Source organism: Pteronotus mesoamericanus, unplaced genomic scaffold (assembly GCF_021234165.1).
Source record: "Pteronotus mesoamericanus isolate MK-2021 breed Mesoamerican mustached bat unplaced genomic scaffold, CSHL_Meso_final scaffold_174, whole genome shotgun sequence".
NCBI lineage: Eukaryota > Metazoa > Chordata > Mammalia > Chiroptera > Mormoopidae > Pteronotus > Pteronotus mesoamericanus.
The window spans coordinates 1,598,525-1,670,613 of record NW_026555309.1 but is presented as its reverse complement, the minus strand read 5'-3'; the positions used below and the strand labels follow the sequence as shown (position 1 = coordinate 1,670,613).

At 37.1% G+C, this 72,089-nt stretch overlaps 1 protein-coding gene and 1 pseudogene across 1 annotated transcript; both read right to left on the bottom strand.

The window, feature by feature from the left end:
- Nucleotides 1–26,182: 26,182 nt before the first annotated feature.
- UBXN2B (UBX domain protein 2B) lies at nt 26,183–52,797 on the bottom strand. The gene is made up of 8 exons (XM_054590152.1): nt 52,684–52,797; nt 46,622–46,725; nt 40,378–40,528; nt 38,423–38,506; nt 37,500–37,609; nt 35,062–35,199; nt 30,384–30,545; nt 26,183–26,716 (listed from the first exon to the last, which is right to left on the bottom strand). The coding sequence occupies exons 1-8, from the start codon at nt 52,762–52,764 to the stop codon at nt 26,554–26,556; spliced, it is 993 nt and encodes a 330-aa protein (XP_054446127.1). The 5' UTR covers nt 52,765–52,797; the 3' UTR covers nt 26,183–26,553.
- Nucleotides 52,798–64,602: 11,805 nt separating this feature from the next.
- Nucleotides 64,603–65,715, bottom strand: LOC129084116 (swi5-dependent recombination DNA repair protein 1 homolog; annotated as a pseudogene).
- Between the last annotated feature and the right edge of the window lie 6,374 nt (nt 65,716–72,089).

The window sequence follows — 72,089 nt, the reverse complement described above, 5'->3', positions numbered from 1 at the left end:
TTCATTTGTTCACTCTAACCCAAGAATAATAAAAGTATCTATACATATCTAGACCCTTCTGACTCCTGCGTAAATATCTATACAAATTTAGACCCTCCCCCACTACTGTGTAAGCAGGTTATTACAAGACTATAGGGACCCCAGAGCAAATCTCAGCCTCATTTGGTACTTTGCATTTACATCCAGGCAGTGGGTCCCTCAGGAGCTAACAGGTAAATATGGTAACTACCCAGGTCCTATAGCATTAATGCATCCAGAATGACCCCCATTGACCTGCTGGACTAACCCAACGTTATTATTTTAGTCTGACACTCCAGAACAAGGCAAGGCAAAACTATGAAGTGAAGTTTGTCTTCGATGGCCCCTTGCTTATTTCACTGTGCCTACCTCTTGTTTATAAAAGAGTTAAGGACTTGCTGAGTGCTCAGATTGCTCCAGCTATGGTATATGGTGACTTATACAGGTTAAAAAACCCAGTCCCTGCCCACAGGGAGTTCATATTCTAGTTCAACAATTTTAGAAACCCAGGAAGATCTGATTCCAATACCATGTATACCTAAGTGTGGATTTAAAATAACATGATACTTTTTTGTGGGGAGGGGGTGGTATTTAAAACATAACCTCTAATTGCAGAATAAAGAGACTCTGCCCTATATTAGAGGGTTTCAAGTGACAGATTGTGATACTTTTACAGAGGGCTGAGAATGTCTTTTTAAGTTCCCACTGTGAGGTCCAGAGACAAATGTACTTTAGAGACAAGCCCTGATTCAGGGATACAATAGTTACCTCTTTTACATGATTGCTCACTTACAAAACACCAGGGTTGTTTTTTTGAAGCTGTTTGCCTTATTTTCAAAACCCTTGCCCTTACCAACCCTCATGTGCCATATGATTCCTGCAAAACAACCCTGATGCTCAGTGCTCCAAACTATAAACTCTCATTGGATGTCTTCCAGTGCTGATTCATGGTGTTTGAAACTGTGGCAGGAGATCTGGAGTCAATAGTTGTTTGCAAAGTATTCACCTTGGCACCTTTGATTACCTCTGGTGAAATGGTGTTCTCATCAATGTACCTCTGGTAAGTCAGGCAGCCTTTGCATCTGAAGTCATTTGAGGGCAATGGTGAAGCTCGTCAGTGAGAATGTACAAAACTGAAATGTTGCCCAAATATGGCATGTTTAACACCCCCTCCACCCCACACACACAATCTAAGTAGTACTTTGTATTTATGTAAAATAAAAGCAGGGGAAAAGTATTTTTTAATAATGAAAAATATTCAAACTAGACAGCAAATTAAAGGGATGCAAGCCAAAGGACTTTGAGAAGGAGAAACAGGAGGGCAATAACAATAAAAGATTAAGTAGCCCTTTGGCACTTAGAGATTTTTTTAAAGACCACCTAACCTCATAAATACAACTGTAACATATAATTCTTCCATAAAATATGCCTGCCACAAAGAAATTAGGATGTTGACATTGGGCTGATGGCAAAGTGTTGACTCCCTAGGTAAATGCCATGCTCCTGTACACAAATGTCAGCTGGCAAAACGACAGAATAGTAAGTGTTATGGATGGTGGGAGGCCTTTCTGAACACACAATTTTGGATATTCAGTTTGGAGTTTTGATTCTAGTTCAACAATTTTAGAAACCCACAAGATCTAATTCCAATACCATGTATACCTAAGCATGGATTTAAAATAACATGATACCTTTTTGGAGGTGGTATTTAAAATGTAACCTCTAATTGCAGAATAAAGAGACTCCACCCTATATTAGAGGATTTCAAAAGAAGGATTCTCTGTGTCCCTCTCATGATTATGGAGCAATGACTTAAGGAGGAAAAGGTGATGATGACTCATAGAATAAATACATCCTTGACCTCTATTTTTATTGAGGAAGATGTTAAAAAGGTTCTTATGCTCAAATTTACTCATAAAATGTACAAGCTGGATGGACAAGATCATATGATAGCTCTTCAGTATTTCTAAGCGAAACTTAGAATTTTAAAAAATGACTGAACACAGATAAAACTAATTTGATATTTTTGTAGGACTCTAAGGTCAAATGAACATTTCTGGTCAGGATATGTTCATTTGTGTCAGATGAGAAGACGACAAAAAGATTTCCTACACACCGACACACAAAGATGTACTCACACACTTACACACTCACACACACCTAAAGAAGAAAGAAATTAAAGTTAAAAGAGAGTAAAAGAAAGACACTGAAAGGAGCAGCTAGAGCAGGTAGGCTGGGGTAATTATGGATGACACTTCCATGCCGCTGAAGCTCACACGCCTATACTATAGGGCATGATCACTCCTCACTAAATAAAAGTTGTCCACATAATTCCAGTAAGGTATGCATAAGAAATGGATTTGTTTCAGAGAGGAAACAGATAACAAAAGCAGGGAATATATTTAGAATTTCAGAAAGTCTTTGATAAGTTTTAAAAAATTAATCACCATGAAATTGTTACAGAAATAATTCTGCTTGAACATGAAGAAGGAACTTGCTTGAAGTAAACAAGCAACACAGGTACCACAAATAGTGAAGTGCCGCCATGGGCTATAGGCCTTTTTAAGAAATGCAACTTCTCATTGTAATATATTGTATTGTTTAAAATAAATAAACAAAATACCTAGCCATACAGTTTTGTGGTTCTATTGTTGCTATATAGCAAATTACCCCAAAACTTAGTGGCTTAAAAGAACAAACATTAATTTGTGGTTTCTGTGGGCCAAGCATCCAGACCTACTTCTCTGGGTGTCTGTGGCCCAAGGTCTTCCCTGAGGCTGCAGTCACTGTAAGGCTGGACTGGGGCGGAGGAAACTGCCTCCAGGCTCACTCATGTAGCTGTTGGCAGACCTTAGAAATCTGTACCCAAGTTCACTCGTGTGGGCGTCTGCACTGGGCTGCGTCACACCATAGCAACTGGCTGTCTCCCGGTGTGCGTCATCCAAGAGACAGCAAGAGGGAGTTGCCAAAATGGACCCTGCAGTCTTTTTACAACCTAACCTCAGAAGTAATACTATTCCGTTACTTCTGCTGTATTCTACTTGTTAGAAGCAAGTCAAAATTTTCAGCCCCTGCATGAAGCCATGAGTGCCAGAAGGCAGGGATCATTGGGGGGTCACCTTAGAAGCAGCCTAACACAGGGCTAGGAGCCTGGATTCTGGAACCAGAATTCCTGCATTCACTTTTCTGCTCTTCCATTTAGTGGCCTCATGATCTTGATTCCTCCATGCTTTGATTTCCTTATCTCTTAGAGCTGTTGGGAGTAAACGGGTGCTTAAAACACTCAATAATATTAAGCAAGCCTTACAGAAGTTTAACAAGTATTTATGCTTTAGGTTTCATAATGTTATGGGGATAAAAATGAGAACTTTCTATATTCTATACTGGTTTACATAGTGGAAATATGATTGCTAAGTGCATTGTCTATAGAGAGGTGAAACAGAAGGAAGTAGAAATGGTTCAACATCAAGAATGGCCAACTGACTCTATATCACTGCCCAAGCAAAGACTAGCCAGAGTCCCCTCATGGCAGAGGCCTCCAATGGAAGGAAACACTAGGCTAGATGAACCAAAAATCTAACTGTGCAAAGTCCCACAAATCCAAATTCTCAGAATCTGAAAAGCAGGAGCTTTGTCCTACTTCTGATGGTTTCCCCATTCTGTTCCTAAAGGGAAAATAAAGGGTGGGGAACCTCTTGACTTTGCCCTTCAGAAAAAATATATTTGAGAACTGTTCATTTTAACCCAAGGTTACAGAACTCTGTTAGAACAAAAGCCAAAGTAAACTTATCTGTGCAAGTCATTATTGACTTTAGGGTACAGCTATGCCTCCTCACCAGGCCAGAAAACCATGCAATTGCCAACAAAGAAAACACGGAAACAGTATGTCAGGCTTGAAAGTGTAGGCACAGGAGAAGTCAGAGGCCCACCTCCAACTTCTTAAAGAGGATCAGCTCAGAAGACACAGAGTTACATCTTCTAAAATATGTCTTCAAATCATAGCAGTATGAGAACCTTAAAGATTTTATGACATTTCACTCCATCTATCCATCCACATGTTCAGGAGAATGTATATACAAATCACCTAGAAGTTACTGTGATTAATGAAGTTTAGTGATGGAAATCTCAACATACGAACTCTGTTGAGATTTTCATAGATTAGACCTCTTGATTTATTAAATCATCTGGAAGCCTCAGATGTCTAATCTCATCCAATATTTTGAACTGAGACTAATAAAAATAGTACATTTGTTGCATGCTTCTTATGTGTTAGATGCTGTGCTGAGGGCTTTCATGGATTGTCTCATTTACCACTCACGATCGCCTTCAAATGGATGTACTATGTCTTTTTACAGATGAGGAAACTGAGACTTAGAGAAGTTAAACAGCTCATGGCTAAGTAATGATCTGAACCCTGTAGGTCCCAATACTGAGCCCCAATATTCTTCTGTTATTGGTATGAAGGAAAAAGTAGAAACAGTTTAGTAGCAGTTGGCTGTGGGATCGGAGCACTTTTCTCTCAGAGCCAGGGCCTGCACTGAGGATGTACTATTGATTTTGGAATATCTGGAGTGCCAGCAAGACCAGGTCCCTAAGGACCAGCAATAACATGCAAAGATACTGAAAAACGAAAAGCTACATCTCAAGTCACTAGCCATTGATTAGCCGGTAAAGGAATTCTTTCTGAGAAAAGATCTGATATACCACAACTGGGTTTGACAATAATGCTTATGGGAAGAAAGGGAGGAGTGCTGTCTTCTGTTCTTGTCCCAAGCCCTTCATGAACAGAACTGGGGAAGAAGGTCAGGGGATGGAAGCTGGGACAAAATAGTCAAATACAGAGGGTCCTGGACTAACAAGGGTTCACTTTATGACTTTGACTTTATGTGAAAATGATACACAGTCAGTGTAAACTCTACTTTAAAATAAAAATTTTGATATACCCATTTACTGATGGGCACTTGCTATTTTCAGCACTTGGCTATTACAAATAACACTGCTATGAACAGAGGAGTGCATAGGTTCTTCTGAGTTGGTGTTTCAGGATTCTTAGGGTATAATCCCAGATATAGAATCACTGGGTCAAAAGGCAGTTCCATTTTTAGTTTTTTGTGGAAATTCCATACTGTTTTCCACAGTGGCTGCACCAGTCTGAATTCCTACCAACAGTGCACTAGGGTTCCCTTTTCTCTGCATCCTTGCCAGCACATGTTGTATGATGATTTATTAATGATAGCCATTCTGACCAGTGTGAAGTGATACCTCATTTGCATCTCCCTGATGGCTAATGATATTGAGCACCCTTCCCTATGTCTCTGGGCCCTCTGTATGGCCTCCCTGGAGAAGTGTCTATTCATTTCCTTTGCCCATTTTTTAATTGGATTGTCTTCTTGGTGTTGAGTCGTATGAGTTCTTTATATATTTTGGAGTTAAAACCCTTGCCCAATGTATCATTGGCAAATATGTTTTCCTATATGGTCAGTTCCCATTTCATTTTGATGATGGTTTCTTTAGCCATGCTGAAGCTTTTTAATTTGATGTAGCCCCATTTGTTTATTTTTTTCCTTTATTTCTCTTGCCTGAGGAGATATATCAGCAAAACTATTGCTATGTGGGATAACTGAAATTTTACTGCCTATGTTTTCCTCTAGGACTTTCATGGTATCATGATTTAAATTTAGGACTTTTATCCATCTTGAGTTTATATTGGTGTATGGTATAAGTTGGTGGTCTAATTTCATATTTTTGCATTGCATGTACCTGTCCAGATCTCCCAATACCATTTACTGAAGAGGCTATTTTAATTGAGTTCTATGCTTTTGCCCCTTTTGTCAAATGAACAGATAAAAAAATGGTGCTACATCTACAATGGAATACTATGCAGGAGAAAGAAAGAGGAAACTCCTACCCTTCGTGACAGCACGGATGGAACTGGAGAATATTATCCTAAGTTAAATAAGACAAATACCATATGAGCTCATCATATAAGAGGAACCTAATGAACAAAACAAGCAAGTAAAACAGAACCAGAGGCATGGAAACAAGGAACAGACTGACAGAGACCAGAGGGGAGGGGTGAAGGGGATGAGGGTAGAAAGAAGGGGAAGGGACTAGACAAAGAACAGGTATGAATGACTTATGGACATGGACAACGGTGTGGGGATTGACAGTGGAAGAGGAAGGTGGGCTGGTTGGAAGAGAGCAAAGGGGGAAAAATTAGGACAACTGTAATAGAAAAAGAAAATATTTAATAAAAAAGATAAAATATAACTAATTAATGCTAAAAAATAAAAGTTCACTAAAAGATCAGAGAAAATAAAATGAAATTTTGATCTGTACCTGAACTAGCAATATTTGATATTTGGTAAGATACACTTTGGTTATGTTGGACATTGGCAACACCTGCAACTCCTGGTCAGCCACATGGTCATGCACCTGCACACTCTACATTCTACACCCACACTCTACAGTGTATTCATCATATTGGATGATTTTACCCAACTGCAGGCCAATGTGTGTTTTGAGCACATTTAAGATAGGCTAGGTTAAACTATGGTGTTTGGTAGGTTAATTAAATGTATTCTCAACTTATGATATTTTCAACTTACAATGTATTTATTGAGATGTAACTGCATTGTAAGTCAAGGAGCATCTGTCTACAGAGCTGTATGATTAAAGAAACAAGAAGATGAGACGACAAAGCAATTCTACTTTTTTTATATTCCCACTGAGGACATGGTGAAACAAGACTTGTATGAGTGCAATAAAAACTCCCATTCAAAAAAAGAGTCAACACAACAGTCACCATTCCAGAGCAAAGATGGACTCTCACAGGGCCGGTATTAGAAGGCTTCTCTGCCCTGGCAGTGAGCGAGTGAGTGAGTGAGTGTGTGTGTGTGTGTGTGTGTGTGTGTGTGTGTGTGTGTGTGTGCAGTCCTTCAAGTGGCCCTTGATCTGCCTCTCTGTGGCAAACTCCTTCTTTGTATTCTTTGAGGCCCTTGGATCCACCCTCTGACAAGGTGCTCACTGTCCTCATGGCCACATCTGAAGTGGGCTCTGGGGATTCTATGTTCCTGGAAGGCTATTAAGGACAGCCAGGCCCTAAATGTCATTCAGGTTAAGTTATGTCCTGAAGTTGTTCTATTTTCTTCTATGTGGAGAAGACCAATATGCATAGAAGGAGAAGGCTGAGGCTGACAGAGAAGAGACAAGAAGATACAAAAGAAAAGTTACTGATGCCAGGAAGTTCATGGGTCTAACTGTTCATGTAGCTCTAATAACTCCTCCCTCCTACTCCTTAGATTTCCTTTAGAGTCTGTGAGATACCCAGTGAGTCCTTGGCAACTTAGAGTCCTCACTAACAAAACCCTGTAATGAGTCGAACCACCAAAGGTATTTCATCCAATGTCACAGGCACTCTAGCGCTTAGGCCTGGACTAGACTTCTAATAACTATTGCTCCATTTTTATTGTATGACCTCTATTACACATTAGCAAGGCAAAAAAAAGGAAATAAATAAAATTATTGTGGCTAACTTATGAGCTGATACATTTACTTAAGCGGGATAGTAAATAAAAATGAATCATAATGCAGTGGCTTTTACATACACTGATCTTGCTCCACAGGTCAAGTTTGTATCAATAATAAAAACATCTACAAAACATCAATGGGTTAAGCAAAATGTGGTAGATACATACAATAAAATATTATTAAGCCTTTAAAAGAAAGGAAATTTTGGCACATTGCAACACATATAAACCTTAAGGACATTATGCTAAATTCTGTATGGTTCCACTTATATGACGTACTTAGTCAAATTCATGAAGACAGAAAATAGAATGGTGATTGCCAAGATTATAGGGAGTTGTTGTTTAACGGGTAGAGAATTTCAGTTTTGTACCATGAAAAGAGTTCTGGAGATTGGTTGTACAATGTGAATGTACTTAGCACAACTGAATTATGCACTTAAAAGTGGTTAAGATGGTGAATTTTATGTTATATATATTTTATTCCAACTAAAAAAATATCAAGAGGTTAGATCAATGTCTTGGACTCTTGCTGCTGCTAAAAAGCACATATATTTGTTGATAAATAGTCTAGATATTAGACTAGTTGACCATCCAACCTGGAATGCTTCTTAAGTTTTCCCCATCAAAGAACACATAGAAAATAATTCTATTTTAGGCACATGTGGGTAACTCGAAGAGCCTGTTTGAGATTGGAGGACATTGGTCCATGGCCTCTGGCTGTTCTCGCATCCTGCCCCATTGCTAGGTGCTGTCTATCTCTGCCCTTTCATAGTCTATTCATGGCACACTTGTTGGGAAGCCCCCCCGCAGGGCACCTATTCATTTGATAGCAATGTCATCCAAAGCTGACAAAGCAAGTGTGTGCAACCTGCAGCTCTAAGAAGACGGAGCAGTTTTGCTCAGGTTGTTGTTTGCAAATTGACTATTTTATCTGCAAAGCCTAAACATCACAGACAATATGAACTTAATAGCAGCTGATTAACTGCTATTAGCTGGTCTTCAGATATCAGTTAAGAGACTAGGTTGAAAATGAGAATAAGCATTAATTGTTTATTAATGTAGATAAAGCACAACTACTAGACACTGAGACATTATTTATGGCATTCAGTAATACTTTTGGATACAAATATAAATATTAATTGTTCTTGATAGGATTAATTTTTCTTCCTATTCAACCACCCGTGATTTCTAATGACATAACCTACCCTAACCTGGAGTGGGTATTTTCTGAAGCCATATAATTAGGAAAATGGATCCTCCATATAGGGCATTAGCATTGTGCTAGATTATTACATTTTATGTTATACCTGGGTATAATTAATTCTAAACTTAAAAAAAACTTTATCAAACAGTGTCTATGTCATTATTAGACCACATGTTGGCTTTTTGGAATGTCATTTCAGGTAAAAATATTTGAGAATGATGTTTCTGGAGAGTGAAATTATGGCAGACTAAAAGTGAGATACCTTCTCTTTGGGGGAGGGTGGTTTCCCTTCCCCTTGGGTCTGGGTGGGCTCTGTGACTTGCTTCACTGTGAGTGAGGCTGCATTATGAAAGACTAGGCTGACAAAGCTTTGCCCTCATAGAAATTCTACTGAGTACAGTGGCTTAAGCCTACCTTTGAGCTTGGATATGCCCAAACAGTACTGACTTCTGGAGACCAGGAATTTTGTCTAGAGTTCAAAACTGAAGCAGAAAAAAAAAAACCCATTTCAGACATTTCTCACACAGCTAGGAAAGTGGGAAGAAAAGCACAGATGGAGTTAACCTAAGCTAAATATAAGACAGATAATTCATCCAAAGAAAAGTTCAAGTAACACTTAACTAAGAAACATAAATGATTAATATGCTGCATCTATATTTGTTTTAACTTTCGCCATTCTTGTCACAATCTTCCAGAAATCCTCAAAGCATTCTAAAATTGAAAGAATCTTCATAAAGACAAATCTACATCGATTTCCTGTTTGGGGAGCTATAAAGTAAGCTTCTAAGTGAGAGTAGTACCATAATGATTAAATGCTGAGAGGAGTTTGGGGAGATGTTTCTAAGATCATGATAGTTACCAATAAAGTGACTTCACTTTTCCTCACATTTCAAATTATTTAAAAAGTACTATACCCCTTAAGATGTAAACAAATTTTAGAACAACTAAAAGGAATGATCCTTACTTCACAGACAGTAGTGAGTCATGCAAAGATGCCCTTAAATCAATAGATGATACGTGCATAATCATTTATTGTGTTGTGGAACATTTTACGTAAGTGAAAGGATTTGTCTAAGAGCTCATCGATGGCAGGTGGTGACATAAAGACTAGGATCCAGGTGATAATTATTTTTTCCCCCAAGCCAGGCTGCATTTATACAGGGTGGGCAAAAGTGGGTTTACAGCTGTGAGTATGCAAAACATGTTCATTCATTATTATTTATTAATTATTGTATTATTTTTCATATGAACAACTGTAAACCTACTTTCGCCCCACCCTCTATACTGCACTGCTCCTAAGAGAAACCCATAGGGGACATGAACATTTGAGAAACAAACCACTTCAAACATGCAATCTGATGAGTTCAACGCCATGATTTTAATCTATTAAAACAATTGAAAAATTGGTTCAAGTATGTAAAGTCATGGGTCATGCTGTTTTTTTCAGTTGTTTAACTAAAAATCAAAGACAGAAAACAAACACTTTCTCTACACCCCAGCTCCAGTTCACCTTGAGTTCATCTTACATTGGCCACACATTAGGTTTAATGAATGTTTAAAAAAATATATTCCAAAGCAGGAGGACCCAAAGTTGGTTGCATTGAGATGAGTTCATTGATTTGATTTGATTTGATTTCCCACCCTGTGTTCTGTTCACCTTAAAATGGCACACTTTTCAAAACTTATAAATAATAGGTTCACACAGAAAGGTAGTCAAACTCATAAGTATATCAACTAGGACAAAGGAATATCAGTAGAAGTGAAGTGTGCATTTGTGTGCATATTAGAAAGCTTAGAAATGGCAAGCATTTTTGTCACTGAAGAGCTGTAAGGCCTCCAAAATCAACATAAGCCAATAGGTTATATACAGAATCTGTTCAACTCTGGACCCAATAGTCAAGATCAAGGCCATTTACTGAGAAGAGCAGACCTTGAACAGTATTTATCAAGGTCTTTTTATTTTTTAAAAGCACTACAGCTGTTTGGAACATTGAAACCAAACTGCACTCACATGTAGCCTTGATCCTTTGTATGTTTCACTTCTTATGTTTTTTTAGGCTGAGGCCCTTCTGCCTTAGGTCTACAAACTCCAAGATAAATGGCATAAAAAAACACACAAACAAACTGCAATACTGTCACCATGCTTTCACTAAAAACCCAGGTCATTATGTACTGAATGGGGAAAATGCTATTTACGACTTTAAAGGAAGGCAAATACCATTGAATGAACTCCCCACCTTTTTCTCTTGAGGACTTCCATTGGTTTGACTAAGAGCCTAAATTTAAGATTAGAGACAGAAAAGAGGCTCTACTTAATGGGAAGAGTTTGGAATTCCAGGGAGCTAGACTAACCTTCACACAGGGAGCATGGAGTTGGTGCAATGGCCTGTGGGTGTAGGAGAACAGGAAGCCAAAGAAAACGCTCCAGGAGTGAACAGTAAGACTTTTGAAAATAAAAGTGCTGAGTGTTCTATTAAAGTTGTTTATTTTGCTGAAATATTTTTTTCTCTTCCCATGCAATCTCCTTTTATTAATGTTGACTGCTGAAAGAAAGAAGGTCTTGTGTGTGAAGTTTTGTTTTTGCTGGGCTTGGCTTCTCTAGGAGGGCAGGGTAGGAGAGAAAACCACAAAGAGTGTTAAGTTTGACATCTGTAAAAGTAGTATATATTGGACAGGAGATAACACAGAGGAGAGGCAGTGGGTAATTGTTTGTAAATGAAACTAATTAAATAATCGCAAGGAGCTTGGGACAAGTATGCTCGTGAAGATGAAGGGAATGTGGAGGAATGTTGGGAAGGGTTTTTGATTTCCATAGGACATGGAAAAAGAGTCAGAGCCAGTCTCATCTAGAAATTAGAGGGAAGGAAAACCATAGCCACTGCTGGTAGGAGTAGTTTCTCTTTCTCACCCTCTCTCTTCCTCTCTAAATCTCTCACCCCCATCTCTTTCGGAGGTGGGTAGTTAACAAATAGCTAAATATCTTTACATCATTTTCTCACCCTTGGGAGATGTTACTTCACTTTATTGCACTTCACAGATGTGCTTTTTACAAATCAAAGGCAAAACCCTCCACCCACAGAGATTACGGCTCACTTTATTGTGATGGACTGCCACGAACCTTCATATCTCAGAGGTATGCCTGTATTACCTTCTATTACAGGCGAAGACGTTAGAGCTCTGAGTGACTTTTTCAGGTCACTCAGGAACTAGTGGCAGAGTTAGGGATTAAGCTGGGATTTGACTCCAGGGTGATGTTTATTCTACCAGGCTACCCAGAGGTGCCATGGACCCCCTGCTGAAAAGCACACTTGCTTACACTGGGGGCCAGGATAACTTCTGTGACTTACCATCTGAAAAGCTCAGTCTGTCAAATATTAGTGACTCTAATTGTTTATTGATCTATGTTCTGATCCCTAAAGAAATAAGTAGGCAATTTAAAAGAAATGAATGACTTTTGCCTTATCAAAATTTTCTTTTTCTTTTTCAGCATTTGTTCTTCATCAGAGTCAGGTCTCTTGGGTGAATGTTCTCCAGAAAATAGCTCATTATGTAGAATTGGAGGGACAAGTGGGAGAGAATGACAAGTAGGCTGCAATCAAATGAGACTTAAGTCAAATACTGGAAAAGTAAGAAAGCCACTTAAATGTACATTAACATAGATGAGATCAGATCTTAATCACAATCATGAGCAACTGGAAAATTTGAAGATAAGAGATCACAATGAGACACATGGAGGTCATCAAGGAAGAAGAGGCTGAAGAAGAGCTCATCGTGGCTGTTTCTGACAGTGGGGAGGGGGAGTGACAGAAGTCGGAGCCCAAATTGAGGAGAGAATTGGAGAGTAGACAGCACAGGCAATTCAGATGTTTAAACAAAGCACTTCAGAGGCAGACTTTGACTCAAACCCCACTAAGGAAGCGAGGTAAAAGGGAATATGAAGACATGAGAAGTGGAGAAATATCCAAGGAGAGAAACTGTTCCCCCTTATATCTCTTTGATGAGGGGAGGAGGAAAGGAAGAGAGGGACAGGACTGATGAGAGTAAAACAGACAAGATTATTTTAGGAAATAAAGAGCTGAAGGAAATTATGAAGAGTCAGTAAGAAAAAAGGTTGTTGGGAGTTGAGGGACTGTGTGAGAAAGAAGGGATTAAGAAGTACAGATTAACATTACAAAATGGTCACAAGGATGTAAATTACAGCATAAGGAATATAGCCAATAATATTGTAATTTATGTACGATTCCAGGTGGGTACTAGACTTATTGGGGGAATTACTTCACAAGTTATGTAAGTGTCTAACCACTACACTGTACACCTGAAAGTACTATGATATTGAATGTCAACTATAGTTGAAAATTAAAAAAAAGAAGAAAAGATAATATTCTAAATGAAGAGTCACAGAGTGATGGAGTGATGGAGTTGCAGGGATCGTTGACTTCTCAGTGACAAAAAGACCTAAGAGAAGTGAATAATTATGTAATCAGAGTACTCAGTGGCACAGAGATAACAAAGGAAATTTCCCACTGAGTTCTCATCATACACAGAGAAAATTGAAGAATCGGGAATGGAAATAAGAATGAAATCAAGAGAAAGCCTAAAAAAGCAAGGAACAAAGAAAAGTTATTTTAAAAATTTAGAATAGAAGAAAATAAGTCAACCATCTGGAGGTTAATGGGAAAAGTGAAGTAGTTAGTTGTTATATTACACATGATTTCATATAATTCCCATTACCTTTGTATCCAATTTTGGTCAATGTAATTGGGTAACTAAGAGTTTTAATACCTTGACTAGCTGGTGAATGGTGAAACCCAGGCCTGTCTCCAAAGCTTAGACTCTTCTACCCTTAAAATTGTGTGTTAATAAGCATTAAAATTTTTTGAGGATTTGACTTTAATATACATTAAAAAAGAATATTTTTCTACATACCTAAAAACATTATCACACTTCACAAAATTAATCATTATTCTCAATATATCCAGTCTGTATTTTACCAGTTGCCCTCAAAATGTCATTTACAGCTGGTCTTTCCAAATCAGGATCTAGTCCAAGTCACACTAGTCTAGTTGCATTCCTTACTTCTCTTATAATCTAGAAGAGTCTCTTCTTTTCATGACACCGATCTGTCGTGTAAATGTTTTTCTTCCAGATTTGTCAGATTGCTTTTTTTGTGGCAACCTTAACTTATTCTTCTATGTATTTCCTGTGACCTGAAAGTTACACCTAAAGACTTGATAGATTTACGTGAAATGTTTTAGTTGAGTACATTGTAGGTGATATGTATGCACCACAGGTAGCCCAGCAGGAGATGCCTCATACTTGGTTGTTCTACCACTAGGGGCGCTAGGTTTGGCCGGTGAATTAGGAGGATGGCATTGTGCACTGCCTCATTTCTCCTCTTTCACTATACAGTTATGATTCCCCTCCTGTGATGAGAGTGCAATCCACTAATAATATTAACACCAATTGATAATCCTTGCCTGAGTCAATAATTTTATGAGGGACTGCAAAATGTTGATTTTATATTTCTATCATCATCTATGTTTATTAGCTGGCATTTTTCTCTAAAGTATAGCTTTCATTTATCAACCAGGGCTATTGGTTACTCAGAAGTATAGGGCTTAATAAAAAGGCAGGATAAATACATACTTCCCTCTACTTACCAGTTTTCAAAATAAGGAGCAGTTAATGGCTTCCTCAAATGGTGACAAAGAGATTTTAATGACTCCTTTGAGAGTCATGAAGGACTTAAACATTTTCATAGACTTGATTTCCTTTAACTATCATCTTGATGCTGAAATGGTGCCAAATTAGGCTAGTGGGAGCTACTTCAACCTGGCTTTTGTGCCCTTTGCCCTGATTCCACTGGTCTTTGAAACCACCTTTACTTTCAGTCACAAGATAATCTATGCTTATCTTGTATTTCCCTTTCCAAAATCTGGAATCAGCCATTTCCTCAAAGACCCCTGGTTACTTTTTTTTTTTTTTTTTTTTTAAGATTTAACTTACTTATTTTCAGAGAGAGGGGAAGGGAGTAAGAGATGGAAACATTGATGTGTATCAACTGGTTGGCCCTTGCATGCCACCAGCTTGGGGACCTGGCCTGCAACCCAGACATGTGCCCTGGCTGGTAATCAAACCAGCAACCTTTGGGTCACAGGCCAGCTCCCTGGTTACTTTTAGTGAGGAATTATAAAAGACCAAATTTGGTTTGGAAATAGTAATCAGGGTTTAAAAAAAAACAACTAGACTCCATTAATTTGTTGTTCAATGTTTTTTTGCATTCATTGGTTGATTTGTGTATGTGCCCTGACTAGAGATCAAACCCACAACCTTGGTGTATTGGGATGAGGCTCTAACCAACTGAGCTATCTGGCCAGGGCAAATTTGCCCTTATCATGAATTTTTTTTCACATCATTAAATATTCTACTAAATACTTTAAAAATAACAACACTATTATATGAAGGTACCCACCTACTTTGTTAAATAGATTTGTGCCTAAGAAAATTGTATTGCCTGCAAAAGTTTCTCTGAGTAACCTATTTGTTAATGCTATCCTTTACCAGCTATTCCACAGATAGTACTAGATTGAAAATATTTTCAATAAGAATTCTCAAATTTTCTTACCAGTAAATATCCCCAGAAAACCAACCCAAAAGGAAGAGAATAAACAACAAAAATTATATATTCTCTGGATTTATTCAGTGGTTTCCAATGAATTGTGTCTTTTGTCCATCTCTAACTCCACCATAACACCTTCAGGCATGTTATGTTGGTTAGTGCTTAACTTGGTGAAAAAAGAATCAGAATTAAGAACTGAAGGACCATGTTCTAATCTCCTTGTTCTGGAGATGAGAAAATTTGGATCTGCAGAGTTGGTGGTAGAAGCGTGATAAGGAATTTAGGGCATCCAACTTTTATGCCAGTTGCTTTATTTTCACTTTACAATCCTGCTACTCATGCCTCTATTAGTGGACCTAGTGATTGTAAAGTTGCATGCACAGTTTTGGAAGAGGGAAAGGTAAAGATTAAGGTAGAATTCATCATGGTGAGAAGTGGTGACTGCAAAGATATAAAAGATCCAAGAATTGAAGTATAAGTAATCAAAATTTAGCATTTAAAAAAAAAAGGAAAAAGAGGGAAGGAGTAATTTTGTGGCAATGCATCAAAATGGAGAAATCTGCATGATCGAGGGAGTTGAGACACTAGTGGGGCATTCTAAATTCATTCCAGGGAGAGTGTTCATCATTGGGCCATACATCAAAGTGATAAACAACTGAACAATGTTTAATGGGCAACATCACACTGAACAAACCCTAAAACCTAGAGTACGTTGACATTACCAATATTTTTAGAATTTAACATTGTTATATTTTTGAAAGTGCTAATTTTTTAGCCAAGTGTTCCTTATCCATTTTGTAGGATGAGAGAAAAAGCAGTGCTAAATGGTCTTGATGTCTGGGTAATTCCTAGCTCTTATTTGAACAAATAATTTTTATTCTCTTCCTTCACTTTACTAAACCAGCTAAGGGAAAGATAATGACGTGAATTTTTTGCCTGGGCCCACACACCCTCTGGTGGAGATGATAGGTAACCAAATTCCCATACACTGATGTCCTAATGTTAACTTCTCAAAGGTAACTAGAAATTTTGTTTTACTATCACTAGGTTCTTGATCTTTGTAAAAATTAACAGGGCTTGTGACCTGAAGCATTTATTGCCAGATGATGACATGAAAAAACATTACTTCATTCACAGTTACTTCATGTCAGTCCCCTCTATATATACATATTGGCAGGTGAAAATGCACTTTTTCTCATCTTACATGCATCCTGGACTGTTGTAGAAGATTGGAGGGATCACAATACCTGATATCAAACTATTCTACAAGGCCATTGTTACCAAAACAGCCTGGTACTGGCACAAGATCAGGTATAAAGATCAATGCAATAGTTAAGAGAGCCTAGAAATGAACCCATGCTTTACGAGCAATTAATATTTGACAAAGAAAGCAAGAGCATGCAATGGAGTAAAGACAGACTCTTCAATAAATGGTGTTAGAAAAACTGGGCAGATACATGCAAAAAATGAAACTAAACCACTAACTTACACCGTACACAACAATAAACTCAAAATGGATAAAAGACTTAAATGTAAGTTGCGAAACTATAAAAGTCCTAGAAGAAAACATAGGCAGTAAAATCTCAGACTTCTCTCATAGCAATGTTTTTGCTGATATGTTTCCTAGGGCGAGGGAAACAAAGGAAAATAAATAAATAAATACATAAAACTATCAAACTAAAAAGCTTTTGCACAGCAAAAGAAACAATCAACAAAATAAAACAGCAATCCACAGTATAGGAGAATATATTTGCCAATGATACATCTAATCAGTGGTTAATTTTAAAAGTACATAAAAACTTATACATCTCAACCCCAGGAAGACAAACAGTCCAATTAAAAAGTGTGCAAAGGCCCTGATTAGACAGTTCTCCAAAGAGGACATACGGAGGGCCAAGAGACATACGAAAAAATGCTCAACATCATTAGCCATCAGAGAGATGCAAATTAAAACCACAATGAGATGTCACCTCAATTCTGTCAGAATGGCTGTCATCAGTAACTCAACAAACAACAAGTGCTGTGGAGGATGCAAAGAAAAGGGAACTCTTGTGCACTGTTGGTGGGAATGCAGGCTAGTGCAGCCACTGTGGAAAACAGTATCGAGTTTTCTCAAAAAATTAGAAATGGAACTGCCTCATGAACCAGCAATTCCACTTCTGGGAATATATCCTAAGAAACCTGAAACACTAATTTGAAAGACTTATGCACCCCTATATTCATAGCAACATTATTTACAATAGCCTAGATCTGGAAACAGCCCAAGTGCCCATCAGTAAATGTGTAGATAAAACCGCTGTGGTGCATCTACACAATGGAATACTACATGGCCATAAAAAAGAAGGAAATCCTATCTTTTGTGACACATGGATGGACCCTGAGGTTATTATGCTAAGTGAAATAAACCAGTCAGAGAAAGACAAGTACCATATTCTGTTTCTTAATTTGGAATCTAATGAACAAAATAAACCAGTGAACAAAATAGAAATAGGGGCATGGATACATGGAACAGACTGACAGCTGTCAGAGGGAAGAGTAGAGGGGGTACTGGATGAAAGAAGGTGAAGAGATTAGCCAAAGAACATATATGCATGACCCATAGACACAGACAGCAGCGTGGTGATGGCCAGAGGGAAGGGGGGTTGGGACTGGGTGGAGGTGGGCAGCAGGGGGATAGAGGGGAGTTGGGGACATAGTAATAGTGCCCACGATAAAAATAAAGTTAAAAAATAACCTAGGAATGCAAACACCTATTATGATTTTATTTTAACTATTAAATTTTAAATATCTTATTTAAAAATAATTTAGAAAAAGAAAAAATAAACACAGTTTGTGAATCATCAGTGGTCCTGTGCACCTGAGGAGACTAGACCAAATGAACATATGCCATGGCATTTATGGAATTACATCTAGCCTCTTTGCTATTTTCATTATGTCTAAAACTAATGGACTACAATGTCTGTGAGTAAAGTGCTGCATTAAAAGTAATTTCTTATTCAAGACTGCACATAGAGAACGCCTGATTGCCTATAATGATAAGCTTTGGTGCCATTTTTAATGACAAATATACTTAAGATTTGTACTTATAATATGTTTTTAAAAAGAAACCTATGCATATCAAGTAAGACTAGTTGAGTATTTTAACATATATAAAAGGCTGCTAGTAGGAGAATTGTAAAACATCATTACCCTTCTGAAAAATAAGAACATTGAAACTCATAGATGTTTGCAGATACCCTTGTCTGTTTAAAAGGTTATTTGGAAATCAGTAACTCCAGGTCATTTCTGCCTTTTTTGCTTGCGTGGAAGATTGGGTAATGGAATTAATTTAGAGAACAAGAACAATGTCTAATGACTAATGAGTATTTTCTTTCTAAGTTCAGCCAACTTGAGAATTTTGCCAAAGTCAACATCTCCTCAAACTAGTGTGATTTTAAAGTGATATATGATGAAAGCATCTAGTATCATCTTTCTGTAGCTTTTTAGTTTATAAAAGTGTTTACACATGTTTTAGCACACTTCCAATTTATTGTGATTAAATTTCATTAAATCAACTTTCACTTTGTGGGGCTTATCAGCATTAAAGTAAATAAATGACGTTGCAGTATTACATTCTAAAATAAAACATCAATGGCTAATAATTTTAAATTATGTGTAATTAATAAAATACATCAAATAATAGCTATTATAAGGCTCACAGTATTTTAACCCTCATATAAAGATAAAATCTGTGAGAAAATTCTTATTATAAGCAATCAGATTACATGACAAGTAACCAGCATACTTTTCGGAGTAATCAAATAGAACTTACCAGGTTGAGTGGTTTTCATTGTCTCCATAGAACAGTCTTCTCCCTTAACTCTAAATTTCTAGAATCACAACACCTACCTACTGCTGGATTCAGACATACCTAGGTGTTTCACATACTGTTAGCTTCCCAGGAGGACATTCCTTAGCCCTCTTCACCCCTGTTCTACCCTGGGGAGCTGCCCAGACCATTCACTTACAAGTACAGGGGCTCCCACGCCTGGGAATGAGCCAAGCTGCTACGTCCACAACACGTCTCTACCCTTCCTTTGAAACCCAGTCAGAATGTATAAGTGTTTCCTGTCACCATTATTAACTGTTGGCACTATTCTGAATTTCTCATTTTTAAACCTTCAATGCATATATTCCAATGTTCAGAGGGCCCCATTCTTAATTCACTGATTTATTACTTGTTAACCATTTACTGAGTGGTTCCTACATTTAAGATAATATTCTAGGCTCTAAGGAAACTGTAGTGGATAAGAAAAATCCCTGCTCTCATAAACTCATTCTGAGAATTTGGGGTGATAAAGTTAATTCATATATTTGGACTCAAAAAATGGAGGCTGCCCCACGTGACAAATCTAAACCTAAGTCAGCTGCATTTATGGGAATCACCTGTCAAGGAAACCTAACCTACACCAATCACAATCCTCCAACTCAGTTTTAATTAGCTCACCTTGCCCTAGAAAACAGGACTTACTATCTTTATAAGGAAATCCTTGCCCTTCTAGCCAGTCACAGCCTGTTAGGGGTTGCCTTTATAAAACTCATTCTTGCACCCAATCCCTTGCTCCACTGTTTGTGAGGCACTGTATCTCCCCCCTTACTCACCAATCCATGGATTTTATTTCCCCTCAAATAAAGGACATTAATTGCATTACTACATTGTTTTGGAATATGATAGGAGGGAGGAACAGGAAAGACTGTCTCCATATTAGGAGATGAGGATAAGACACCAGAACTTCTGGTCAAGATGGCAGCATAGGCAGACGTGGCTTGCCTCTTTGCACAACTACATCAAAATTATAACTAAAATATAGAACAACCAGCACTCAGAGCTATCAGAAAGCAAGACGAATGGAAGTCTCACAACTGCAGAATTAAAGAAACCACATCCACCCAGTCTGGTAGGAGGGGCACACACATGGAATAGGCTAGTCCCTCACCCATGCATAGTGGATAAAAATTTGGGAGGGATATCTTGGGAGCAAGGAGTCCCAGTCCCATACCAGGCCCTCCAGCCCAGGGTTCCAGTGCCAGGAAAATAAGTTCCTGTCGCCCTAGAACACCTATGTATAGAATATTTCAAATAGTAATATTTACTTACACTATAAATACTTAAAATAGCTTTTCAAGGGGAAAAAGACCTCCTAGCTTTGATGTTATCACCACTTATTTTGTATCATGCGTATGTAAAAGTTATTTGCATATAGTTGTACCACATTAATAAAAATGACCACCTCACCTTGGGAAATGTTAAATCTAACATTGACTTGTTGAAAGGATGAACATTTCTTTCTATAAGATGTTACTTCATCCTACCTCCTACTATGTTCAAAAGCCCAAGCCCAACTTAGAAGTCCATGCTCCTGAAAGGACTCCACTTGAACTCAACTATGCTTTTGAACTCCGTTCATGCTTTCACTTTTAAGCCTACTGATATTTGAATATTTGTACTATTATTATTCTGAATATTTGTATTATTGTTACTTGTTAATCAACATAAATTCTCATAGAAAACTAAAAACTATACGTTTTACCATTTCTGATTCTAGGATAACAATGATAAAATCTGTTAACATTAGAACAAGCCCAAACCGCTGTTAAAATGAAATGACAAGCTCCAAATGGAATCACTTGTGCTAAGCAAAGCAAGACTTAATACCTAAGCTAACTGCAGTTACACTTTGCTCAGGAATGCAATAGGAACTGGTCAGGGTGAATTTTTTGGTCACCATCTATAAAGTAATCTGCCACATAGGCCTTTCCATTCCTCAAAGGAATATAGATAACAGAACATTGAAACCTATAGAAGAATTTTACAAAAGGTTTATTTGAGCCAAATTTTGAGGATATGCCTGCAAGCAAGATCTCAACATATTGAGAAAATGCTTCAGAGAACTATAGTTCTGCAGTTTCTTTTATGCATTTAAAATCAAAGAAAAAAACATTAAGGAAGGTACATGGAGTCCATTGGTGACACATTAATGACACTGGAGAAAGCAAAGCAGGGAAATCTCTAGGACTGGATAAAAAGCAAAATGGGGAAACACGTATTTCTTTCTTCTATGTATTTCTTTCTTCTACATAGGTGGATGCTAGATAGTTAATAACTAACATTTACAGCACACACAGATGGCATTTGGGGAACAAGACAAGGGGTTCTGTGTTCTCACTCTGGTGGGTTTGTGCCCCGAGAAGCCTGTAAAAGGAAACTACTTTGACATATCTAAGGTATGTTATTTTAGATTCATAAGAACAATGGAAAGGGCTCACATGGCAAAGGTAAAGATTGACCTTTGCTAAGAAACAGGCCTGGGCGGTTAACTACCGGCTATGACCTGCTGAGTCCAGAATTTGTGCTCAGAGCACCCTGTGTGGTTACTTTTGGTCACTGAGCTTGTCAGGTGTGCCATGTGACCTCCTGAGCTTGCCAGGTTTATTACACAGCCCTTCCTTTTGTTCACAGGCAGATGAAGTAATCTACCACGTAGACTCCATCTGCCCCCCATAGGTACATTGCCTTGACCTGAAATAACCTTGTTTTGACTTCTTTGTCTTGCCTTTAAATACCTTCCCCTTTCTGTACCCTTTGGAGCTCCTCTCTATTTCTTAGATGAGATGCTGCCCGATCCATGAATTTCTCAAAAAAGCCAATCAGATCTTCAAATCACTGAATTTTTTTGCATTACTGATCAGGGACAAAAATTCAAAGGGAAAACATGATGCACTTTATCAACAACATAGGCTGTGACAAGGTTTTCAGAAATCTATTGTGGCAAAATGTTGAGAAAAATTTGCACCTTTATTTTGGTAGAATAAAAACACAAGCAGTAATGGGAAATGGAGATTACATTGCTACAACTCAGTTTCTTCTCCGCCCGTCAAAAAGAGGCACCACAGGAAATGTTACTCAGGTTTAAAATATTCTATTAAGTCACTCAAATAACTGCAAATGAAGGAAATTTTGAAAAGGATTTTCAATGAATTTCTGTGAAAACATTCTTTATTGGTAAGCAGACACTTGAAAAGTTTTTGATTACATGTCATGCAAAACAACTGATTTCACACATGGTTGTCTAACTGGTCATTGTGACAAATCCTTTTGAGATGATGATAGATTTTAAAAGTTACTTTGACTGTAGAAGTAAAAAGAAATGAGGAAAATGACTCTTAAGTAAAGCAAAATACTACATAGTTCATGTAAATCTTGCTCATCCCTTCTGGATATTGAATTCTTTCTCCTAATGTAAATCTCTGTGTTTTGGAAGACTACTATATACAAAAATGGCAGTTGTTTTGTATGTGCACACAGTTGATAAAAATAAACAAGAACACGACTTCACGTCATTTTACAGGGTTTGGGTTTTTTTTTCCATTTTGTTACTCCAAAACAGGGCTAAGCTCTTTTACGTAAAACACTCATTTAATAGATTATTTTCTTAGGAAGATGATTTTGCTCCTGAGAAAATGTAGTATATCCCTGGTCATCTTTTTGAACTGAGATTGACTTTTTGAATGATTATATATCCTCCAAGTTGTTTTCAATGAGTGTAAAGAAACGGGGTGTCCTATTCTGAGGAGAAGACTTAGGAATCATCTTCATATTCTACTTTATGACACTCAGAAAAAAATTTCTTTGTGGTGGTGGGACCTACACTTCTCTCTGTAGAATTTCCGGGAGCCCTCCTAGTATTAAAACCCCAAGTACAGGTAAATCCACTACCTTAAAATAACCACACACCCCCAAGAAAGGTGAATTCCGAATCTCTTATTGGCACATTCAAGCCAACTGACAGCAAGTAGGCAAAAAAAAAGACTTTTCTAGATTCCTGGGAGTGAGGTGCTGCCACAATAAATAAATAAAATAAATAAAATTACAGAAGCAGCTTTGAAACCAGGCAGTGAGTAGAGGGTGGAAGACATTTTAGTAGCATAACAGAAAAAGCCAAGACGGCCTTAACACTGTTAGTGAGGGCTCCAAGGAGGGAAGTCACATGGTAGAGAATTGCCACTGAAAATATCTCAGTTGTTGTGAGTGGACTGTTAGGAGAAACAAGGACATTAAAGGTACTGCAGTGAGGGCTCGGAGGGCTGTGGGGAAACATGCTGTAGGAAACTAAAGGAAAAGAGATTATAGACAGTAGCAAAAAGCTTAGCTGAATTGTGCCCTGCACTTAGTTATGTGGAAAGCAGAAATTGGAAGTAATAATATATTTAGCTAAAGAGATGTCTAAGCAAAGTGTGGAAGGCGAAGCCTGCTTCCTTCTTGCAGATTAGAGTAAAACGTGAGGGGAGATAAACTGAAGCAAGTACTGTTAGATATAAGGAAAATAGGATTTGAAGACTTGAAAACTTGAAAATTCTTAGCCTACCCAAATGGCAAAAGACATTAAAATTAACAGATTCAGGAAAGCCTGATCCAAGGAAAGAGACAAGAGGGTAGCTGTACTACTTTTGCTAATACCTCTTAAGAAAGATAAAAAAAAGGCCTGAGTACTCAGTCACACAAAAGGCTCTTTGAAGAGATTAAGAGTGTAACTCACAGATCCTCTCAGCCATCTCAGAACAAAAATCAGAGATGGGGTTATTTATTTTAGGGAAAAACATATGGAGGAGCCCCTAGTCTAGTGAATCCTGTAACATACACAGAAGATCCATTTTGTGATGTTATTCCAACAGACATTGCCCTCTAAAAGGTATAGTATATATGAAATGGATGATCGGACCTCCCAAAATTCCAGACAAAACACTTGACAAAACTCCTCAGCTGCAAACATGTGCCACGTTTCACAAAAGAGTCAAGGACTCTGAGAGGAAGCCACAATCCTAGAGGATGGTGCTGTCAGCCACAGAAGACAATTTCTAGACTCAGAGACCCAACAGAGTGCACCTCTCTAAACTTCTAAGTCGCTTGACACTGGTGCCTCCTTCTCTCATTACGTTTTGATTTTTTGAACAGGAATATCTGTAACTTACTCTATGCCTGTCCTACCTTCATATTTGGGAGAAAATAATTGGTTCTAGGCTCACAGATGGAGAGGAACTGTGGTTCAGTAATCACATAGATCCTCACTCATACCCAAATTAGATGATTTAAGTGAGATTTGGCATTTTTGAGTGAGATTCAGATAAGATATTGCATTTGAAGTTGACGCTGTAATGGTCTAGGACTTGAGCACCTCTGAATGGGATGACTTTTTTGGGATGGATGTGAATTTTTGAGACAGGAGTAAACTGTGGTGAATAGAGTCCCCAGCCCCTAGCCCCTTAAATGTTTATGTTCTAATCTCCAAAACTGTGAGTTTTGCAGATGTCATTATATTAAGCATTTTGAGATGAGATTATCATGGATTATCTCTGTAAACTAAATGTATGCAAACACAAAGATCATTATAAAAGCAGAATTTAAGTTGGTAGTAAAAGAGGGAAGAACAGAAGCAGACCGGAGAGAGAGGACTACAACCCTTAAGTGAGGGGCTGCCAGCAGCCTCTTCAAGTTGGAAGAGGCAAGGACCAGATTCACACCTGGAGCCTCCAGAAGGAACCTGCAGTATGTCCCTTTACTGGTAAAAGGAACTTTAAAGCTGTGGTTAAGGTTATGATAGACCTTATTATGGGAAAATTATCCTGGATTACCTAGTGGACCGATCTAATTATGAGTTCTTGAAAGCAGAGAACCTTTCCTGGCTGTTGTCACAGGAATGTCATGTCAGAGAAAAGTCAGAAAGATACAATGTTGCTGGCTTTGGAGATGGGAACAGAGGGCCACAGGCCAAAGAATGCCAAGTGGCCTCCAGAAGCTGAGATGGCCAGGAAATGCTTCTCCCAGAGTCTCCAGAAAGAAATGCAGTCCTGTCAGCACCTTAAAAATAACTAGCCCAGTGGGACTAGTGTAACCTACAGAATTAGAAGGTAATGAATCTTTGCTGTTAGGAGCTACCAAGTGTGTAATAATTTGTTAACAGCAGCAATAGAAAATTAATCAGGACGGGTAACCAAAGGTGAAGTGGTCTCTGGGAAGGAAAAAAATGCGTTTCTACCATCCCTGATGTAGCCTGCCTCATTCAGGAAATACCTGGCTTCGGCAGAGATGCAAACGTTTCTACTGGTCGTTCTTTAGATCCAGTCAGCCTGACAGAATTGACATTCTTATATTTCTGCACTTGTTTTGTTCTGGAGTAGAATACATTCTGGTTTTGACACTTAGAGTAGTGTTTAATATCTATAGTGGGTCCCGTAGAACAGCGGTCCCCAATCTTTTTGGCACCAGAGGCTGGTTTTGTGGAAGAACAAGTGGGAGGCGAGGGGTGGCGGGGGCGGGCCAGGACAGATGAAGCTCAGGGTATTGGAGGGAAAGCTTCACTGTCTGTCCCTGCTGTGTGGCCTGGTTCCTAACAGACCATGGTCCGGTACCGGTCTGGGGCCTGGCGGGTGGGGACCCGGCCCTAGAACAATGTGTGGCACGGATCAGTGAATATGATCTGGCAGGCTCTGAGAGGGGTTATAATTTCTGTTTTAAAGTGCTATTTACCACATCTCAAGATTGTTGACCTTTATGTCTGATTCTATGTGACGATGTTCATAGTTCTGTAAAATACAAGGCCAAACTATTTTCTTGATACAGTAATATAACTAAATCAGTAAATAAAAAGGATGCATAATATCTTAATAGGACAAATAATCATCGTATGATCAAAGCATTTCAAAATCAGGATACAGATACTCTTTAGTATGTATTACAGAAAAAATTTCAAAATATTTCATCAGAAGATTCCTTAGTGGCTCTTGATCAATGCAGCATCAAGATACCTTAGTGCAAATTTTACTGAATTTATCAAAATGGAGTTTTGTTCATTTTCTCTGCCAACAAATGTTGTTACTTTAACATTGAGCAGGTAACAAATTGGTTTGACTGGATATTTAAAAGCTATGAACATAAGCCAGCCCTACAACTAGAAACTCAAACACATTTATCTCGAGATCTATTCCTAGTCCAAACTCACCTATACTAAGGCTGGGGGTAGAAGAAGAATAAAACTCAAAAGTATCTCTATAAATAATAAAAACAATTTGGTATTTTTATAAGAAAGTTTTCCTTATTAAATATGGCACATTATCTCTCTTCTGTTACTGCATGGATAGGAGCAGTACTACTTTAGTTGCTGGAGTATCACGGTGTTAAGAATATCTGCTTCTTGTAGTGTCAGGCTTTCATCTGTTAGCTCTTTGTTTGGGAAGGAAGTCACAAGAATAAAATCAAGAGTTGCAAATTCAGGGCGGGACTGTACAATGAAGTCTCGAACATCCAGGATCCTGAAAAATAAGATAAAAAGAATTATGATACAGAAGTTTTATCGCCATGAAAGCTTGTAGCCAAAATTAGATGATAAAAATTACACAATTCTAACCCTTTTAAAAATGTGTTGTAACTTTAATTTACACTATTTCAATGGATGGATTTGTCTTAGCTTTAAGGTAAAATGTGAGGATTAACTTTGGAGTATACCTAGTATCTACTTTTATTGTAAAACAGAGACGATCTTCATATGAGTTATGCACAAAATGTTAACCGTATTATTACAATGGAAGCGCCAATCCTACTTTTTACAGAATATAAAATATTTTAGCAGCGCATGACCCAGAAAAACCTACCTCAAACTGGCCCATGTCAGAGTGAGTCTGAAACTATGAAAAGTGTAAGTCACAATTTTTAAAAATTATGTTGACATACGGCTTCCAGTCAAGATGGTGGCGAAGGTAAACACGGTACTCATCTTCCACAACCACATCAAATTTCAACTCAACTAGAGGACAACCATCATTCAGAACTCCCTGAAATGTAGCTGAACAGAAATCCTACAACTAAAGATATAAAGCCACACTGAGACTGGTAGGAGGGGCGAAGATGCAGAATGGGCTGGTCCCACACCCACGTGTGGCAGATAAAAATTGAGAGGAACATCTAGGCTGCAGAACTACCCCCCTGAGAATAATGGGTCCCAGCCCCACACCAGGCCCCACAGCCCAGGGTTCTAGTGCCAGGAAGAGAAGCCCCCATAACTTCTGGCTGTAAAAACCAACAGGGATTGTGGCTGAGTGAGGCTGAGGTTTCTGTAGTTCCAGGCAGTTCCTCTTAGAGGGCGCACACAGGGACTTACTTGGACTTACTTGCTTGAGCTCCAGCACTGGAATAGCAGCTAAAAAGGCACCAGGGACAAACAGGAAGGAGTCTACCTTCTGGGGGACGGGGCGGGAGGGGCAGCTTTCTCCCAGAGAGAAGTGCTGGCAGAGGCCATTGTTCCTTTTCCAAGGCCCCCTACATAGAGTGGGCAGGCGGGCACCACGTGCGTCTCCATCAACCTGGCTAACACTGTTCGACTTGCCATGGTGATTCCCTGAGACCCTACCCCACCCTACTTGTGGGCCCACCAAGCTGTTTCCAGTACCTTTTCCATACAAATGGCTTGTCTTGGCTTATGATTCAGATGTTCCTAAAATCTCTAAAACAGGCAGCATCAGGTCTTGGTGTGCACCATATCTCTCGCTAGGTGGCCCTAGGGCCAGCATTAGCAACAGGCAGCCTTGGTTCACAGCATGGTCTTTTCTTTGCATCACCAAACCCAGTACAAGTACCGGACAACAGCAGATCACTTTGTGGCTCACACTGTGTGTCCCAGGCAGAACACAGGTGGTGGCTGACCTCAGCCTTCATGGCCCTGGAGGCCCCAGAGCCAGTGCACCCAGTGGACAGCTTCAGACCACATCGAAGCACTACCCAACCACCTCTACAAGTGATATACTCAAGAGACAGACTCAGCAGGCACCAGAGCCCTGCTGCTCTGTGGGATGGCCCCCTGCACAGCTGATCGTGCTTGGTAGTGGCTGCAGCCAGTCCTTGCAGCTGATCGGCCTCGGGGGGGAGGTAAATCCCTCCCACTGACATAACAGCAATCAGAACTCAGTGACTACCGCAGTATGGTGCACACAGCCCACATGTGGTAGCGTGCGGGTCACCTCGAGTACCCAACTTGGGTGATGGGTGGGGGAGACTGTGCCACTGGACTCTACAGGACACCTACCATATAAGGCCCCTCTGCCAAGACTGGGACATGTAGCAGTCCTACCTAATACATAGAAACAAATATGGGGAGGCTGCCAAAATGAGGAGACAAACAAACGTGGCCCAAATGAAAGAATAGATCCAAACTCCAGAAAAAGAATTAAACAAAATGGAGACAACCAATCTACTAGATACAGAGTTCAAAACACTGGTTATAGGATGCTCAATGAACTTAGGGGAAGAGTAGATGAATTTAGTGAGGACTTCAACAGCATAAAAAAGGACATGGAAGTCATAAAAAAGAACCAGTCAGACATGAAGGATACACTAACTGAAATAATTAATAACTTATAGGGAATCAAGAGTAGAATAAATGAAGCTGAAAATCAAATCAGGAATTTGGAATATATGGAAGGAAAAAACACCCAATCAGAACAACAAAAAGATAAAATGAATAAAAAAAAATGAGGATAGTGTAAGGAGCCTCTGGGACAACTTCAACCATACCAACAAGTTGCATTATAGGGGTGCCAGAAGGAGAAGAGAAAGGACTTGAAAACCTATTTGAAAAATCATGACAGAAAACTAGTGTAATCTGGTGAAGGAAATAATAGAAGTCCAGGAAATACAGACAGTCCCAGACAAGATGAACTCAAAGAGGCACAACACAAAACACATCATAATTTAAAATGCCAAAGACAGACTCTTAAAAGCAGCAAGAGAAAAGAAGCCAGTAAGCTACAGGGGAGCTCCCATAAGCTTCTCAACAGGAACTTTGCAGTTCTGAAGGGATTGGCAAGAAATATTCAAAGTGATGAAAGCAAGGACTACAACAAAGATTACCCAGCAAAGGTATATTTAGGAATGAAGGACATATAAAAAGCTTCCCAGACAAGAAAAAGCTACAGGAGTTCATCACCACCAAACCAGTATTACCTGAAATGCTAAAGGCTCTACTTTAAGAAGAAGAAAAAAAGATAAAATATGAACAATAAAATGGCAATAAATACATATCTATCAACAATTGAATCTAAAAACAAACAAACAGAACAGAAACAAACTCATACATACAGAGAACATTTTGACAGTTGCCATATGGCGGGGGGGAGGGAGAGAAAAAGGTAGAGGAATTAAGAAGTACAAATTGATAGTTATAGAAGAGTCATGGGGATGTAAACTACAGCATAGGGAATATAGTCAATAATATTTTAATAACTATGCATGGTGTCAGCTGGGTATGAGATTTATTAAGATGATCACTTATTCAGTTATATAATGTCTTATCACTGGGTTATATGCCTGAAGCTAATATAATATTGTATGTCAATTGCAATTGAAAAATTAAAAAATGATTTAAAAAAATTACTTTCACATATACATAATATCTCAACTAAGATCATAAATATATCCCTCAGAGGGATACAATAAATAGCACAAATACTGATGTACAAATGAATGTTAAAATGGTATTTATAACGGTTTATATGAAGTACTTGACAATAGCACAATTAAACTTTACACTACACATTTACATTATGAAGAATTTTCTATGTAAAAGTTAATCCTGATCAGAATTACCATAAATTTTTATGAGTAAAGTCCAAATAAGCTTTCACTACATTAAATTAAATCTGATTCCACTTCATGTTGTTTTGGCAACAGTGCAAAACTGTAGCTTTTAACTTTTTTCTTTATTTTTTTTTGAGTGATATCTGGATTTGCATTAATATTTAGACAGTTTACAAAAGATGTTTAATTACTAAATGTTTCACTTCTTACACATAACTATTACCCTTTTCCAGTTTTTCTTTTGTTAAAAACTTACTGCAAATCTAAAGAATTTAATATTCTGCATTACTCGTCACATACAATTTTACAAATATAAATAACCATCTGTGTGACAGCAAATTAGAAGCTTACCTGTGTGTGCTATTGAATCTTTGTATCAAACGACTCCCATCTGCCAGCCTGATTTGAATTTTTGTTGTTGGCACTGAATCATCAATAAGAACAACTGCATTAAGTATTGACTTATCCTCCTCTTCTGGCGAGGAAGGTGTACTGACAATTTCAGGTGTAAGACTATGAAAGAAGAATGAAAGAACTAGAACACAAATTCAAACACATAAGGCATATGATAAACTGAAGAACTGGAATAACCACTTAGTCTTATACCTGACTCTCAAGCTATCTCCCCTCCCCCATGGCTTCTGGATTAGCAAGACATGGCTTCCTTTGGGTCTCCTATACTCCTTCCAATCTCTTTTATTATATTACATTTATTTTGGATCCTATGATTTTGATTTAATTTTTCCAATATTTTTCAAAAGCCTGTCTGTGTATTCTTTCTTCTTTTATCCCTTTGAAATTTCATGAAACTGTTTAGCACGCACCATCCTTTAGTCAGAAATCTGAACAACTTTGAGTTAACATGAAAGAATGATTAAGAGCACAACCTTGGTTTCAAATCTCAGCTATGCTCATTGAGTAAACTTAATCTCTTTGAATCACAGTTCTATCATTTATAAAATAGGGGCATATTATGTTATGAAGGTATGTTATACAGGCATACCTCAAAAATATTCAGGTTTGGTTCCAGACCACCACAATGAAGTGAGTATCACAATAAAGCAAGTGATAGTCTTTTTGCTGGTAAAGGGTCTCATCTTCAATTTGTAGAAAATGCAACATTATGAAGCACAATAAAATGAAGTGCAACAAAACAAGTGAGGCCTATACCAGTAATCCTAAAACAGTGTATCAACAGGTGCCAACTACTTTTGCACATATCATAAATTAATATGAAATAAAATATTTTAAAAAGTTATGTTAGCTCATGTTTAGCCTTCGAAGTCTCATCTATTTGCCACTTAAAACTCTCTCCTTATCAAAGAGTATATGAAATGGAGAAGCCAAAGCACTTACACGTATGACCCATGCACATGAACTAAGGCAGGAGTGGGGGATGTTGGAGGGAGGGAAGGGGCAGGGCGGAGTGGGCTAGAGGGGAGGAAAAAAATGGGACAAATGTAATAGCATAATTAATAAAGTATATTTAAAAAAAACTTTCTTCTTATCATCCAATCAATCAAATGATAATGACATCATTAATGTGCTGTTTGTATGTTTCAAGTATTCCATTAAAAAGAAAATTTTACAAAAGGGAAGTAGGGAAGTTAACTGATAAAACAAGGTTTTTAGGCAAACTGGAGGAAAGAATTAGGTTGTAAGCATAGCAATTCCCTTGGACAGAAGGAGGAATATCATCTTCAGGCTGAAAAGAGGATAAATTTAATACACTTAGAGGTTAAGGGGAATATGTGAGGAAAGTTTATTCTTCTCAGGCTCTATTTTCTCAGTAAAGCTGGAAGCAAAGACATGTGCTGAGGTGGAAGGGGGAGAACAGGAGGCTTAGGGAAAGCAGGGACTATGCGGGCATGTTCTTTGGCCGAGGGAGAGGAGCGGCCTGCCCGCCCAGCACGGGTGTGCCGTCGTCCCCAGCAGCACGAACAGCACGGGGGCACACAAATCCCACGGCTGTACAGTAAGGCAAGGGGGCTGGAGAACTGCAGGCATAAGAAAGTGCAGAAAAGGGAGGAAAAAAGGGGCTGGCTGTCAGAAGTTAGAGAAAACAGCCCTTGAGATCCAGGGACCAAGACAAAGTCAAACCTCAGTTCGTGGCTAGAATGAGTGAAAGGAGCAAAGAGAATCTTTTGGCTTAAACAATATGACAAACAGGCAGTGACTGTTCTTAAGTAGAAAGAGAGATTTGCTTCACATCACAGTCTTCTGCCTGTCCTGCTCTACCTCACTAAGCTTATTTTCATTAAATAATATCATCTGTTCTACCATTGTAATTGTGCAGTTTTAGACCTATGATTTATGCTCCTATTATATTAACTGAAGGTACTAGTTAATGTTCTTCATTATGTTTAGAACATAATTATCTGTATGTTACAATAAAAACCCCATAATTATCTGTATGTTACAATAAAAAATTAGCTTAGTTTCTATCTATGTAATCTTCTATTTGCAATTAGACAGCCAACTATGGAGGACAATGGAATTATTTCCATTTCTGGGTTTTATTATTATTTTTTGCTTCTTTTTAATTATTTCTCTGTTCAATAAATAGCTGTCTGGATCTACGGGGAAATGAACTACTTTAAAAAATTGCTATCGTAACTGTCAGAATTTTAAATTTCAATATACAGCAATACCTTGGTATTCACTCATCAAACCCTGTATCTGTCACATTTTGATGAGGAAAAAAAAATATTTTGGCACTTGGTGCTTGCTTGGGACTCACTGCACTTGCTAGAACTTGTATGAGTCACGACGCTGCCCCAAAAGGGAAAATGTTTCATCACTTGTCACTTGTTTGGTACTCGTCAGTTTTGGCACTTGTTACAAATTCCAGAATGAATTAATGACAAATATTGAAGTACCACTGAATTTCTTAATGCAAAGTCTTCAAAATTTTCTATGCAATTCTTCACTTTCTTAGAATATATATATTCGGTTAGTCAATATTTGGATTCATGTCCATCACACAGGCTCACAATACCATGCTGAATTTCCTACACAGGAGAAGCTGAAAATTCTAAAGTCTCCACTTCTCAGACTCCTCTGCAGCTAGGATTTAATACAATGCCACTTATGCTGAGCAAACCAATGGTGAAAGCAAGCACTGGAAGTCGAAGCTATGCAGTGCTTCTTGTTACCAAGGTGCTGGAGGCATTTCATTCTTCTGGAGCAGTCATGATGGAGTGTTCTAGTGTCTGGTGCCTAGATTCACGAGCACTGAGCTAACTGATTGGGACACAGGGGGTGTTTTCTCTACAAAGTTCTCTGTTGGCTTATTTCTGACTAAGGAATGCTTGGTTTGCTTTCTATTGCAGAAATTTTATAAACTATCCAAGGTTTTATAGGAAACCCTTTACCAATTAAAATACAACTAGATTTTGTTTTCTGCAATCAAAAACTCTGACCAGTATGGCTAACGGTTAATGCAGCATTACCATCTCTAATCTTCGTCATTCTCTTCCATCATTTTCTCCTTTTTTGGTCATTTCTCTAGCTGTCTGCTTAATAAGAAAAAGGCTGGCCTTTGTAAGATATTATAACCAGATAATATTGTAATATTCATTAGTGAAAATTACTGATTTTAATCAGCTACCTTTCCTTTATGCTAACTTCAATTCTAGATTTATTGTACTTCTATTAACAAAGACATGCAATCTAACATTAATTCTTGGTCATATATTTATCTAATAGAAAAAGAACATGTACAAAGCAAAGAGATGATTGGGAATTTTATATATATTCTAATTAAAATAATGATCTCAAAAAATATTAAGTAAAAATGCGAAGTGCTAGCAAATACTTTAAAAAAATGTATCTGTGGTTTACAGTTATTAAAACAGAAGGAGGGAAAAGAGAGAACAATTCAGGAGAAGTCTGACCTGTGCTGTGTAGTAAAGAGAGATGAGAAAAACTTTTGCAAGTAGGCCTGTGACCAGGCACTGAAGGATTTGGGTGTTAAAAAAAGCCAGGTCAACACATGTTCCTGTATTTCCTACATGTCTCAGAAATCAGTCTCTAAAAGCAGAAAAGGATATAGAAATAGAGACCTGAGATACGAAAGACAGGGAAAAAGAACCAATATTGAGTGGAGAATAGAGAACCAGTATGCACGAAGCCACTGAAAAGAACTTGGAAGGGAAGGAATCACATGAAAAAAAAAAACAAGTACAAAAGGGTACACTGGACACATGGTCAATGACACAATTCCATGGTCACCTGTAGTGATATGTGGACAAATAGAAGGTAACTTTTACCAACTTATTTTACAAGGTTTATGAAGTATCTTTTAAGCCAGGCTGTTATAAAGGAGTCCACTCATACATCATATCATGCACACTGGTTTCTAAATTGTGCTCGGCAAAGTCCTAGGGGTTCTTTGGAAATGTCTCAAGAGATAATTCCTTTCTCTCCTGCAACCAGAGGTGCTCAGGTTTTATATGAGTTTTATATATTGGGCTTCCGTAACGTGAATAAGAGTTTGGCTACTTAAAAAATATTGAAAACAGCCAATTTAAAAACACCGCTCTTGCTGCAAGAGCTCAAAGGCAGACAGATGTGCTTAAAGCTATGATCTATCTATTGTTTTTTATCTAATCAGCAACCCTTTACAATGTCCCTCTTTGAACCCATGTAATCAGAAAGAGGCAGGATGGCATCATTGTAAAAGCAGACTCTGGAGCCAGAGTGCCTGGTTTGAATGCCACATGCTAATCACTTCACAGCTCAATCAATGTGGGCAAAATATGGCATCTGCAAATGGAGCAACAGGATCAACATGGAAGAGGTGCTGTAAAGATTAAGTGAGTTACTGTATGCAAAGTGCTTAGAGGGCTAGGAATATGATAACTGCTATCTTAAGTGTCCGCAACTAATATTATCACCAGATATGCATATCTAATTCCATCAACAAAGTGTTAGTTTTTACTTTCCAGGTTGTTTCGATTTTTTTTTAATTCCTAAAAGAAATTCATGTTGAACAAAGACAAGTGTTTTTCTCATTTTAGAATTCTACCTTCCAAGCTTTTGTCCTTCTCCACTAAAAGCCTTGAACCTCCATCGGGGTTTTATGTACTCTTGATCCTGATGGTCCTCCATATCCAAGTTCACTTGCCCACCATGAACCAGTCGCTGAAGCTCCAGGGGAATTTCTCTTTAAAAAAAGGGGGGGAAAGGTTTTAGTTAACTTTTGAAAAAATGAACCAAGTTGTGAGCTACCCTGGAAAACCACGCTTTTTGTGTAAATTGTAATATAAAAATTTCTGTGATGACTGATTACATATTTCTTTATCTGCAGATATTTCTGTAGGTATTTCCTTCTTAAAGCTCCACCACATTATTCCTTAGGGATTCTCAACAAGAGGATTTTTTTTTGTTATCACAGTCATCTTGGAGTGGTTCTGACAAACCGTATGACAGCAGTTCTTACCTATATTAACACTAGAAAATTCCTGTGAGGACATATAGTCAATGCAGGTATTTCTTTCTAAACTCCCTAAAGGAAGTTTTCAAAATGATAGGGGTGTTTTTAATTATTGTATGACTCCTGAGAGCTGCTGCTCAGTCCGGGCGGGGATGAAAGATGCTCTGGCACAGGGGAGTCTTCCTGCACAATGAAGACTTGTCTCCAGTTCCACTGAACCACTGAATGCCCTGCCAGAAAGTCATATGACAACAACACTGTTATATATATAAGCCTAAAACCTAAGGCTTAGGCTCCGTATTACATATAAGCAAAAACTCAAAAACTCTTTTTTTGGTGCTGTATTAATATGCTTTGAAATTTCCGTCTTCCATACAGACAGGGAAGATTACAACTTATTTTAATTAGAACTTTACCAAGTCCAGGACTGCAATGCTGCTTATAGTAATGAAGTTGCCAATTTCACATACCTTATTATTCTGTTTTTATGTCTGTCACACCTATATGAGAAGTGCTAGACTGCACATTGGTGCAAACCACCCGATTGCTTTGCTATATCTTCGGTGCGGTCATCCCTGGGCATTTAGAAATGGAAATATGTATAATTTTATGGTAACTTATTTTCTTTTATTCCCTGAATATTTTAAATATATAATTGACATTATATTTTGGAAATGATATATATAGATAGGTATTATTTTTCAGTTCTCCCTTGATGATGGTAAAGATGGTGTTACAAAATGTTTGTTGTAAAAAGGGGACATTGATTATACAGTTGATAATCACTATCTGACATCATTCACTGTTTTCAAGGAGTCTTTTCTAAAACTGTTCTTGACCATAATTTGTACTTGAGGATATGATGTGGTTCAAATTTTTAAAAAATTAGTATACCATGATTGTGTGAACAGTAGCCTAGAAAGGTTAGAGATTATTTTCATTTAATAAATTAGTTTTGATCTACAGTATAGTACATTCATCATTAATATGATTTCTTCCACTGTCTTGAATTAAGCATCAATTTCAATAGTATTGTTGGATGTTCACCTGGCAGATGAACACTTTGCCTACTCCCAGCTCTTTCCAGTGGTTCTGCAGGGTTCCGAGTCCATAGCATTGACCTAACTTACGATATTCTTATATTTACCACACGCCATACACTACTGCCTCCTAGGACAGCTTCCCACCTTTCTCAATGACTTCAGCATAATGCTTATAGCATCTCCCGTGCCTTTTTTTCTGTTTTCTTTTTGGTATCCTGACATGATCTTTGTAGAATTCAAGTGGAAAATTCATGCTAATTAGTGTTCTAAAATACATTTCCTTAAAAGCTCCTTCACTATCTCAACTTCAATGAATTTCATCTTCACTCCACTGCGGCCTCTCTCCTTGGACACATTTCATCACTTGGAAGGATGGACAAGCCCCACCGTCAATTCCTGGGTGGCAGATAACCTCCTACTCCAGTCCCTTCACTGCAACTTAAATCTCCCAGTTCATCACCAATATCTCAGCGAAATATCTTATCCTTCAGCAAGAAGAGCTAGTGAGTTACGATGTTCTTCAGATGGGTCAGAGTACTGTATATCCAGCTTTCATAAATTATAACTTCAAACTAACCTTTTGAAATCTTCTGCCAGCAGTAATGCCACTTTAAAAGATTTCTAATATAAGTTGCTGAATTTCAGGCATACATGCAATGAGTCACCCTGTCAACAGTAAGCAGGACAGTGGCTTAGTGGATGGGTAGCTACATGCTAATCAATTCATTGATTTAGTACACTGAGATATTTCTTCTTAGAGTTGGGACCATAGCTTCATCAGATTTTTAAAGGGACCAAAGTCTTACTGCCTCCCCACCCCCCAGAGCTGAGAACCAGCAATATGTCCTTTATATACTTAAAAAGACCCTTCTCCCAAGAACCACTCACATAATATAACTCTTAACCAGTAGTGCCCTACTGAACAGCATTCTGGGGGAAAAAAATTCCACCCTAAGTAACAAATAGAACACACACAATACAGCTTACCCTCGTTTAACAGACTCCAGAAATTGAGCATTTGCTGGGTCATTGTAAGGTCTCAATTCTCCATCATCTAAACTGAACCCATTGCTCCACAATTTAAGCAAAATCTGAACCTTTTGAGCATAGAAAAAAAAAGATAAAAATAAAAAAAAATCCATCTGCATCAAACAATTTTAAGTTTCAAATGTGGTATTTCTCAACATATTAAACCATTTACTTAATTGAAAATGTGGAGTTATTTGTACTATTCTTTATTCAGAGGTAAATGAAACGATGTGTGTTTGCTAAGCAGATCTGTACTTAGCTTAACGAATGGATAATGGCTGAAATACCAAAGATCCCAGTTTCCACACCTGGACCCTGGCCTCAAAGTAAAATTATTTCTAGTTCACTGAGAAAATTAAAGCAATAAGAGCATCAAGTTGCCACTCGACACCCACCCTTCTTTTTCTGTGACCATATTTTCTGCTACAGAGCTTACATATTCATTCGAAGAGTCAACGGAGAATTTCTAGTGACTCTCCAAGGCTAACCTGTATGTTTAAAATGAAGTTTTAACTGCAAAATTTCAAAATGTTAATAGAAATAATGACTTAAGGTGTTGTTATGTTTACAACTGAGCTCATTCTATATTATGGCAGTACAACATTTATAGTAATCATTATCATATATACGTAAGCTCATTTTACAGTGAATCATATATTCTTTCAACAAATAGTTATTACATCTCTACTTTTGTAAGGCACATTTGGGATATGAAATATAAAATTTGAGACTGAAAACATACACATTAACCTTTTAATAGATATTTCACAAATTAAGAAAACAAAAAGATTATATTTATATAACCAATTTTTAATTTTAAAACAAACAATAGTAACTAGAGGCCAACATCTATAATTTTTCATTTTGATTACTATACCTACATCTTGCAGCTGATTTTCTCCATAGATGTATTCAGATTGCTTACAAAAGGAATTACCCAGCCTGTATCCTCCACCTGTAAATGACTAAAATACACAGCAAGTGAGCTAAAAATTCACTAAGGCTTATTAAGCAAAATCTTCCATTAATGTGTGGTACATATTTTACAGCTAGATAAAACTATAATTAGTCAAACTGGTTTGTATTTTCCAGGAAAATATCATAATAAAATTAAAGTCTTAGGCTACAGAGAAGTGTATTCAAGTAAGAAATTATATTTCTTTCCATAAAAACATTAGTTATTCAGGAGCAGAAATAACTTAAGCCAATCTTAAACTAAAGAAATGCATTTATACCTTGAAATACAAATTTTCAAGTATAAACAGATTTTAAAAAGCCATCACTAATATTTTATGACAAGCTTTATAATAAAAACTATGTTTAAATCATATTTCACAAAGTAAATAAGAGTTATAAAGAAAAAATTTTATAAGGGGTTATAAATTACCCTATACTCTATACTTATTTTATAAGTTCTATACTTATTTTATAAGTTGCTTTTTATTCAACTTTAACAAGTCAACTATGACTGCTTTTTATTTTGCTACACTGACCACAAGCTCTTCCGTTTCTCAGGCCGGAGAGCATATGAGGCTAAACATTATACTCCTTTTAACCACCGTTTAGATCTCATAAATAAGATTTTAATGGTCACATTGCTTTCTTTTCTACAGACTAAATTATATGAATTCCACATTTTTCTTACAGAATTAGAGAACTTTCAAGAACCCTAATTACCTTAGATTTCACTAAAAAAGAATTTCAAGCTATTGGTAAATAGCAAAAACTAAAATTTATTTTTCATTTAAAGCAGTGTTTCTCAACAGTAATGTCTGTCACGATGACACATGACCAAGCACCTGGGAAAGCCACTGATCTGTGACGTCGGAGACCACGTGGTAGTTTAGAAAACCTCCCCAAACGATGTGACAGGGAAAGTCAGGTGGAGAAATGTTAATTACCAGACATATGACAATTACACAGAAAAATGCACTAGTTTTCTTTAATATACCAGTACTGCGTCGATAGTTTTGCAGCAATTGAAGAAGGTATAAGAATAATCCAATGAAAGAAAGAGAGTCTTTTCAATAATGGTGGAGCAACTGGTCTTTCATTAAGTCAAAATATGAATCTCAACTTAAACTTTATGTAAAATTAACTCAAAATGGGTCACAGGTTTAAATGGAAAATATGAAACCATTCTAGGTAACACAGAGAAAATTTTGGGACCTAAGGTTAGGTGAGGAGCTCTTAGATATTAAGACATTATCTTAAGACATTAAAAGCATAATCCATTAAAAAAAAAGATAAATTGGACTTTACCAAAACTTTTGCTCTATTAAAAATCCTGGTAAGAGAAGGAAAAGATAAGCTACAGTCTAGGAGGTAATATATGAAAAAAACATATCTTACAAAGAACCCATATCTATTAAAATAAATAACTCTCAGTTTTGTTTGTAACAAAACAATCCAGTTTGAAAATGGGCTGAAGTCATGAAGAGACATTTTCCTAACGAGGATAATAAAGATAGTGGCAAATAAGCACATGAAGAGATATTCAACATACAGGCTGTTAGGAAAATGCAAATAACATCATTAGCCATTATGGTAAAGTGGGAAATGGGTAAAAGGTACACAGAACCTCTCTATATACAGTTTGTAAATTCCCATGAGTCTATAATTATTTCAAATAAAAACCTAAGTAGAGGATTTACATAAAAATGTAAGAAACTGCTTCAACTTTCAATCATTAACAGAAAGATTATAATCTTATAAAGATGAATCAAATATTTAAAAGAGAAATAGTTAGAAAAACAATGTTACATAATATAAAAAAAAAACTACAGAGCAAATCAAAAATATAAATAGCATACTTAGTTTTAAAATTAAGTATTACCTTAGATTTGTCATCATCTGAAGCTCTTGTGGCTTCATTCAGAGGGACAGCCCCATGTTCCCTTGCCTCTTTGAAAAGTTCATTCACAATTTTCCCAGTTGAAGGTCGAATTATATGTAACCCACTGTATTCATGCTCACTTGAATAGAACCTTTAAACATCACAGTTCATGAATAACAACTTAGAATACAGATATAAACTACTTTAAAGTAAAAAGCTACAGTCTTAGAACATAACTTTTATTTAAAAAGAATAATTTATGTCTTCTGAGGAAATATTTAATTTTAAATGTAGGATTAAAGAATTAAATAGTGAACAGTTCATATAATTTCTCATGGAGGTTGTGGACATTCTTGCAGCAAGCTCAGCATGTGGTGCGAGAACTGGCTTGCTCTTCTTCCCTCGCCCTCTGCAGTGGCTTATCAAATGCATTTCTGGTTTATGGGGGAAGAAGTGCTGACAGTCAGAAGCTAAGTCTCTTCCCTGAGGAATCCACACTCAGTGTGGACCTGGTTAGTGAACAGACTGCTAGATTCAGGTAGTGTGAACACTTACATCTAGACTACAGGGCCACTCATAGCGCGTTCACTCCTGTTTTTTGTATTGAAAATATGTAACCCCCTGTGTTGTAAATAATTTAGACCACAAACAAGTTTTTTTCAGTGTATTAACTAATACGTTGAAACTGATTTTTACTCCCAATCCAACTTCCAAACATAAAAATTTCCTTTATGTTAGTGACCTGTATTTTAAGACTTTTTTAAAATCGAGAATAGAAAATACAACCAATGAAATATTAACATGGAGACTTCTAGTGTAAGACGACAATCAGAGCTCATGTTTTTAACTACCCATTCCCTCCAAACCAGTTTCAAATTTGCACTGAACTGACTCACAAAATGAAAGGAAGGGGGCAAGTTAAATCAGCACTGGAGACTAAGAATAGAGGTCACCTTCAATACTTTCTCCAAAATTAGTATGTGCAAAGCGGAACAGAAAGAGGGAAGGGCAAACCAGCGCTTGATTCACTGTAAATTAGAAAAAACCCACCTGGAGAACAAGTGGACACCAGCAAGCAGAATCTGCTAACAAGGCAGGCTCAGAACTGCTGAGGGCAGGGCTGGAAGTGGAGGTAGGGTTGAATTTGTCCTGCTACAGCTCAGCAGAATGCACCGGGGTACCAAGTTACCCAGAGCCAATGGAAGCCTTCCTGCCAAGCTTATATTCAGAGAGTCCATATGTTGCCATAGCTGGCTCTTTTTTCTCTTCTCAATTTTTTTTCAATTACAGTTTATATTCAGTATTATTTTGTATTAGTTTCAGGTATACAGGACAGTGGTTAGACAGTCCACATACCCTGTAAAGTGTTCTCTCAATATTTCAATTACCCACCTGGCACCATACATAGCTAGCTCTTAAGACAAGTGTTAGTATTAGGAGCTGGACAGCAGATGATTTTAGGTAGCTGTGAGAAAGGAAGACGAAAGGAAAGAAAATGATAAAAAGAGAGAGGAAGGAGAGAAAAGAAAGAGAAGATGAAAGAAAAGAGAAGAAAAGCAAGGCTTCCAGATGCAGCTATCTCCTGTTGCAGGTCCTTCGTTCCCTATTCCATACCTCTTATCTGGGAAAATACAAGTACTGTATATTGTTCCTTTTTATCACGGTCTTGGTGAGAAAGACCCTACTGGAGAATCAGAAGTTGGAAAGGACTTACTAGCGCCTTTATGGTTAATGCTTTATATTACCTGTTAAAGACATGTTTGCCTACATCGAAGTCATGAAGATACTGTTTTCCTCTAGAAGTTTTGTTTTCCTTTTATATTTAGATCCACAATCTATCCATCTATCCTCTTTAGAAATTAAGTATGACTATATCCTTGACTCTTGTTCTCTGTTGAAACTCAACTGATAATCAAAATATTTGTCCACTTCCATTAATAACAACATCCTCAATAAAGATGACTCTCAAATGTTTTCAGCACCCTCTTACTTATGGTCCAGTGATGAAGGTAAAAGCCCCTACTTGAATCAAGTTCATTTCTCCAAAACAAAACTTATGTTCCTCACCTAAATCTTCCCATTATAACATTTTTCCTGTATCTCAGAATAAGAACCTTTCAAGACTTCTATCTTTACCATTCACTTATTCCCTATATCCCATGTCATCCAGTTTCAATAATAATTTTTTTGAAGGTATCCTACATCAATTTCATCCTTTCTCCTCCATTCTATTGACTCTACGCAAATGCAAAATTTTATATTCCTTACATTACCGCAATTGTTTTCTTCCTGATTTGTCTCCTTATCCTGTTCACCTATTACTATTAATTTTATACTATATTTCCCTAAAAGTATATAATAATGAGCTAACATTTCTCAAGGTAACTTGTGCTCTTTTACTCCCCAGTAATGGTATTATCCTCATTTTACAAATAAGAAAACTAAAGTTTATGTAATTTAAAACCCTTTTTCATTGGCAAAACACAGAAAAAAATTGTACGTGAGAGCAGCGGCAAAGCACTGACCCAAGCATGAGTCCCTTCTCAGCATGAGCTGTGTGGCTCACACATCACATGTCCATGAAGCATGTCCTGGAAACACTCCACCTGTCCAACCTTATTTGCCACTGGACTATTTAAGTCCTGCAGGTTCCTTTTCAAGGCCTCTCCTGTCATTCTTATTATTTTATCCTTTGTGCCTATTGTTGCTGGAATTTTGTCTCTTGTCTTCTGTGCTTATCTACATGCTAACAATTTTTTAAGACCCAACTAAGTACCAACATTGTGCTAAACACCTTATATACTTTGTCTCAATTAATTCTCAAACCAATATTACTATCTAATTACTTGAAGAGGACTTTTTTTTTTAAGTTCTCAGATTTTTGAAGAAGGATACTCAAATGATTTTTAAAGTGCTTCTCGTGATATATAACCTTTTGTGGATAAATGTGTTGCAACAGGTGCCAGGATATATTCTGAAAGTTTTTCTGTAGATTCTGTTCTTCCTCTTGTAAATATAAACATAGACCACATTATGTCTAGAGTTTCAGATATATTAGCTTAATATATATATTAGCTTAAATGAAAATGAGCTTAAAAATATATTAGCTTAAATGACAATGAGCAAATACATGTTTTGATATCTAATACTCTCTAAAAATGTAGAATATGGAAATAAGCACTATTTTCTGTACCAAACAAAGCAGCAGACATGTAATGAAACTGAGTAAATGTCAATACTGAAAAAGAACTCAAAAGAACTGTATGCTTAGTATTAAAAAATTTCATACTTAGCAAAAAAGAAAAGATCACTAATGATGTGTTTCAATATTGTATTTTAAGCAAATTAAACATAGCTTAAGCCTCAACCAATATCATTTAAGGCAACTCCTCCTTTTGGATATATAAATAATTCTAGAGATCAAACCTGAGGCATACTGTCCTTAAAAACTGCACTATCAAATTACAACTACTAATGACTTGTTTCAGATAGCATATCTAAATATATGTAGCACACAAAAAAGTTCATTAAAATATCTTAATGATTATATATGAATAGCAAAGAAAATAGTAATATACTAATCTTATAAGCAGTCAAATATTTTGATTTCTTATATAATGAATAAATTAAGTCATTCAAAAATATACTCAGATTGGGGAAACAATGGGAAAATAGTTAAAAACTTTTGTACATAAACATTTAAAGTATTTTTAAAACTTTGGAGAATGTATAAACTAAGGAAGCAGTTAAAATATATAATATCAATATTATACATATATGTATATATGTATATAGACACATACACATCGAAATAAGAATTAAATGAAAGGTAGGATATTCAAATAGTGTTAAGACATCAACCTACACATTACAAAGGAAAAGCTGTACCTTACAGTGGGGTGATGTGGTGGCCAGTGCCTTAACCAAGTGAACAAATCACCAGCAGTGGGAAAACCTGAAATTCTATGGCTCCCTAATGTGATATAATAAATACCAGACAACATGACTTACTGGTATTCTGGACGAACATGTTTAATAAGAATCTAATCACGAGGAAACAATAACTTTGAATGTGGGACACGGTATAATACATGTGGCCTAGACTCCTCAAAAAAGTTAATGTATTGGGTTGGCCAAAAGGTCCATTTAGTTTTTTCTGTAAAATAAAAGACACAGTTCTCATTTTCACCAAGAATTTTATTGATTTGAATATTCTGAGTATGTCATCTATGCCTCGCTATTGGCTTCTAGTCGGTAGAGGCCAGAGGTGCTCCTAAACATCTTCCAATGTGTAAGACAGGCCCACGGCAAAGAATTATTTGGCCAAAATGTCAATAGTACCAAGAAACTTTGTAAACAACTTTTGACGCATTTGATCAGCCACAGCACCGACTCCATATACTGCACAAATCTTTTTTTGCATTTCAGGTGCATTTTAACTTTTCTTGAACCGATAAAACATAATATTCCAAAAATGTTGCATATTTTCTTCCATCTTCAGTATTAAAATGGCTGCACAAAAACTCTCCAATTTATTGTTTTTTTCTTAAAAAATGCATGCTGATATGACAGCTGTCACAATAGACTCTTACAAAATTGTTTTGAATGAAGTTAAAGACAACTAACTGCTACTACAGCCATCATACAGAAAAAACTAAACAAACTTTTTGACCAATCCCATAAATTTTAAATTATACAGATGAGCTAAAAGCAAACATCAAAAAGGTGGGGAGGATGCTCTGGATTCAGATTCAAAACAGGCATAATCAAATGGAATACATGGCCCTTGGCTCTAAGAGATAACTTACTATGGGCTATTAAGTGATTTAATGAAATTACTGTTCATTTTCTAAGATGCGATATGTGATCGAGGTTATAAATGGGTGTGTGCTTCTTATAAGGGGATGCACGCTGAGGTCTGCAGGGGAAAAGTGTAATGATGGCTGCAATTTACTTTCAAATAGTTGTAAGAGAGAGTTTGCATGAATGTAATGGTGCAACTTGTTAGCAATCAATGAAGCATATATAGCATATATTCATGGTACAATGTTTTGATTATCTATGGGTTTGAAAATTTGTATAATAAAAAGTTGGGGGAAAATATTAAATATTATTCTTTCTTCTCATTCGGGTCCAGAAAGATTAGTCATTTTTAGCTCCCCCACAGACAGAAATGATGTAGAGTAGCAGCAGCAGCAGCAGCAGCAACAACAACAACAACAGGAAAAGATAAAATAATTTTCAGTGAATTTTTTAGCTTTTGGTAAAATAAAAGGCGTTCTGAGACTGAGATATAATGGGCAAATTCAAGTTTCTTCCTAGTAATGATATTTGCAGTACTAAAAATATGTTAATAAAGATTCCTAGAAACAAGAAAACTTGTGGCAATAAAATATTCCTGACTCTCATCTCTTAAACCTTCACAGTTGGCTGTTTTTATAGTTCGTGGATTTTAACAATAGCAAATACTATCCAGATGATCTCTTATTAGATGGATATTCATCCAAGGGAACAAAGACAGATTCCTAAAGTTATAGATTCTTAAATGGAGGACAATAGACACATAGGGTACTCAGTGGATGGCCTTTTAAAAACTTTTTTTATTTACTGATTTTAGGGAGAGAAAAGGGGGGAGAGCTAGAAAGAAAGAAAGAAACATCGATTTGTTGTTTTACTTATTTATGCATTCCTTGGTTGATTCTTGTATGTGCCCCGATTGGGGACTGCACCTGCAATGGTATACTGGGACGACGCTCTAACCAACTTAGCTACCCAGCCAGGGCTTGATGGGCTTTAAGGATCACAGAAACTCTTAAAAACAATTGACAGAATTGTGCATAAATGTTTTGAGAAGGGAGGAGCTGTAGCTTCATCAGATCCTCAGTGAGTCCAGCGACTCAACAAAGAACCACAGTAATTCTATGTTGCATATCAAAATATTAGGCATTTAAGATTATGTTTCCTTAAGTTTCTTCCAACTTTCTGAATATTAAAGTTTTAGAAAGAGTACCTAAATAACATTTTTAAAAATTATAGATTAAAAAAAAGTCCAAGGCCATTTAAAATAATTTGGGATTAGTAAACTAAAAAGGGGTACAATCATTTTCTTTTTAAGAATTTTTTAATTGTATTTTTTCCATTACTATTTAACCCCCTTATACACCCGCACATCCCTGCAATCGCCACACTGTTGTCCATGCCCATGAGTCCTTTTTCGTTTTTGTTTGATCCAGAAAAAACTTACCTTTGAGGTGGTGTTCGTGGGCTTCTAAAGATTGAAGCTTTAGGTCTATCAGATTTGGAAGATTTGCATTTCACTTCATCTTCACACAATTCTGCCAAGGCCAACTATAAAGTAACAGATCTGTTATTAAGTGCAATGCTAGAAGTAAACTTTTCTACACAAAAAGAAATTATGAGTAGAACTTTAACTTGCTATTGCATAGTAAAGGTTTCTACTGAAAAATGAAGGCTGCTGCTTCAGACAATGACTCCCTTTCAAAATGAAGCCACTGCATCTCTCATTTTATAAAATTAATCAAAAGCCCATGTGTATTAGAATAAATTAAAGTTACAGTAACTATTTAATTATTTTCAAATAACTATTCAACAGTTTTAAAAACTGTATTTGGTAACAGATCATTTTCAAAGTAGAACCTACAATTCTGCAATTCTTTCAAAACACTTGAAGATGTTTCACAACTTGTTCTAATCAGATCTCAAAAATTATTTCATTAGCTGTTCAAGTTTTCAAAATCCAAACACATAAGTCAATTTTAAGATTATTCTATTTAAAAGTCTACCAGACATAGGTGAGGAAGAACCCCAAAATAACTGGAATTATTTTCTGGAGGGTGGGCCTTGTAGTACAAGCTTCCTCCACTAGGTGAGTGTTCGAGAAACCCATCTGTATCAGTGCACCCGATGGCATCAGCTTCAGTGAATTTTTTTGGAAGACTGGACACGTTTGCCCATTTCATGATGGGTGATCTACCAACACACCTGCCCACACCGTGTTGAGTGTTCAGCAGTTTTTGACCAAAAAATGGCATGGCCCCTTGCCCCACCCTCCCCATTCACCCGATCTTGCCCCAAGGACTCTTTTTTTGTTTCCCCAGATGAGAAAGGTCCTCAAAGGAAAATGTTTTGAGTTTTGCTGATTTGGTAGAGGTGAAACAAAAAATGGCAGAAGCACTTAGAAGGCATCATCTGGATAGGTGTATATATCAAATGGAGTGTACTTTGGAAGGTGACTGAAGTTTAAACACATAAGAATAAATATACAATTTTTTATAAATAAATTCCATTTTGGCGAGGGCTCTCCCATTGTAAGTTTCATAAAGGTTAGGGAAATGAACCACTGAAAAAGGAAAGACAGTGAATTACATAAACAGTTTGTACAACTGTTAGAAAGTAATACTTATCAAATTATGCAGTATAGACATATGGCTGGCTATCTTCAAAACAAAATAAACAAAACGTAGTTCTTGAAATTGGAATTTTAAAAAGTCATCCAACTATTTCAGTATTAAGTTACTTTGTTCCCACTCTTGATATCTTTGGACAAAACTTTTCCTAATGCCTCTGGCTGTTCAACTATAATTGGCATGGCCTTTGGGAAAACAAAAATGAAAACGAAAAACCCAGATAAAGTGACCCTTCTAGAAACACAAGAGATAAGAAAATTACCTCCAGAGCTTCATTGCCTCAGTAGGAAAAGAGAAACAGGGAATTGGGGCAAAGTTAATTATTTAAAAATTCTATTAGTCCACTTAAAAAATATAAACACAACAAAACCAAAATAAAAGACTTTATTTTTCCTCCGTAAATTTTACCCTCACCTATCCCCATACACATCAACTTTCATATTTTTAACATAGCAATTTGCTACACATCCTAATTATAGAAATGCTTTGCAATCTAGAAGAACTAATTAGGTTCTAACTTTGGCTTTTATTCTGATGTTGGGCAATGTTTTTTTAACTTCTCTGAGTGCCAGTTCCTTCAACTTTAAATGCCTATTAAAAAATTACCTTCAAGGGTTGTTATATGAAGTACATAGTGTATGTGAAACACAAGTGCTCCTTTACTAGAAGATACTATTTAAAAATGTTTAATAATGATTATATCAGTATTTTCATTCATAAAAATGTTTCATTTTCCCCAAGATTTCTTTTCTTTGTGTAATCTATACACCTGCTATGGCCTTTTCCTACCTTATCCCTTAAAAACAACAAAAACATGAGAGAGTGAGAGAGGCAGAGACAGAACCAGAGACAGACACTCTGACGAGCAACTTGGGCCCAGTGTTTCTGGAAATTTTACCTCCCTGAAATCTCTTCAAAAACAGTATGTCTTTATGAATTTCCCCCTGAGCTGATTATATTATTCTGGCTCTATGAATAATATCCCTTTTCCCATCAATGAAAATGCTATCTGTATTTCAAAGGCTCATTTCTTCCATCCTTCACAAAGCCTTTCCTAATTTTCTCAACTAAATGATATTTCTTTTCTAAATCCTCATAGCATATGCTATCTTATTACTGACATTTATATCAAACATTATATTGTCATCACTTGTATAATTTTCTATTTTATTTTCCCAGCTATATTTTAGGCTTCCCAAATTGTTTCTAATTGAGTACTTAGTAGCCACTCAACAAATTCATGTTGAATTATGTAGACTATGAACTCAACATAAATCATAAAGAGATAGAAATAAAGTTATAGATTTTAAAATTGAAAATTTGCTATACAGTCTTGTATCTTTTTAGGTTTTTGCTTTAAGAGGATCTGAATAAATCCTGTCAATCAAATAATTTTATTCTGTGAAGTAAATAAAACAAGCAATGATTTTTTGACTCCATGGAATGTGGAATATATATTAACAAAATAGGAATATGGAGAAAATTATATAAGAGCAGGAGTCCACCCTGCTAAAAGGTCCTACTTATTAATGGTACATCATTAACTTAGAAGAAAATGAATGATATTCAGAGGGAATTAATGCCAGGATTCATGATGTCCCTATAGCATAATATGGCATAAATTCATTAGTAAATATTCAAATAAATTTAATTTATATGTATTTGATATAACAAATAACATCACATGAGCAGAGGAAATAATTATTTAAACTGATCAAGGTAAAGCATTGGTCAAAACCAACAGAACAAAAACAATAAAATCTCAGTCAGATAAAGAGATAAAACATATATATTGTGAAATAATGATGTACTGTGAATTATCAGGATGGAGTGTTCCACAAGTGAAACAATTTGATTATGAAGATATTTCAAATACAAAGAGAGAATAAAGTATGTAAGCATTGATAATCTTTTTTTCTAGAATTTGCAATGTGAAGAACATGAAAAGAAACCTGAAGGCGAAGTTATTGAGAATGAAAAAATCAAGTATATAACAAAAGATTAAAAGTACTGGAATTCTCAGTCTTAGAGTAACAAAGACCAGAAGGTATAATTCAGATATTTTTTTATATAGAATAACAGCATCAGCATTACCTAGGAACCTTGAAACATGCAGATGGTCAAGCCCATCCTGGATCTAAAGAAACTCTGAGGTGGGGCCCAGCAATGTGGGTTTTAACAAGCCTTCCTTCCACGTGATTCCAATGCCCACTAAAATTAAGAACTGACCATACAGAATACTGAGATCCAACAGGATTAGGATACTTGTGGCAACTGTAATATAGTACCATACAATCTCATTCTTTTCTTACTTGTAGAACTTCCTCTTTGTCCCACCCAAAGCCAAATCCTAACCCTAAAGTTATTTCAAATGCCCACCAACTCCAACCTATATGGAAATGCAGAAAAGTTCAGAAAACTGTTTCTTTTGATATTATTCTGGAAAAAAGCTGGGACAGAAGCATGCATAAGGTAATCCGTTACTTTAAGATACAGTTAAATCCATGTGTGTGGCTTAACAGAGGGGCACCAGAAGTTAGTTACGAAGGTCTCCAAAAACGTTCAAAAGTAAAGAATACTGATGTTTTTAGGGTTAGTACTGTCACTAAAAAACCTGGCCCACACTTTCCCCCAAAATGTTTCCAAATATGGGGAGACGAAAGGAGCAGATAACCACTCTTGGTTTGATATCCACAGATTTCTAGTTTGTAAGTCAGAGACTCATAGTGCTGGAAGGTTTTCTGGGAAACAACTATTCATCTTTCCCCTTGTGGGAAATGAGGAAATTTCTCCCAATTTTGGTGCCAACCAACCCTGCACTACATGACAGCTAAGACACATGTACTTAGGGGTACATTTATTTTTTCCATTAGTAATACATCATCGTTTTCCTCTATAATACCAGGAGACTCTTAAAGCAAGCTGTCAGGAAAGCAAAGGAGTGTCTACAGAAAACTGCGCTAACTGGGTAACTCTTAAAATAAGCATGTCTAGATTAAAATATAAGATAATCCAAACATGATTAATATCCAAGAAACCAGTCAGGGAAAAGAATATTATCCAATAGTTTTAAACCTTTGATACATACTCTATTTCTTCATATGTCATCACTTGTTGTTTTCAGGTTTCTTTGCAATTTCTTCACATTCTTACTAAATTCTAAAAGGAAAGATTATCAATACTTAGTGTATTTAATATACCAGCTTGCACTTATTAAAAAAAAAACCAAACCCCCCCCCCAAACCTCATCTTCTAATTGATGGTGGAAACGAAGGCATTCTTACAATTAGTGTCATCACCAGAATATCTCTGACCATTAATCATATATTAATCCACTGGATTGTTGGTAAATTTGCCAAGAATCAGGTGATCAACAATCAAGCTGTTCTCACTGATCAATAAAAAGAAATGGATTTAAATTAGAGAAAGGATATTAAGTTACATAGTTTTAACTTTAATGACATTAGAATGGACTAACCAGTGAAAAGTAGTAATTTTTCTTCTTTAAGGAAAAAGGAACCAAATATTTACCAAGCAAGTACAAGGCCAGGATAATATGAGAGTTGTGCACAGGCATTTTACAGACGCTATTTCACCCATGACACCACCAGCATCACCTCTAGTTTATAAATAAAGACACTGAGGATGAGAGAGGTTAAGACATTTCTCCTATGTTCACACAACTACGAAGTGGCAGGACCAAGATGCTAATGGTTGACCAGAAACTTCATTTTTTCCCCAGCATCCCATGTTGCCTCTTAGTGATGGTGGGCTACAATACAAAAGGTATATGATAGATTCCTATTCCTTGATTTTCTTCGCCGCTATTGAATTGACTTTTGGGCACTGGGAACTATTCTACACGGATCTTCCCATTCTTCAAATTCCTCATTTTATGCACTGCTTATTTTGGTACTCAATCATATGTCATCTTAAATGTTATGTTAAATATGTTCATATCTTATTTCTGCAAAAAAAAAAAGAAGTAGAAATGTCTTTTTACATTCTATCTCTTTCAGCAGTGTACAGAACCAACTTTGGATTTGATGTCCTATGTATCTCAACATTCCCCAGAGCTTAGCTGTATGTTACATGTCAGGTGCTCAAGATGTTTGTTCCGAAAAGGAGAAAGAAGGTGTAACGATAAAGTAATAGAACTTTCCTACCAAGGTTGTGCATTTAGAGTCATTTATGTTTAATTATAGCTCCTATACATAGTCACTTGAATTTTATCAATGACCTTATAAGGAAACAGAGAGAAAGCCTAAAATGAGCAAAGTAGTGTTAAGCATCTGCTAAAGCAAAATTTGATCATTCTTATTTAGTAGTTACCTAATGTCAGTGTCCTACAACATCGTAGTTTTATTTCCCGGTTTTTTAGCTGCAATGTTTTACAGACTGTAGCTTTTACAACTAGGCTGTGCTGCTGTAGGATGAAATACTTCGGTTCACCCCTTTAAAAGGGAAAAGCTACCTGATTAAAAAAACAAAACAAAACAAAACATTTTTATATACAAGAAATCACGACAGAAACACCAGCCAAAACAAAGATCAAAACGGCACACCTGTTACCACTTTTAAAAGTGATCACTGATTTCCCCTACGGCCACAGTAAAGCTTTCCTCCGCAAGTCTCCCGAAGAATCAGCCTGTGAGCCACTCAACCGACCCCACAAAATGACATTCTAAATGAACAGTTGGTTCCTCAATTGCAAGGGGGGTAAAGGGGAAATGGGCACTTGTTTCCAGGCACACTAGTGTACGCTGTGCCTCCCTGGGTCGTAATTCCGTCCCCAGGTCGGATCTGGGGAAGGCCAGAGACGGCCTCCCACACGCCCCCGCCCGCGCCCCGCTCTGCCGCCCTCGGGCGCTCGCCGCACCTGCAAGTCGCGCGCGCTCGGGGGCCGGGGCCCAGAAGACCTGTCGCGCTCGCCTGGCACTGCGTCTCCGCCTTCCGCCATCTTTGACCCGCTCGCCAGCGCCTGCGGCTGACTTGCCTCCCGCGACTTCCGGGACCGGTTGCTTGGCAACCGCAAGAGGCGGTCCCCGCGCGCCCTTGCTTCCTCCCGAGTTCGTGCCCACCCTTCTTTTCCGGCGCCAGCCCACCTCTCCTAAACCGTTTTTTCCCTCGAAAGGGAATTAAATTGGTTCAAGACAATTTCTCCACAGAGAAGTCTCTGCGTGAGTCCTTGTTTCCTCTGCGACAAGTGTGAAAGTGCTGTAAGCCGCCCTAGGGGCAGCATGGACTTGCAGGTTCTTTTAACAATGAGAATGGCCTTTGCAAGTTTATCTAAGCAAGATTGTAGTTCAAATCTTTTAGTCTTTCCTACCAAGGACTGTGTGGCCTGTCGCCCTAAGGCGTGAGTTGGTGTTGAGAATAAAGAACCTCGTAAATGCTCTTTGCATCAGAGCTATAGACTACTAAATCCTCCTCATTGATCTGAGGTTTATGCAATCAGACCTAAAGACTACTAAATCCTTCCTAATCTGAAGTTTATTTAAACTCCTGTCTTATTCCAGGCTCTTTACATCCCCTGGATGCAAAAATAAAGAGTAGTCCCGCTCAATATAAAAACTCACCATCTGGTGGGGAAAAGAGTGACGTGAACAGAAAATAAAACGCATTTTGCAATGGAGCTTTGCAGGAAATGTTATGAGTGGAATGTGGGGTGTAAAGGGAAGTATTCTGTCGGTGCCTACTGTGTGCACCATGCTTGGTGCATTCCCTGTGTAATCTCATTTATCTCTCTGCAAGATAAGTATTGTTATCACCATGTTAGGCCTGAGAAAACTAGATGATGACTAAATTTTTACCTGCTGTAAATGACGGTACCAGATAGTAAAACTTGCATTTCTTGTCCCAGTATTTTTTTTTAGTACAACAGTCTGCCCTAGAAATTCCTGGATCTTTTTTATATCCCATAGAGCCAATGATATTTTGGCTGAACCTTAAAGGATAAATATTTTCAGTAGACTGTGGACCAAAATGCACCATAGAAAAAAGCATAGAAATATAATGTGCGTGTTGATGAACGACTGCGTGCTTAAGGTTTAGGAAAACTGACAAAAGATGGTTTGGGGGTGGGAGGGGTGTGGATCTAGGCTGCAGAGTAGGCTTGGGACAGATTCTGAAGGAACTTGACTTAGTGAAGAAATTAAACATTATCTCTGGGCCAGTGATTCTCAAACATTGTTACTGCACATCAGAACTCACTTCTCTTCCCCCTTTCCCACAGGTACTCAGATTTAATTAGCATATGGTAGAACTCAGGCATTATCTTTTTTAAAGTGCTCTCCAAATGGACTCTGGCTCTGCCAAAGAGAGTGTGCCTGGAACTGAACTTGCCATCCCACTCCCAACAAATAAAAAAACTAGACAAAAATATGAAACAACTGTTTTCAGACATTTGAATAACAGACAGTAGAGGTCTATGATTTGCCAGAGAAGGGAAAGAAGCAAGATGAGCTGTGTTTGCTGTGGCTTTCTGCCTGAAACTCTCCTACAATGCAGTGGGTATGAAGAATTGTGTAGCTACTTTAGAAGATAGTTAGACAGTTTCCTTTAATGTGAAATATTCAGGTGTCATAAGATCTAACACTTCCACTGTTAAGTGCAGACCCAAGGAAAATGAAAATACATATACTTACAAAAATATTTATACCCAAATGTTCATAGAAGCTTTAATCAGAATAGCCCCAAACTGGAAATAACAAATCAATAAACAATAGATAACATTTTGATAAATTCATAAAATGAAACACTACTCAAGAGTAAAAAGGAAGAAATCATACACCATGGATGAACTTCAAAGACATTGTCTTGAGTAAAAGAATCCACATGCAAAAGGGTAAATACTGTCTTACTCAATTTATAGGAAATTCTAGAATAGGCAAGACTAAACTTTACTGTTGGAAAGTTGGTGGTTGTGTTAAACAAAAATTTTTGTGGCCTAGAGCTTTTCTGGAAGAAAAAGAAAAAAAGAAAAAATAAAAGGGTTTATTGATCCATGTGCTAGCCAGAAAAAGGACGAGGTACTGGGGAATGCCATCTTAACCACCAGCAAGGGCTAGCTGGGAAAGCCAGACAGATTGTACTGCAGCAATCAGTGTTTTCTTACACAGTGAATTTGGGGAAGAAAGATGTAAGTTCTTTTGAAAGAATTACATGGGCTGTTGATAATAGGGATGGGAAAAGGTGAAGTGGAGACAGTTCTGGGACAGGTAAATAGTCCTTAAGGAAGAAATATTTGCTACTTTTGGATTGCCTGTGGGCCACAGTCTGGAAAGTTCATGCACAAGCAAGATGTGGTGGCCTCTGATGTTTAGCTCTTTCCTCTAGATGATCCCTGAAATAGTCAGCTGAAAGTTGCTTAAAAGTTTCAGCTTACATTTAGGAATGCGCAATCTTGTTTCTGCCCAGGGAGGTTAACTGGTTAACCTCCTTATCTCTCTCCCCCATTCTCAAGCCTGCTGTCATTAAACTAAGAACACCTCAGAATTTTTTTCTTACCAGTTGTTTTGAGATTGTTTCTTTGGGGCCGAATAAGCTTGGGAAGTTTGACTGAAAAAGTGACATATGGGAACCTCTTGAGGTGATGGAAATCTTTTGTTTCTTGATTGTGGTGGCAATCACACAGGCATATACATTTGTTAAAGCCACACTGAGCGATTTACTTAGAAGGAATGCACTTTATTATATGTAAACTATACATTTATAAAGTTTGTTGAAAAAACCTCTGCAGATAACTCTGTTGTCCAGCCACAATTAAGAACCATCGATCTCAGGCAATTAGGAGCTATTAATGGATCTTGATTTAAAAAGACTGTAGAGGCATCACTGTGTTGATTGAATCAGAATTAGAACATTCAAAGGTTATTAGAAAAGTGAGGCCTAAGTTTTGTCAGTGGCAGTGAATATAGAGAGAAGCAATAGTTGGTAGAGATATTAGGGTCAGACTTAAAGGAGCTAGGGTCTGGCATGTGAGGAATATATGAAAGAAAGAAGAATAAAGAATGACATCGGGGGTTTTGGTTAGGTAATTTCATTAATGGTGCAACCTGCAAAATACTGAGTTGAAAGGGGAAAGTAAACTTCAAAAGAAAAAAACTGTACGTTATGGACGTTTTGAGTTTGAAATTTATGTGGGACCTAGAGTAAAAATACATCATGGAACATTTGTAAATTTGGGTGTAGATATGAGGAGACTAGGAGAGAATTTTGGATTGGGGCTATAGACTTGGAGTTGACTGCATGTAAGTGACAGCAGAGCTGATGAGGCTTCGAGGAGATGTGAGGTGTGTGAGAAGGTGTGAGGGCTAAGAATGCGCAGAAACATCAACAATTGAAGGACTCAATGGAGAAAGGAGGGCATGTGAAGTAGTGTTAAGGAATAGTCAGAGGAAAGATGAAGAGAGACTGAAAAAATTAGTGACAAGAAGGTTTCAAGGAAGAGACTGATAGTGTCATTTCTTACAGATAATCAGGAAGGATTAGGACTGAAAAGTATCCACTGGATGAAGGAAAGAGGAGATTCCTATTGCAAAGGTCACTACTGTCTTCACAGAAAGGAAAATCTATATTTTAGTGATTTGAGAGTGATTGTACAGCTAGGGTGGTAAAGGCTATATTTTCAATGTACTTAAAGTCAATGGTATACAGGAGGTGGCTTATTCTGATTCGTAAGAGAGCCTCTTGTTAAATTTTCAGGAATTTTATAGGTAGTTTTTAAACACAGAAATTATTAAATATTGAATTATATAAACTTACATTGAAATCATATTCAAACTAATCAAATAAATAGTCAAAAATCATTTCCTGATTATTTAAATACCTTTTATTATTATCTATGCTCTTGAGGCTATTTACATGTATTGTATCTAGCTGGTGGAGATACCATATAATGGCATGCTACCGCACACCTGTTTCTTACTCCACATTCAGTGACAGCCTGTTGGTAGCTTGAAATTCACTGTGGTGGGAAAATTTATACCTCCAAAATTGGTAGGTACCACAAATAACAATTTGATCTATTGTTTTGTTGATTGTCTACTTGAGATTTAAGAATGTTCTGGGGAAAATGTTTACAATGCAGTTACTGCATATGTTTGTATTGTTTCACTCACATCTTGTTAATGCGAATAAAAATAATATTTGCATGGTCCCTTTGAACTCCCCTCTCTTAGCTTGTGAGGAAAGTCATGGTATCTTTTCCTATTCTTCTACAAAGAAGTATGATCACAAATACCTCATTCCCTCCTTATTCTCTAACTATTTTACATTTTCAAAGTGGATGACGGGTTCGAGAACTATGGAATTTATTCTATATGGATTATCTTCCAGGAGCTTCAACAAAGGAGGTAGGGATTCATAACTCAAACCCAGGTTTGACTTTCTCAAAGTCCATTTTCCAATCATAGAAAGTCAAACTACAACAAGATATACCAACAGAGATCTTCATTATATATGAATAAGAGAGCTAAAACAAAGCAGGCTTATTCATCTTGGACTCATAAACTGTATCCAACTTCAACTTCCCACATTAATGAAACCACACTTATAATGTTACTTAATGGAAGCCATGATCAGAGGTCACTGTGGTACACAATGGCCTTATTTCATCCTTTAAAACATTTTAATATTGGCTTTTTATTTCTGGTTTTGATTTTAGAGAAAAGGGGAGGGAATGAGAAAGAGTGAGAGAAACATCAATGTGAGAGAGGAACATTGATTGGCTGTCTCCCATAAACGCCTTGACTGGAGGCTAAACCTGCAACCCAGACATGTACCTTGACTGGAAATCTAACCAGGGACCTTTGGGTTTGCAGGGCAACACCCAACCAACTGAGCGACAGTGGCTGGGGCAATCTTGTTTTTTTTAATGTTTACAGAATATAGAATGTTTATAGTCGCTTATTTTTCTGGGTTGTAGATGTTATTTCATGAACTCTGCAACAACATTCTGGGTTAGGATTTATCTTCATTCTACAGAAATAACTGAGACAAGAGAAATAAGATGTATTTGTTCATATCATCCAGCTATTGAGTGGCAGAACTAAGTTTTAAATTCAGGCCCAATTACACTTAAAGTACATGCTTTTTCTTTATACCATCTTTGTGTCTTCTGGGAACTTTTTTGCATCTCTTTACGCTGGTGACTGTTCCCATCCTGAAATTTCCTCAGAGTAATCCTCATCATTCCTCCCTTACCTGCCTGACCATTCCTTCTGAGCTTCCCCAATCATTGGATCTCCTGTCCATCTTCTAAATTATGTTCCCTAGAGTTCTGTCTTCAGCCCTCTATTTCCTCACTGTATGCGCTTTCACTACATAGTATCATCCACTCTCACACCTACTATTCAAACATAGTAAATTCTTACTATTTGCACTACTTATGTTTTATAAAGTTGCTGAGAAAACTGAATTCGTGGATACTGAGCCATTGCTCCTAAAGGAAATACAGAGTTAGGTTCCTGCAAGATTTGGGTCACATTTTCTTCAATTGATTGATTCATGACCTTATTTTATGACTGTTTCTGTTGAAAGACACTTTATTTAATATATATCATTCGTTCATTAACTCTGACCTCATATGCAACAGCATTGTAACACGTGCCTGAAGGGAGCTTATCTAATACATGTATTTTCTCTGCAAGGCCCATCATAGCCTTCTTGCTCATAGGAATTTAGACTTGAGAACAACAGCTCCACATAACACTTGGGGCCATTTTCAACTGCAAAATCATCAAAAAAATGCCCCAAAATGTAAAAACTATGACATGTTACCGTGCATTTGTTTACAGTATAAAGGCTGAAACAAGAAGCTACAACATTTCCTTGTTTGGTCTCATCTGGGAACATGCTCATTGGGCAGCTCAGTTTTTTTGCTTCTGTGTGCAAGTCTATGAATGACCACACAATCCCCATGAATGTTGATTTGGGATTACAATTCCATTTTATTGAGTACGTGAACTTGCAAATATGGAATCTCTGAATAGAGGATGGACTGCTTTTAGGATTTCCAAGTCTATTTTCCAATACTCACTTTTTACTATTAGATTTCAAATTGTCCTTTTAACTGTTATTTTATTTGGATATCTCAAACCAGGCAGTTTTTTTCCCCTTCCAGTCTGTTTCCCTGGAATGACAAGTGGCCAGAGGCTTCAAAGGTGAGGGAAAGAGAAAAATGCATTTTCTCTGCTTGCACACAGGACAAAGAGGCAACTGCCTGAAAGGAGGGAGGCAAACTTTGCTTCCTGGAGATGGGATAGGAAAGGTTCTCACTCAAATCCTTTGGAATGTAAATATATCTCTCCAAGGGCTGCAGGTTGTCTGGTGTCTCTTTTATAATCTAGAGATGTCTCCACAGTCACGGGCCTCATTTTCCCTTTCCTGGTGAACACATACCATGAGAATTTCTGGACTTCTTTCTCTGGATCTCCTACTATCTATAAAGTTGTAAGTTAACTTCCCAAGACTTGCTCTTAGCTCAGGATCCAACTTTTCTTAGCAAAGTGTATTCAGAAAGCCCCAACTCTGTATAAACACAAAGATTTTCTCTAAGTTCCACAGATCAATGACTGACTATGCCAAAGCAGATGTCATCCTCTGTGGCTTACACCTTACCTTCCTCACCACTCAAAAATGCCAGAGGTTCCTGTCCAAGCTTGAGGTTTATATCTGTTATATTTTCTTAGGTTTATTGCAAAACCTTTATTTTTCTGTATTCTCTGCTGAGGATTTTAAGGGTCTGGGGAAGGGTTTGGCATCTCAGGTCACTCATAGCAATTCTCTCAGACGCTAGATAGAATGTGTTTCCTGTTGCTTCCACTCTACTGTGCTGCACTGTCCCCAGGTAAAGGTGGAATTTCTCTCTCTCCAATCCCCAAATCCAAATTCTCCCTGCTTTATTAATCAGTACAATTGTTTCAAAATAATTTACTAGTGAGAAGTCCCTTGTGGTTTTATCTGCCACTCGGAGCTATTTTCAAGCCATTACTTTTAACAAGTTCATTTAGAAGAATTCTGGTGAATACAATCAGTTCAATTTTATCAGATTCAAACATTTTTGATCATGAAACGATCTTTTGAATTTACTTCCCGATTGTTCTTAGCTTTATGAGATGTTTCCTGGCCAATGAATGAGGAGTCCCTGTTTTAAAAAAAGAAAAAGAAAAAAAAAATGAAAGAAGAAAAAGCAAGTGCAATGCAAAAGAAGTTCACCAGAGGGAGCACCAGCTTACAGATTTCAGGTGTAATTTGAGAATCCTCTCCAGCTTCAGATTCTTTCCAATCTTTACTGAACAGAGAATACAGTGTTAGATCAAATATATGTATGAGAGGATCAATATATTACCGTAAGTGTTATTATATAGAAATTTAAAGTTGAATTTGGTATGAGAGGGAGAGAGAGAGTGAATTACTGATGCGGAAGTCTCACTGGTGGTTTACATTCATTTCATAATAGCTCGAGAAAGAAAGTTTAAAAAAATTATTTAAAGCATCTAGTATAACTGAATTTTATTAATTGATCTGATTACAAATTTTAGCCAAGTTATTCCTTAATCCTTCATCTTTTTGAAAAAAAGCACTCTCTTTGAAGATTTAACAAACATCCCATGTTTTGCATTTCCATTGTCCCAGGCCCTCAACTCCCACCCTTCATCCCTGTCTCTTAACCTCAAGATAAACACTCCCACTCCCCACTCTGAGAGTAAGGACCAGAATTAGGGCAGTCAACATGAATAGCATAATGCAATATATAAAATTTCACTCTAAATTTCTATTATGACACCGGGATCCTCCTTGCCCAGAGAAGTGAGCCTGACAGTTGAACCTCCTCACCTCACCCAGAAGTGAGCCTGACTTTACACTTTATAGAATCAATAGGTTATTCCTCATTGTCATAATGCACCATAAATCTGAAAAGAAAACTCTGAGACCTGTGAGATATAAGACTAAAACAAAAACTGTATTCTTGAATAAAAAGAACTGTCTGGATTTTGAAACTGGGTGAGACTTATCTGGGCCTGCTGCTATGTGACTCTGACTGTAGCCAAGAAAAGATGAGGTCAAAGTTAAACGGCCTTGATATTATTCCTGTTTATGTTTCTTTGCCTTTTACAGTAGAGAAGATAGGGGGAAGCTCTTGCTGGTTCCTTCTTTTAACTTTTTATTTGTCTTCTACCTCTTGCCAAGCAACATGAATAAAGCTGATCAAAAGAGTTGGTTCAGGCCCCCATTGTTCCCCAGCCATCACCAAAAGCATCAGCCAGTTTCTTCAGACTAAGCACAGCTATGTAAACAGTGTGTGCTCCTGGGGTAACAGCTTAGACAGAGGGACTGAAGGCACATGTCTATTAAATAAGTAAATATAGGCAGAGTAAGTGGATGCATTTAGGGCTGCGCAAAGCAGCAGTAAAGGGTGTTTCCATTGTTGCCCAGGAACAAGTCAGAGATACTCAAAGACCATCACCGACTACAATGAGATATTACCCAGGGAGCTCAGGGGTTAATAATTAATTAAGGCCATTAAGCTAAGTGAAATAAACCAGAGAAATTTAAAAGACAAATACTGCTTAGTATCACTTATGTATAGAAATTTATAAAAAGAAGAAGCTGAATTCATAGAAAGTGAGTTGATGGCAGTTGCCAGAGGCTGGGGGTAAGGGAAATGGGGAGAGGTTAACAATAGGGTACCAACTTTCAGTGGTAAGACGAATAAGTCTGAGGATCTAATGAATAACATGGTGGATATAGCTGATAATACCATATTGTATAATCGAAATTTTCTAAGAGAGTAAATCTTAAGTGTTATCCCCAAGAAAATAAAAAGTATGTGAGATCATGAATGTGTTAACTTCACTGTGGGAATTTTTCACAATGTGTGTGTATACATATGTATATATGGAGATATATATATATATGTATATTTGGAGATAGATATATATATATAGATACATATCTCTCTCTCTATATATATAGATATATATCTCCTCCTGGTCGGTCCAGGAGGTATCCAGACATGTGATATGAAATATAGAGACATTTATTAAAGAAAATACAAAATAAAAGAAGCATTGTACATAGGACAATGACACATAGTCTCCTTCAAAGCAGGCACTTTGGGACCTCGCACAGCTCTCCCAAGCTCCATCAGCTGTCCCATCCTATTTTCCTGAATCTCATTGACGGACTGAAATCTCTTCCCTTTCAAAGATGATTTTAGTTTTGGGAAAACCCAGGAGTCACAAGGCACCAAATCTGGGAGCTGAGTCAACCTGGGTGATTCGATGTTTTGCCAAAAAACTCTGCACGAGATGTGATGTGTGAGCAGGTGCATTGTTGTGATGAAGTTGCCAGTCACCAGTTGCCCATAGCTGTGGCCTTCTGAATCATCTGAATAGTTTCCACAGAGGAGTGTTCAAGCTCAATGCAAAATTTGATGTAGATTCATTGCTCTACTTGCTCAGTCATTTTGAATGAGATGGACACACAGTACACATGCTCACTCAACGGTTCTACTGCCCCTATTGACTAGTAGATTGAAGTCATCATTGTTCATGCATGTGCATTCCAGTCCACTCTCCTTGGCTCCCAGATTACATCCATGTTGTGCAAAATGTTCTTGTTATATTAACAATGGCTGGACTTTTTCCAGACAGACTATATACATATATGTATCCAATCATCACATACACTTTAAATATCTTACAGTTGTGTTTGTCAATTACCCCTCAATAAAGTTCTAAAAACAAACAGATAAAAATGTATATGCCAGAGAACAAATTCTAAGGGTCCCTTCACTTTAAGGATGTTTAAGTACCAAAGTCCATATAAACAGAAGAAACGAATAAGGAATAATTATTTTTACTTCAGGAGCTTTGTTTTGTTTATTTTACTTTCGAAAAGGCTGCTTTTTTTATAGGTCTTATAAAACTATTCTATAAAATGTTTATATATATTACAGCTATAAAACTTTGTACACATTTTTAGGGATATAAGTATTGTTAAAGAATTGACACTGTATAGTATTTTTATATTCTAAACATTATATTTCTTTTAAACCTTTATATCTAGCCCAGGTCTAAGTACATTATGGATATCAGGTTGATTGACACTGGACCCCAGCCACTAAAGCATCAAAGGCCTTAAAATTACACTAAGACTTCCCTTAACATTGTGGCTAAGTTCTGCGACTTAGAGTGAAGTGATATATAGCAAAACCAATTGTACCATAAGCTGATTGATATAAACAAAAGTTAAATATAACTTAAAAGTTAAGTATAATAGGAATTATATCTCATCCACACTATAACACAACACTGAACGAAACGATGTTATTTGAGCACCTGCTATATGTATCTGTCAACATCCCAAGACAGTTTGGACTCTTAACTAAATGTGCTTCAGTGTATCTTAGAGGGGCATTGGCTTTATTCACAGACAGAACAGGGTGGCTAGATTATCATTCAAGGAAGGCTGGGTCTTGACCTTCTCAAACCTCCCTACTCCCAACCTCTAAAATCACCCATGCCTCTTAAAATTCTTTCCATATGAATCACTGGACCGTTGAGTTTTAGAACTCAAAGGAACTTTAGTAATTGTAGCTCATTTCTTTCATTTAATAGTTGAGGGAAAAGAGGTTGTGAGAAAACTCAAACAGCACGTCAATAAGTGACAGGGCTAAGGTTTTAGGTGTCCCCTGGTTATACACATGCTCAGAGCAGGTGAATACGTGGTCACGTTATCCCTGCTGGTTACATTGAAGAGGCAAGTTTGAAAAGAAATCACTGGCTACAGAGGTGGGTGCTTGTTTTCAGATACTGTGTTAACCCAGCACAGCCTGTCCTTCCACTCTCCTGCAGCACAGCCAGGTCCTGCGCTCATCTGAGAGGAGGCAGAGAGCAGGAGGCTGTGAGGGTGCAGACGCTCCTTGGGACATCCAGGAAGTCAAGGGGACCTGACAACACAGAAGAAGGGGAGAGTGTTTTCCTTTGTGAAAACATTCTCCTGTTTGGTGTATCTATTTTTTAACAGTCTGTATAAATTAGTTTTTTAAAAAATTATAAAATACACAGAGATGAATAAAAATCATTCTACCAGGTTATAAAGCAAACATAAAAACGTTCCTTCCCCATGTGGGACACGCCAAGTGCACACTCCAGAGCTTAACTGCTGAACTTCCCACAAGAGTCCACAGATGTGCCTCAGGTTACCACTCCCTCAGCTCAAGGGGCAGCCAGGGCTCCCAAACTGTTGCTGATTTCAGGACACGTGACTGGTGTGAGGCCTGAGGCAGGACACAGGGAGCAGCTTGGTGGCTGGAAGGAAACAAAGGCTTGTGGCTTGTGCAGTGGCCCCCAGTTTTTATCTCCATGTGTATTATTATTTAAAAATTGGGATGTATGAGTTTAATTACCTTCTAGATCATCCAAATGGAAATATATGGTAAATAGATGGAAACAAGGTCATCAACTTAAGAGAGATGCAGGCATTTTCAGACCAGTTGAAGTTTTGACATTCACCAGACTGGAGTATTTTTTAATATTTGACATAACTTTTTACTACAATGAACAAAAGAACATATTAAAACTCATTTCCAGAATTATCCAAAATATTTTTAACATGAGTTATTTTTGTCACATTTCTTTTGCTGTCAAATTTTCTTTAACAAATTGACCCAAAATAACGAATTTTCATTTTAGAACTTAGTTTATATTTATATAACAGAGTGCTCTAAATTTGATGTTCAGGAGGATATCTTTCTCTAAGACCCAATGGTTTATATCTGCCCTTAAATTTACTTGTCATTCTCAAAGATATTCTGGAGAAAAAAAATTATTAATGAAGTGCTTATAAATTCTCCTTCATTCCTGTTATTGTGGAGCAAATTTATCTTCTAACCCACAGTGGTCTGTCAGCTGAGTAAAGAGTTTCTTGTTCTCTTTGGACACGACTGACTGCAGCCCTCAAAGTGACTGCTGGCTATGGCTTCTTCACTTCTTTGCAAAAACTGTAACTGGAACAGGCCGTTCTTTGAGCTCTACATTTTGACGAGCCACTGAAGAAGGTCTTTTATTTCCTGTACCTACTTCACCATTTTGCTTTTTCTTCATTTAATCTTTACTTGGAAAGATTCTGATTCACAAAATCATTTTGGAGACCACCTTCAGGACCCAGTCTCGAGTGATTGAAAGTCACATGCAATGATATTAAAAAAAATTTATTGTTATTATATGACAATTGTCCCAATTTTTCCCCCTGTGCCCTCCTTCCCCCAGGCAATCCTCTGCTCCTGCAGTCAATCCCTATGCCATTGTCCATGTCCATGGGTCATTCATACATGTTCTTTGACTAGTCCCTTCCCCTTGTTTCCACCATTACCTCCCTCCCCCCTCTCCTCTGGTCTCCATCAGTCTGCCCCATGTTTCCATGCCTCTGGTTCTGTTTTGCTCATTAGTTTATTTTGTTCATTAGATTCCTCTTATAGGTGAAATCATATGATATTTGTCTTTTACCAACTGGCCTATTTCACTTAGCAAAATTTTCTCCAGTTCCATACATGCTGCAATGATATTCTTGAAGGTATTTTTCAAATATGTCCTTTCATCAAGATCACTATCTATTTGTTTAAACTTTTGTGGAATTCCAGTTTTCTTTGTTGACAATGCTGGTTTCTCTGAAAGGTTCTGATTGTTTCCTTCATTTCCCCTTTTAAGATGTTTTATCACACTGCAACAGGGATTGAATAAAGGTCTTGTTTTCCTTACTTGTCCTCTAAGAGTTGCACTCATAGGTTGTTTTCTTGATTATTTGTATCAGAAGATGATGGACTGGAACAGGCCAGTGGAGTGCTGGGTAAAATCACAGCTGAGTCTAATGGACTTTCCATCTTCTAAATAAAATCTTGGTTTACCTCAAGGAAAGGGAACTCTGTACTTCAGAACCACAGCTGACCCTTGGGAAGTTCAGTTCTCAGATGTCCGTTTCCCTCCACCTCCCCAGACTGCAGAAAGTGAGGGCAGCAGTTGGTTCCTGATAAGGCGTATTCTGGGTGGAGGGGCCACTGCAAGTGGCATCCATGTACCTTAGTGTTCCAGGGCTACCATGACAAATCATTGCCAACTAGGTGGCTTAAAATAGCAATTTATTCACTCACATTTCTGGAAGCCAGACGTCTAAAATCAATGCGTTGCCAGGGTAGTTTTTTCTGGTAGCTATGAGGGAGAATACATTCCCTGTCTTTCTCTGAACTACAGGTGGTGGCCCTCAATCCTTGGCATCTCTTCGTGTACAGATGCCTTACTCCAACCACTGCCTCTATGTTCACATCATGTTCTTCTATGTGACCCTATGTCTTCTCCTTTTCTGTTTCTTTGAAGGGAATTCAATTGGATTTTGGTCCCACTCTAATCCAGGATGATCTGATCTTGAACTTTTCATCTTCATAGAGCCTTACCTCAGGTAAAGTCACCTTCTCATGTTCCAGGTGGACATGAATTTTAGGGGAACACTATTCAACCTAGCACACCAAATATTTTACATAATTCTGCCTACTTGGGGCTGACACTCCCTTTTTGGGGCATCCAGACCACTTTGAAGGTGACTGCTTTAACAAGGCACATTGCATTTTTTACAAATTAGAAGTTATTTAGACTGTGAAATAAATGCTATGGGAATGTTAAGTTGGCAATCTATTCACATTATCAAAAAAAATTAACATTATAGTTATCAATGAAAGAAAAGGAAAAGCTATTCCATTAAAAATAAGCTTCCAACTATGTGACAATTTTTACATGGTTGTAAAATTTTTTATTGTATTCTAGTACAATAAAGTTTTTCATCAATGGTGGCCATCAAGGACTAGACTAAATCATTTTTATTTTATTTTATTTATTATTATTATTTTTTTCAAATACATTTGTCTCTGCCTTCCTCCCACCACCTTCTCCTTCCTCCTCCACTCCTCCCTCCCTCAATTCTTCCCCTTTGGTTTTGTCCATGAGACCTTGCTACATGTTCCCTGACCCTCCCCTTCCCTTCCTTTTCCCCATCCCCCCCTTCCTCCCTCCCTCTTGTCTCTGTTCGTTTCTTTTCCTTTCAGTGTTGCTGGTCTTATTTTCTTTGCATCTTTGTATTGTAGACTAAATCATTTTTAAAATGTCTTGATTAGGAATTACATGTGGCCATTTCAAGTGTAAAATCATATATGTATTAAAAATTATATTTGCAGCAAACTTACAAATACATTAAATAGTTGAAAATAAGTTTTGAACCTTAAACTTAATATTTATTATCTTTCAAAATACTGTATGGATTCTGATTAATTTTGAAACATAAGAAAAAATCATGGTTGTTTTGGTACCAATCTCCATGTAGATGCTTCTGAATCCCACCCAGTTCACCCCAGAGTGTAGGACAATTTTTTTTTTGCTGTGAATCACAACTTGAAAAGATGTAACTTGCCTGAGAGACCTTTCAATGCATAAACAAATACAATTTTGTCTGTGTATATATGCATATGTAATCACACATTTATACAGTATGTAACTGTATTTAAACAGTATATACTTACAGTTACATACTGTATAAATGTGTGATAAACATGTAAAACAATATTTTAATATATATCTATTGTAAAATTTATAAAATTATGTAGTTTTACATAAGTGGAGTAATAGTACACATATAATGCAAAAACTGGCTTTTTTCTTTAAACATTAAGTTTACTCTTATAAGTATTTATAGCACTACATCATTTAAAAATATAGCTGTATAGTATTCCTTATAATATGGCTAAATTGATGACCTATAATTTATTTTATCATTTTCCTATTAATAACAGTTTATAGTCAGATTTTTTAAAATTTTCCTATCACCAATAATGTTATAATTAATATTTGCACAATACATTTCTAAAAGTGGAATTGTGATGTCAAAGGCTATTGCTTTAAATTTTTGATAGATACTGTGAGGTTATTAGCATACTTTAGCACCAATTTATTCTCTAACTTACAGTTTAAGAGGTAGCCTGTTTTCCCACACAATTTCCAATAGCCTTTTAAGTTGTCTACCAGAGAGTTGGAAAGTGCTATCTTCTTTTTTTCTGGGCGAGAAAATAGAAGGGAGACATGAGAAACTAGATTGCTCATACTAAATAATTTTATCAATGGTCATCTGTTGGATAAACAAAAAATAGATATTTCGCTCTTAATTATTTTATGAGGCAATAAAAAATGGGAAATTATGATCAATAATTTTGGTAGGAAAATCAACTTTGCGTTCACTTTAAGAGTGTTTTATCCTTATTATAATGAACATTGACAATGAAAAAGGTGTCTGTCACCTTCAAAGGGCAAATCGTGGAACGCAGATCCTGGGAGTGAGAACTAGTAGACCTGGAGTATAGGCTTGTGTATAATTAGTCTTTAAGAACAGGGTGTCCAACCTACAGCCTGTGGGCCACATGCAGGTCAGGATGGCTATGAATGCGGCCCAATACAAAATCGTAAATTTACTTAAAACATTATGAGATTTTTTTTTTGTGATTATGTGTCACAGTGTATTTAATGTGTGGCCCAAGACAACCCTTCCTCCAGTGTGGCCCAGAGACGCCAAAAGTTGGGACCCCCCTGACAGTGTGATTTAGGGCAAATCATTGAACCTTTAGTATTTTCTCATGTTTATAAAGGAAAACGTTAGGACCTCAACACCTTAAAAATATTATGAACTTAGGAATGTCTAAATTCAATAAATATTGCTGTTAATGATGATTCCCAAAGTAAAGTGTTCTCCAGTAAAATCTCCAGATTTTAATTCTCCAGTAGGTGGTGATATTAAAACACTCAAAATAGTTGCTGATGTAGTAACTGACAGCAACTCTCCCTTTAGGGTTTGTTTTAGAAATAGTCTTTGCCATTATAGTAAAATTTTAATGTCATACGGAGAGTGCATTTATAAAAATTATGTTACATTTAATATATTTTCTTAGAATATGTTAATTTATTTAGTGTATAGAAATCAAATTTCAAATCCAATTACTTCAGATGACACTATTTTCAATCTCTCATTGTTTCTTTAATTTACTTAATTTTATAAACAGTTTTGTTTTTAAGTAATCTGTTTAATTAGAAGACTAAGAGTGGATATAGATTAAACTTTGTTTAACTGAAACATTAAAAACACTATGTAATAAGGCAGTTGAAGGGGAGCCTGAAATAAGGTCTCCGTATATCTTGTTAGAAAGTCAACTCTTACTACTTGTATAATTATACAGAAAAGCAAGGACATCAACAAAAAAATTGGAAGCTCACAAAGTTGCAAGATTTTAATGTAGTCTTCCAAAAATCACTGTACATTAATATTAATGACATGGAATTAGAAAATGGAGAAATAAATGTAATAACAACAAAAGTCTTGCACAAATAAGTAGCAATTTATCTTGGAGCATAAAATATATATTAACAAAATATAATAAAAGCCTTAGTAGGAAAAATAAAGGAAGACATTAATAATTATGGAGATTAAATACAGTAAACATAAAATAGTGTTTATGTTATGTGTAGATGAAATGTGAATACACATTAAAAGCCTATATGAAACATTTTATACAAATTGACAATAGTAAACATCTTTAAAAAACCCCGAAGCAAGTACCTAAAAAAATATTTTTAAAGATAGTAAAAACTGGAAGAAGGCCCAGGCAGAAGGTGGCGCTAGGCGGTGGAGGTCGGGAGAGGAGCAGGCTGTGAGTGAGAGCCTGCCACGGCGACACGCGGGTCGGCTGTCGTCCCCCAAACATCTCGCTGCGGTGACAGCCTCCGGATGGAGCACAAGGGGAGGGCAGTGGGGGTTGGCAGAGCTCCTGGGTCATAGCCTCCACCTGAAGCTCAAGCCGCGAGTGGGCAACGGCGCCCTGTGCCCCAACTGCACTTTACTCCTTCCCAGAGATGTGGTCGGGTGTGTTCCTGTGGGTACTGGTGTCCCCTCTCTTCCTTCGTGTCCCGGCTGAATTATTGTCCCTCTTCACCCTCAGACATCACAAGCATGGTGTAGCAATTGCTGGAGTGTACCGGGCAGCAGGAAAAGAAATACCGTTTGAGGCCGTCCCCTTGGGCCCTGGACAGATGTTTTGTGTAGCGGTGGTCTCCTTTTTATGGGTTTTAGCCGCTCTTAGCGTACACCCTCATGCTCTGAGGTCCAACGTAAGTTTTATAGATTCATCAAAAAGAAAACAAAATGGGGTGGTGTATTCTTAGTTCTTCAAATAGAAGCAACTTGGATGAAAAAGTATGTGAAGAAAGCATCTCAGCATTCCTGAAGCTCCACGAATTGAAAACCTTTTTTGGGCTCCTATTATTTTCAACCAAAACAAGATCAGGTATTGTTTTGTTCTGTTTTGATGTTTAATTTAAGCAGTTTTAAAGGTGTACATTTACCCCAAGTTAGGTCTACGGTGCCTCTGGGTTAGCAGTCTTCACATTGAAATTTACAATCTTCTGTGAGAAAATGCAGCGTTGCATATTTCAGAAAAACTATGGAAAATATTGGTTTATTTCTGAGGAGAGTATACTGTATGAAAAAATCTTTTTTGATCTAATCTTGATTAAATTTGATAGACTCTTCTTTGGCTACATCTTCATGATAATAAATGCTGAATAGGTTTTGTTTGAGTATAGCTCCGTGAACAAATTTGGTGAAATAAAACAGGAAAAAAATCTATAAAAAAATAATAATTAATTTACTCTTTAAAATGTCTAAGTGCTTTAAAAAGCTTTTGTGGAAATTAAATGGTAACTGGAGAACAATGTTAAGGTGATCATTAAAATAGAAAAACATTTTAGAATGGATTATTATGATAAAGATGTTTCACTGCCAAAATATAGCATGTTTACAGATTCTTATATGAAATAGCTATGTTAATATAAAAACACTTCTATAAGAATTGACACTGATGAATGCTATCAGTGCATAATCAAACAGTAGTTATTAATATGCAGGTTAAAAGATTTAGGTAGGACTATTTTGTGCTATTTAAAAAAAAATCTTTGACATTTGCTTTATCTTAAAAAAAAAAGATTTAGGTTAGGGATGAGGCATCAGTTACAGAAAGCATTGTTACACATTTTTCCTTGGCAAGATGTGTAACTTGCTGTAAAATTTTTAAATAGGACAGGCAATACTCTGAGTTGATTTAGGAGGTGTCTGAAGTGAAGGATAGGGTATGAGCTCAGAAAACCTGCAAATTTCAATTTCCTTTTTTTTTAAAGTAAGAATAAATTCTAGCTATCAAAACTCTTCCTATCTGAACACAGAAACCTAATAGACTAGGATAAGTGATAGCTGAACTCTCATATTCTGGACTCAAGAACAAAATAGAGTAAGAGAATATGAGATACTTATGTATTATTAAGGCTTAAGCAAAACTGAAAGGAGACAGGAGCTTAGGAAAACCAGAGTCTCATTTTGTCAAATGCAGAAGGTGCTATGTGGGTACCAAAGCATTCCTGTGTATCCTGGGCACACCACTAGACCGTTTATCTCAGCCTGTCTTGAAGATAGGTGTGGCCACTTAGGTGCAAATGAGTTCCAAACCTCTTCCCACCTGTGGCCCATAAAACTTCTTGTGTGCTTCCTTCTCAGACTCTTGTCCATCTCCCAGCCAAGTGCAGAGGAAGGAATTGGCCAAGGACTACATGGCTTAATGGATGGTAGAGCCACAGATGGGAAGAGCTTGTCCCTTGGCTGATTCTTAACTGAAACATTTGTATTCAACTTTGCATGAATGAAAAATAAACTTTTACTGTTAGATTGTGGGATGTGTTTCACAGCAACTAGTGCTATTTATTCTAACTAGTACGTGTTACTGAATTTTCATTTTTATTTGTCAAATTACATATTTCTTAGTTGAAATTAATGAATAATGATATTTTATATGCTACTTTCTTTGCTTAACATTTCCGTGAACTTATTTTTATATGTAAAGAATGTTGACATGCTAGCAATCTTTAACACATTATTCACATATATTTCACATTGTTGATATTCTCTTGTATTACTAATCCATTCTCAACTGTTTGGAATTAGGTTTCCAATTTTTCACCATAAGTTATGCTACTGAGTACCTCTACCAATTATTCTGGGGACTTGACTCAAAATGAAATTATATGGTCAAGTAAATGAATGGTTGAAAAGGATAAATGTGGTCAGTGGCTATTACACACTCTATGAATTCCTAAAAATCACTGAGTTCTGCAAAATTGCACATGACCCACAGAAGAAAAAAGT

Coding starts and splice junctions, on each gene's coding strand:
- UBXN2B (XM_054590152.1), bottom strand. CDS start 52,764: ATGGCGGAAGGCGGAGACGCAGTGCCAGGCGAGCGCGACAGGTCTTCT. Junction 37,610..38,422: donor GAGAAAATCAGCTGCAAGAT/GTAGGTATAGTA, acceptor TATGCTCAAAAG/GTTCAGATTTTGCTTAAATT. Junction 26,717..30,383: donor AGATTCAATAGCACACACAG/GTAAGCTTCTAA, acceptor CTTATTTTTCAG/GATCCTGGATGTTCGAGACT.